The sequence below is a fragment of the Rousettus aegyptiacus genome, unplaced genomic scaffold (genome assembly GCF_014176215.1).
Source record: "Rousettus aegyptiacus isolate mRouAeg1 unplaced genomic scaffold, mRouAeg1.p scaffold_m13_p_11, whole genome shotgun sequence".
NCBI classification, from domain to species: Eukaryota; Metazoa; Chordata; class Mammalia; order Chiroptera; family Pteropodidae; genus Rousettus; species Rousettus aegyptiacus.
Genome location: NW_023416286.1, coordinates 92,817,468 through 92,888,090, shown reverse-complemented (window position 1 = coordinate 92,888,090; position 70,623 = coordinate 92,817,468). Strand labels below are relative to the sequence as shown.

The 70,623-nt window shown below is 54.5% G+C and overlaps 1 protein-coding gene and 1 pseudogene across 1 annotated transcript; both read left to right on the top strand.

Annotated features, from left to right (window-relative positions):
• Nucleotides 1-23,482: 23,482 nt before the first annotated feature.
• On the top strand, nt 23,483-69,953 carry SIAH3 (siah E3 ubiquitin protein ligase family member 3). Its single transcript, XM_036228947.1, has 2 exons — nt 23,483-23,950; nt 69,312-69,953. Exons 1-2 carry the CDS (start codon nt 23,816-23,818, stop codon nt 69,951-69,953), a joined length of 777 nt encoding a protein of 258 aa, XP_036084840.1. The 5' UTR covers nt 23,483-23,815.
• On the top strand, nt 51,694-51,812 carry LOC118609631 (annotated as a pseudogene).
• Nucleotides 69,954-70,623: the final 670 nt, after the last annotated feature.

Genomic DNA, 70,623 nt, shown 5'->3' with positions numbered 1-70,623 from the left:
CAGCTATTTGAGGAACCGTCAAACTGTTTTTCCATAGCGACCGAACCATTTTCCGTTCCCGTCAGCAATGTACGAGGGTTCCAGTTTCTCCACATCCACGCCAACACTTGCTGTTTTTCTGTTTGTTTGTTTTTTTAATTATAGCCATCCTAGTGGATGTGAAGTGTTATCTCATTGCAGTTTCGATTTTCATTTCCCCGATGACCGATAATGTTGGCATCTTTTCACGTACCTCTTGGCTGTTTGCGTATCTTTGGAGAAATAGCTCTTCAAGTCCTTGACGCATTTTTTTTGATTGGGTTGTTTGTCTTTTCATTGTTGAGCCGTGAGAGCTCTTTATGTATTCTGGGTACTGGACCCCCATCAGATGTATAACATGCAGATATTTTCTCCCATTATGTAAACCTTTTCACTCTTCATAACGTACTCTCGTGTACGCAAGTTTTTGATTTTGATGAAGCTTGATTTATCTGTTTTTTTTTTCTTTTGTTGCTTGTGCGTTCGGCATCTCATCCCAAAATCCATCGCCGAGTCCAAGATCACAGACACGGTCCCTGTATGTTCTTCTAAGTGTTTCCTGGTTTTCACTGTTGTGTTTAGGAGGCTGATCCATTGGAGTAGATACTATGGATAGGAATCAACTATAGTCTTCTGCACGTGGCTATCCAATTGTCCTGAATATCTATTTGTCGAAGAATTCATTCTTTCCCCCAGCTTCCATCCTCTGAGTGTAGAGACAATAGAGTCTTTCATGATGGAGATTTAAATATCAGCTTGATTATTAGTAAACGCCGGGTTGGAGGACGTGGCTTAGAGACACGGCCTCCTATTATCTCCCACACCCGCCCTGCCCACCACTGCAGGGCCCGGCGACCGCGGCCCCCACACAGGGCAGAGCGAGCCCAGGGAGGCCACTGCCCGCAGACGGGCACACCCAGCTCCTGCACGGGTCCGAAGGAGAAAGGGCGGGCAGAGCCCCGAGGACCAGGCCCTTCTCCAAGCTCAGGGGTTCCGTACGCCAGCCCCTCCCCTGCAAGGAAGGAGTGAGTGAGGGCGGGAGGAGGCCAGGGCTGCATGCTCCCCGACCTGGGAGCATGACACCGGGGAGCCAGGTGCCCCCTGACGAACATGCTCCCTCCTCCCACAGAGAGGCCCGCACCGCGGGGGAGGGGAGACTTCACGACGTGGCAGCTGGTTTACGGAGCAGGGGCCTCTGGGCTAAGGCCGGGAGGGTGAGCGGGGCCCTCGCCTGCCGGGCAAGCCGCAGAGGGACCAGGACGTGCCGAGGCCCAGAGGCTGGTGGGAGACGGTGTGTGCGAGACGAGGGCAGGAGGTGACGGAGGCGGACTTTGTCCCGCTGGCCGCCAGGGCCAGCAGCCTCCTCCGCCTCCGTCGCTTCTGCAGTCAGGGAATAGAGGATCAAGCACAGGACCCTGGAGGCGGACACTCCGCAGGACGCAGGCTGGCCTGCTCACGTGGGCTCAGAGAATGTTTGCTCTTGGGACTCACATCATGTCCCTCTGGCCACTGCCCGCCCCGCCCGGGGCCACCTTTCCTTCACGTCTGCGTCTTTTAAGTGTGGAGGCCCTGGTCCGAGTCACCTTCTCACCCCCTGCCCTTCTGCCCCTCACCCCAGGCCCCATTGGGAGCATTCCAGAAGTGATGTTTGCACAGTCTGATGCTCGCAGAAGCAGGACTGTCTGTAAATACAGTTTTATTATTAGAAGACGATGAATTTTTAAAATGTCAATTTTGGCCTTTCCACCGTGGCTCAGTGCAACGCGAGTCTGCATGCACTTTGCTCTCCTCAGAAACCTTGCGGGCCTCAGCCGAGGACAGGACTTTCGGCCGCGGTCAAGGCCACAGATGCCCGGGGCAGCCACGGAGGTCTCGTGAGTGACGGAGCCCAGCCGCCCACCTCCTGGGGAGGTTCAAGGATATAGGTCCAGTGTGGCTCATCAAGAGAAGGCAGAAGTCTGTATTTCATGTGAAAGCCCCTGAGTTTTAAACATTGGCCTCGAATTCAAAAATTAAAAAAAACACACCGAGAGGGCCTAACGTGACACGTCTGTTTTTCGAATCTACTTTGCCCTAATGTCGGGGTTCACTGGTTGAACCCTGCTGCCGGCGGGAGAGGGTGGAGCTGTGCAGTGACAGGGGCCAGCCTGCCCTTCTGAGGGGCGCAGCAGGCTGACCTGGCGCCGAGCAGAACAGGGACCCGCCCTGGGAAAAGGGCGCCGTGGCTGCGTGCCAGCCGGCGGTCACACTGCGAAGACCAAGTGGCCGGACACGGGCCTTTCCAGCGACACCCGAACGAATCGTCGGTAACAGTGTGCGGGGTGCGCGCGTGAGTGTGCGGTATGCCTTGGGTTCTGACCGATTTCGGAGTGTAGACTGTCACAGCTCCCTTGCTGGAGTGCACTATTTGGTCGTGGGGTGTAGAGAGCTTGGAACAACCAGCAGGCCCTCATTCATTCATCCATTCATTCATTCAACACCGGTGGGGTAGAGACCGCATGCGAGGGCCGTGTGGCCGAGCAGGGTGCCTGACAGCAGCCCGCAGCCGAGGGGGAGAGCGACTTGGCCTTATGGGTTGAACAGGGCTTTCCCGGGACGGGCTTGGGCCGGGGAGCAGAAGGCGTGGGACCGAAAAATCAAACTTTGAATAAGATGGAAAGTTACGACCCGGGGACTAGGTTTTTTTAAAGTTCAGATAATGCCATTATTAAACATATTTGGGATGACCTATAATCAAGCAATATCTGAAGGAAGCGATTTTAGAGTAAAACGGTTTTCTTACTCATAATTAAGCAGCGGTTATCCGCCAACGTTTAAAAAGGAGTGGGCGTGATTTTCAATGGAAACTCCTTATTCTCGCCGTAAGAGAGAGCCCCGTTATCTGAGGCTGGGGCAGAGGCTGGCGGCGCTGACCCTGTGTGCCACCTCCCCGAGGGCTTCCTCAGCTGGCCTCAGCCTGCTCGTGGCAGGCCAGGGCGCTGGAGGGTCAGCACCCCAGCCTCCTCAGGCAGGGCAGCTCCGGGAAGCATTCGACACCGTCTTCGGGCCCCAGCCTCCCACGACAGTCCCTTGTGCATTAACGCTCACGCCACACTGACTTCCTGCCTCTCTCTCCCGAAAACTTCTCCACCGCACCAGCACTTCCTGGGATCACCTCAAAAGTAAACTACGTGCATTCAGGTCTTTGTGTCGGGGTCCCCAAAAGCCAAGGTCTAACCTCCTGCTCCCCCCGCCACCCGTGCACGTGACCTTATTTGGAAATGGGACCTTTGCAAATAAAATCGAGTTAGGGTGAGGTCATCCTGGGTTCGCGTGGGCTCCGATCCAATGTGACTAGTGTCCTGAGGCACGCGCAGGGAGGAGGCCGTGGGAAGGGGGAGGCAGAGGCCGCAGCGATGGATCTGCAAGCCACGGAGTACCACGGGCTGCCGGCCCGCGTCGAGCCCCGAGGGAGGCGTGGGGAGGGTCCTGTCTCGCAGCACCTCCCGGAGGAACCGACCCTGCTGACACCTTCTGGACCTCGGGCCTCCAGAACCGAGAGAGAATCGGTTCCCCTTTCCTTAAGCCCCCCATTCGTGGTCCTTGGTCGCGGCTCCCCTGGGAAACTCAGACACCAACCTACGACAGAAGAGAATGTTTCGTTCCCCCGAGCTTTCCAGGAGTCCGGGGCTCAGTGGCCATGTGCTTCTGAGTCCCTAGCTCCACGCTGCTCCTGCTCTGGGGTCACACGGAGATGGCGATGATGGGACCAGTCGGGGCAGGCAGGAAGGGTGGGCGAAGGGGGCAGACGGACTCTCCCGAAGTCCTCCTGTGTCGTGACAGCCAACGAAGGCGACGGCGACCGGCTTTCACAGACAGAGAGGACTGGAAATGCCTGACGCTTCCGTAACATTCACACACCTTCCCTACGCACATCCATAAAGAGCCCGCGCTCCCGCGAGACTGGGCCCGTACAGCCTTTACATGCTAAGGTGTGGTGTTTGCCATCTTTAGAAGGACCGCGCCACTCATTAAATACTGGCACAGGACTTCGCACCGCTTTAAAACTTGCTTATGCTAAATTATACATTCCAAGTCTCTTGGCTGTTTACATTTCTATCCCATTCCAAGAGCGAGAGGGCGGGGAGGAGGCAGGGGAGGGAGGAAGCGAGGAGCGAGGAACGCACCGGCCGCCGAGTTCTCTCGAAAATCACCCTTTATCGAAACCCGGTTCCAGTGCTCAGACCCCGAAACGTTTTTATCTTTTTTCGTCCACCTTTACTGAGCCGGCTGGCTCCCTCTTCCCTACCTTGCACGCAGGTGCTTTCCTGTGAGAAACAAACCTGCTGTTAAGCATTTGACCTTGAGCCCGGAAGTTCAGCCACCCCCGAGGCGGGGCAGGCGCCTCGCAACGCGCTGGCGCCTCTGGGTTTTCTTCCTGGGCTTTCGTCCCCTAGGCCGGAGTCATCAGACGGGGACCAACGGCAAAACCCAGCGTGAGCCTGTGGCTGGAAGCGGCCACACCAATTTGCAAGTCTCTTCCGAGGAGGATTTGATCCTGCCGGGGTCCTGTAGACTGGGGTTGCCATGGTAACTTTCTTGGGGGCATTTCCAACGAGACAGAGGCATTCGAAGGCTGGGAGAGAGTTGGTTAGGGAAACCTATTTTGACAAATAGTTGGCATTCTGATTTGAGGCAGAGTCAGAAACTTCGCCGGCAGCTGTGAGTGACCCTTCGAGGGGGAGAATGCGAGTGGCCCGAGTAATCCATAATGTCTGTAATCAGACGGCAACAGGGAGAGCCGGCCCGGGAGCCCTGTGGGGACGTCTCCGTCAGAAAGACGCCTGGCGGAGGAGCGCCCCAGCAGGTGCTGGTAAGGTCAGGGGTCAATGGCGGTGAGCGCCCCAGCAGGTGCTGGTAAGGTCAGGGGTCAATGGCGTTGGTTCTTCCTGAAAAGGAGGACCAGCCTCCGCCTTCCTCCCTCCCTCTCTCACATGCTCCCCCGCCCTCCAGCATCTCCCTGCCTCTCGGGCAATGCGCCACGCTGGGTTTCCAACGAGGCGTCCCACCCGGCTGGGTGACCTTCTTCCTTCACCTCTCTGGGCCACCATCTTCTCGCCCGTCCAAGGGACAACGGTGCGGCAGAGGATAAACAGGAAACGCGAATCGGCGGCGTGAACGGAGCGAAGGGAGCGCGGGGCTCCCCGACGGCACGCGGGGCCCTCGTCACCTTTCCTGAGGAGTCTGTCTGTGAAGACGTGAGCTGGGGAGAACTGTGTCTTCCCCGTAGTGTGTGGCCGTCCGGCCGAAGGAGAGGCGTGTGCCGGTGATTACTGTCAGGAGTGACCTCCAGGAGGGCAGAGCCGGCCGCCGGACGGCGCGGTCTGGCCACGACCCCTCCTGGTGCGTCTAGACTGCTGGGGGTCAGGGGGTGGGCAAGGAGCAAGCCCGAAAGCCCAACCCTGGGTGTACCCGAGGCCACCGCACTGTGCACAGAACGAGGCCTGTGGCAGTAAATTTCACGTCGCATGTAGTTAGTCACCATTTCTTTAAAAACACGCCACAGGTGACTTCTCGAGGACTTGATTCCAGAGGCAAACATAGCAGTGGCACTAGCCCCTCAAACTCAGAAATAAAGCCACTTAGGGCTTTTGCGGTTAACGGGGGTGGCGATCCTGACCCGGTCGACCCTGCGAAGAAAAGTCTGAAAAGCCCGTGAGAGAGGCTCGTTGCATCCCGAAGACCACAAACCTCTTTCCAAACGCCCTGAGCTAGGACCTTAGGGCACACACATAGGCGCCGGTGAGTGTCCAGGACACCTTCAAAACTCAGTTCTTAAAGGCCCCATATTTTAGCCCCGAAGGTAAACGTTTCTGCGTGGAGCTGCACAGTCACTAAATGACTTTGTCTCTCACAGAGTTGGCTCGTGTTGGGGCTGAAAATCATCGCGGGGCTTCCGGCTCCTCCCGCCAGCCAGGCCTGTTCCAGGAATCACACCCCGCCCTGGAGGAAGGCTGCCCCGCCCCCATGCCCCACCCCCATGCCCCGCACCCCCATCCCCGCCCTGCCGAGGGGCCGGGCCCCAGTGAGCAGCTAGGAAGGCTCCGCTGTAAAGGTGGCTCAGGGTGTTAAATTACCACTTAGAATGGCCAGTGCAGTAAATTATTTAATGACTCTCCCACTGCAGAGTTTGGGCTTCTGTTTTCTGCAAATTAAAAATGCGGGGGAAAAGTGCAGTTTTCGGGAGACTCTTCCCCGCCCCCCCATGGTCGTTCAAGCCTGTGCAGTTTCATTCCCAGCTCTACCCCCAGGAAAAAAGCTCATCAGCCGTGGGACTTGGGAGCGGAGGGAGAGACCCTTCCAGGGGAGCTGGCGGCCACGGAGGGGCTTCCGCTGTCCTGGGAACGAATGGGACCAGAGGCTGAGGCCCCTCGTTGGGCGGCAGGGGGCAGTGAGCCCTGACCGAGCGGCCGGGATGAGCTGGTCCTTGCACCAGCGGCGTCTCTGTGCCTTTCCGAGTCCTCGCGTCCACCCCGTGCCGTGACGCAGCTCTGCGCACCTGGCATGGGTGACCGCTGCCCGGCAGCCCGGGAGGGGCCGCAGCGGCCCCCGAGGAGGCTCCAGCTGCCGTGCGGGCAGCGATGAGATGCCGCCAGGGCCGAGCCGGACCTCAGCGGGGGCGGCGTCCGGGGCCTCGAGCGCCGCGGTGCCGGTGGCCGGGCCGGGTCGGGAGCGGGGCGCCTCCGAGGGCGTGAGGGGGGCGCGCCGGGCCGCGGCTTTCGGACGTTTTCCTGGCGTGATCCGGAGGACGGACTAGGTGGACGCAGGGCAGGGCGGGTCTGGGGGCGATGCCGGCTTCGCGCTCTGTTTCTGAGCTGTTCGGCTTCCTCCTTGTCTGCCCCTCCCGCCAAACCCCACCTCGGGAGGAGGCCGCATGCACTGGTCAAGCCCCCCGCCGAGCTCTGCCTCTCCGCAGCTGTGTGATTTGGGGCAGATGACCCTCCCTCTCTGAGCTTCATTTCCTTTGTGATAACATGGACGTGATAACGCCTCCCGGGGCCTTGTGAAGGATGCGCAAGGAACGTTATTTAACCCTTGCATCTTCATACAGATGTGTGGGCGAGTGGTACCTGTCCGTAAACAGCAGCCATTATTATCATGATGAGGAGCAGACAGGAGTAGCACTTTGCTTTTCCCATACGGGCAGGACGGACCCGAATCGAAACTGCGAAGTGAGTGAAATTCATCCTTGATTTCCTTCCTCCTCTACCCTGCATCCCGGGCTCCAAAAACTCATTCGGTGGCAAGATCTGATGGGCATTCCAGGAGCTTGGTGACAGACTTTACCTTAATACGAAGACTCAGGCATTTTCTACTAACGCGGTCAGCGTCGACCGGGCCGGGCTGGGGGCCGGCGGCCCAGCAAGCACTAGCCCAGAAGATGCCGCGAAGGGATTCCGAAGACGTGACTGCCACCTGCAGCCTGCTGGCTTTACGAAGAAGAGAGGGCCCTGGACGGTGTGGGCGGGCTCTGCGTCAGTCTCCGGCGGCCACCGTAATAAAACGCCGTGCCCTGGGCGGGGGCCTGAGCAGCAGACATGGACCTCTCACGGCTCTGGAGCCGGGAGACCGGGAGCAAGGCGCCAGTGGGTTCCGCTTCTCCCGCGGCCTCTCTCCTCGGCTCGTGGATGGATACCATCTCTCTGTGTCCTCGCGTGGCCTTTTCTCCAAAGACACGGGTCATGTCGGATTTGGGCCCCACCTGTGACCTCATTTACCCTTAGAGACCCTGCTCCAAGTACAGTCATACTGGGGGCCGGGACTTCAGCATCTTGAGAGGACGCAGTTAAGTCTGCCATGGCCTCTTCCAATCGATTGAAGGTCTTAAGACCAAAACGGGTCTCCTGGAGAAGAAGATATTTCAGCTAAAGACTGGAGGGGGAACCCCGCCGGAACCCCCTGCCCTTTGGGTGGCCCTGCAGGTCTGGACTCATCAGCCCCATGGTCATGTAAGTTGATGCCGTAGATCTCTTGAGGAATATATGTATTGTTTATATTTGTATATTAATATATCTATGTCTTACAGCCATTCTTATTGCTATTAGAAATAAATAGTAGCACTTTGCTTTTTCAGCATGAGCAGGTCTGACCAGGATCAAAACGATAAGTGAAATTAATATATTTCTCAAGAGATAAACGGGTGTGTATATAGACATAGCAGCTTTGTGAAACAAAGGCAGTGTTTCACAGTGAGTATCCACTTCTTGATAATCACAGAAATTAAACTGCGATAGGTTTTTCCTATCCTGCCCGTAAACGCGCCCAGAGGGTAATAAGCCATGCGCACATCCAGTAGCTCTGGTAATTGAATAATAAATGAGTGCCGCGTCCGGGCAGCTCATGGGAGGGAGCAGGGCCAACAGGCTGGAGCGGCACCTCCCCAGGTGGACAGAAAGGCAGGTGGAGACAGATTGGAGAGGGAGGCATCGGGACGACCCTCCAGAGATTTCCCGGCCTTGGCGTTCGTCCAGGACACGAGGCCGAAACAAACAGACTCCTAAGCGCACACCGAGCACACAGCGCGACCAGCTCGCAGCCCGCAGTGAGCCTGCGGAGAGCGTGGCCGTTACAGCGTGGGCTTCGGACGGCCGCCTAGAGTGCTTACACCGTCACAGAATTGGATGGATTCTGACTTCAGCATCAATCAGCTTCCTCCCCAGGGGGGCGGGGAAGGGGGTGGAGTGGGGGGGAGTGGGTGGTGGGGGCAGGAATCAGGTCATCGAGTTGGAAGAGCTGGCATCACGGAAGGGAGTGAGGAGCCACGCGAAGTGTAAGAACTCGTCGGCACGTGTAACTCGCTCCCAGGGACGTTGCTTTCCTCTATGGTGCCTGGCGGGTTTGGCCCGATGATCTGGGGCATGTCCGAGACTCCGTTTAAGTCCGAACGGAGGGAAAGCGGAGCTCCGAGGAGGACAGACCCGCGGGCGCGGGCAGGGAGGGACCTGGGGACATGCGTGGCTCACGCCCCTTGCGGGAGCTCCCGGAGGGGCTGCTGCCTAACTAGAGGGCACCTTCCGGCAGGGACGCCATTGCCTCCTTGAATAGAAAGGCCCGGAGCTCGCTCCTGGCCGTGCCCCTGGGAGCCGGGGAGGCGGAGAGGGGCGTGGGGCCTTCTGCCATTGTTAGCATGTCCTCCAGAGACGCGACGAAATGCGAGGGTATCATCGGAGATGGAAGATGCAATCTCTGTTTCAGTCCACAGCGTAGAACGAGGCCTACGCCTCTCGCGCTCTTCGTGCCCCCCACCCCCCCTCCCCATCCCCCACCCCAACCCCCCAATACCCCACCCCCCGCCCCGTGTTCACCGGACACACTTGGTGCAGGGCGTTCGGAGGAGGAGATGTTGGTGACGGTGTCGCCTCGGGCTGATTTGGCGCAACCTTTTCTGGAAAAGGATGGATTGAATGATCTATGCTGTTCCTTGTCATCTATTAAAAAACCACGTTACTTTCCCACTCAGTCCGAAAATTCTATAAATAGCGAGTGTCGTACTACTTAGTAGTGTTGGGTACGTAATAGTTGAATGATAAATACCTATCGCCCGAATTTCCAAACGCGTTTAGGAGCCTGGAGGTGGAGAGACTGAGCCCGTCCCACCGCCGGACAGAGGGCAGAGGAAAGTGGGCGCAGCAAAGCACAGGAGAGCAGCTCCCTGGACGATGAGCCCGTTGGTCTCCTGGCCACGTTCACCTTTCCTGCTGGCAGGAGAAGAGTAAGAAAGCATCCAAGTGGGGACGTCAGGGGTGTCGGAGCCAACTCCTTTCTTGAGAAGAATAAAGCACACACCTCCATCCGGCCGTTAGCAGCTTGAAAACTTAGCTTTTGTTTTCCTTAAAGAGCTCCAACTTCTTGTTTGCTCCCTCAGCGGAAGTGAGTAAAATCTGAGTGTCTGCCGTTCATTCATCCATTCAGTGATTTTTTTGTTTTTTTTTACTAACTTCTGCTAGGAACTGTCAGAGCCAAGCCAATTTAGAAACTGTCGGGGCCCTCGGGGAGCTTGCAGTCCAGTAGGAGCCTAAGAAATGTTCGTATGTTACTACAGCACAAGCAGGATACAACAAATGCCCCAGGAGAGGTGAGGGCCAGCGGGTGCTCCAAGGAGGCAGAGCTGAGGCAAGAGAAGACTGTCCCCTCCCACTGTCGCCTGAGAACGGGGAGAGGGGAGAGGCCCATCGGGGTGCCCACCGCCCCAGCCTCCGAAGGCTGGCCTGACGTTGCAGAGACGTGGGCAGGATGCTGGCCCTCCTACCCGGCGACCCCTTCTCCCCCGATCCTGACTCGCCATTCGCGGCTGCTTTAAGGAACAGGGTGACCTTCGGCCTTCTGCGTTGTGTTTCGGGATCTAGAAGCCTGAGAGACTACTTCAAGTGACCTGAACGTTTGTGTAGCCAGGAGACTAAATCCCTGATTACAGGTCAACGGCCCAAGAGAAGAACAGGGAACGTGATTAGACGCTGACATTTCCGCAGTGTCCAGTCTGAAAAGCGCTAGGTCGTCTACGCTACGAGGTCTCGGGGCGAAACGTCCCGGCGTCATCAAGAAATAGCATCGTTTCGAGCCCTGCCGGGACAGCCACTAGAATGACAGACCTCGGGGAAATGCCAGCCCTCCTCCTGCACACACGTGCTCTCACGGCCATCGCGTCTCCCAGGGCTGCCTCTGTGTGTATCCCTGACTTCTGGTTTTCACCATGGACCTCAGAACCTTCCTGATGAGTTGAGATGGACAAACCCCCCAAAACGACGGCCCTTGGGATGCCGCGTGGCGCAGGGCCTCTGACGGGATCAAGCGGCTGCGTCACCGGGTCACGTTTCTGGTTTAGAAAGAGCGACCGCGTGTGGCTGTGTGCGGGGATTGTCTTTGTAACAGGAGAGAGAAAAATCGATCTGAGATGTTACCGGCAACACCGCGTTGGACACGGCGGAAACAGAAAATAACAGAGCTGACGCCGACGACGATCCTCCTCCCTGGACGCCTCGATGGGCCCCGGAGTACGCAGCACCCGCCCTTCTCGCCCGGCGCGGGCGGACCGTGGGACGGTAAATGATATCCGAGAAGGCATTGGCTCCTTATTTATTAAAATTATGCAAATAATCATATGCTCGACGTAGAGAAATAGAAGGTACAAATGAGTAAAAAGAGGTAAAACAATCTATCCAAATGCTCCTACCCGGAGAACATCACTGTAAATATTTTGGTGCATACCCGCTGCTGTAGATGGAATGTTTGTGCCCTCCGAAATCCACATGTAGAAGTCCTAACCTTTAATGCGAGGTCCTTGGGAGGTGGTTAGGCTCTGCCCTCATGAATGGGGTTCGTGCGGTAAGAGGCTCCCACGAGCTCCTCACTTCCTTCTGCTATGTGGGGACCCTGTAAAAAGACTTCCATCTATGAACCGGGAGGCGGGTCCTCAGCAGACAGGTGAGAATGCGCCCCACATCTTGACCTTGGACTTCTGGAACTCTGAGAAACGAATTTCTGTTGTTTATAAGCCACTTGTCTATGGTGTTCTATTATAGGAGCCCAAAGAGATGAGGGCATCCATCACAAATTTTTCATATACATGTATGAGTTTATTTTTAATGGAATTAATGCTATATTTAATATTTTTAACCTAATTTTCCCCTTAATATATCATGAATATCTTTATATATTTATATAGACATGCATGCACATCATCACTTTATTATTTTAATAGTTAAATACTATTCTATTCTCAAAATGGACCATAATTCATTATCCAACCCTGTCTGTCTTTTAGACACTGAGGTTCCTTGCAGCTTTTCACCATGAAGAGTAAACCCTAATGAACATCTTTATACCAATACTGAGCGTCCTCATCTATTACTCTTGTAGGATGAACTCTACAGTGGGATCGCTAGGCGCTTAGCACGTCTTTGTGGCATTTGCTGTGCATTTCCAAACGGTGTCTGAGGGAACCTCTCCCATCAGACACACTGGAGACGCCTGTGAAAATCCTGGGCATCGTCTCTGCCCCTTGGACTCCCGGCCAGGACACGCCCCCTCCCCACCAGCAGCGGGCAGAAAGGGCTCTGTGCCCTGCGTGTGCGCCAGACAAAGACAGGCGGGCAGGGAGCCACGCCTTGGAGAAGTCTCTGAGAGGGGCTGTCGGGACTCAGGGAACTCTCGCTCAGGAGAGGGAAAGGGAGAAGGGAGCAGGGAGTCGGCCTCAGAGCCCCGCGGCCTGGTCCGCGCTGTCCTGCCTTTCTGCTCTAAAAGCAGCCACGCGCCCCGTGTGTCCGGCATCGCACTTCTGAACCGGCGAGCGAAGCCTGACGTGGCTGTTCCCGCTCTGGGTGTGCCGAGTCCCGCGTGCTCTCCCGCAGACCAGCCTAGCACATCCTCCCTGCCGCCCCGCTGGGCACAGGTGGGATTGTCTGCTTCTCACCTGAATGGCAGGGTAGCACGTTCAGCCTCTGGTCCCCGGCCTCGTGCACCCATTAAATAATTTCCTCTTTCACTTAATGTCGAAGACATTGGAATAAAGACTTATGAGCCCCAGGATCGGTGGTGGAAATTGCTGCTTGGATATAATCCCTGGTTTCGGCTTAGGTCGCGCCGTGTCTGACCTTCTCCTAAAGAAATGTGCAGCACAAATAAAGCAAAACCGAAATCTGGTCCCAGCTGCTGCACAAATGCCAAGCCAGGTCCTGCCTTGACGGAGCCTGTTTGTCGTGCGAGGGACCCTGTGGGGTCGCGTGAGGAAGGGCCAGCGTTTGAGCAGCACCGTGAGGTTCATCGTGCCTTTCTGCGTGGCTAGGCCGTGGGGCTCAAACATTCGGTCAAACAGTATTCTAGATATTTCTACGAAACTATTTCCTCTGATGAGCTTAGCATTTAAATCAGCAGACTCTGGGTAATGCAAATTGCCCTCCACACGGTGGGTGGGCCTCATCCAACCAGTTGAAGGCTTTAATGGAAAAAGGCAGAGCCCCAGACTCCCAGCGGACTTGAACTGCCACATCCCCTCGTCCCAGGGCCCCAGCCTGCTGGCCCTCCCTGTGGGTTTTGAACTTTCCGGCCTCCATACTCCATAATTGTGCGAGCCAGTTCCTTGAAATAAATCCTCTCTCTCTCTCTCTCCCCGCCACCTCCTTCCCCCCAGAACACACACACACGCATTTCTACCTTACCTAGTGTTACTTTCAAATCCAAGAAAGCAAGCGTAGGTGAACTCCAATTTTTCCCACTTTTCAAAGACATGTTCAGATAATAGAGATGTTCTCGGTTCTGTGCCAAACTCAGCACCCAGTGCTAAGGGGGTGGCCCGAGCGCCCCCCAGGACAGAAGAGGTTGCTAAGGCCTGGGCCCCAGCCTTGCCGATGTGACTCCAGCTGAACGGTGAACGCAGCTCCGAGCAAGCCCGGGGCTCCGGATCCACCTCCCCTGACTCGCCCCACTGACTCCCGAGTTCATGCCTTGCTTGACCCCCGTGCCGTCCAGCCTGGCTGTAGAATGAATGGTTCAGCGTCTGAGAAGATGTTGAGTCACATTTAGCTCGCGCTTTCTCCGGGTCGAGAATGATTTCGATGCTGACCGTCTCCCGCCGGTCGTCTCCGGGTCCCTGTCTTCACCCCCGGCTCCCACCCCTTTCTGAGAGTCGTGACCACGCAGAGCAGGGCTCCAGCCCGGCTGAAACAGCCCCTGACTAGGCTCCGCCCGACCCCTGTGGTCCCTTAGACAGAAACTCCCCGGCACCCTCCTCGCACCTGCTGCTCCCTTCCCCTCCTCGCGGCCACGTTCTCCTTCTTCGCCTCCCTTCCAGATCAAAAGATCTGGCGGCAGGAGCCAGGGAGAGGAGGAAGACGCAGACCAGCTTCATCCCCTTCCTCTCGTCTTCCCCGTCGGGTCCGGACACCGTGGAAACAGAATACGCATGGTTCAGCCGTGTGAAGAGATCCTGCAGCAACTGTCACAAGACAACATCAGTGCGTCGTAACACCCGAGGGATCACAGCCACACGAAAGCCCTCGCCACCGCCGTTTGGAGCCATGGAAGGGGAAATGACAAAGTGGCAAGAGGCACGGGGTCCCCGTTTGGTTCTGGGTAGATGATAATACGAACGAGGCCACTTGCCTTTCACCGATGTTCACCCGGAAAACATGCCCAATATCTCACGATGTTCTCTCCCCCTTTCTCGGGAATGATTTACGGAATCATTCTGCCTCTTGAGTCCTCGTTTCCCCCTCCCCCATCCTCCGCGAAGCCAGAAGCAGCTGCTGTTGCCTTGGCAACGTTACAGGATAAACTTGTTGCTCTTGGACCATCTGTACCCAACCTGGGCCGCGTTGAGGCCGTTGGTTTCCTTTTCCTGTTTGGCATCCCCCAAAAGTCAGACTTCATCTTTCAGTTGCTGGCCGTCCCGAAAGTTCCACGAGGGCCATGGAGACCCCCCCTACCCATCTCAGAGCTGGGAGGGCTGAGTCGTCCTGGATTCCAGTCTTTCCCGCAGGACCCTGAGTAAAATACATGCCTGTTACTAGGGAGACAGGACCCGCCAACACGTGACAGTCCCCTGGAGCCTGTCCGTGTTCTGGCAGCAGACAGCGTCTCGACAGACAGGAGCACGGGGCTGCCACGTGAGAACACAGGGTTTTAAAATAATATGCTTTTTTCCCTGACATATTTTTACTAATGCACCCATTCATCCTTATTCCAAAAGGGGTATAACGTAGTGACTATAAAAATAATCTTTGCGTCTTAAAATAGATTTGGAAAATACAAAACAATATTTGAAAATTACGAATAATCCTGCCCCCCATAGATAGGCCTCATTACTATTTTTGCGCAGTTTTTCTTTTGTGCTGTATGTTTCCTTGAAAAAATAAGGTGGATTTGTTTTATAAATACAATTTCGTATCCTGATTTTCCTTATTTAATAGACATTGGGCATTTTTGCATGTTACAAAAATTACTTGAAATGCAATTCCTTCCTGTCCTCTCCCACGTGCCTCTCTCTCTCTCTCTTTGCGACGTATTTATTTGTTAAAGTAACCATTTTTTTTTTTTTTTGGTAGAGGTTTCTTTTCTATAGAGTTCTCCCTGTAGAGTTTCTCCTGCCCTGGATTCTACTCGCTGGATGCCCGTATTGTCATTTGTCATGTTCCTCTGCCCCCCTGTGTTTCTCAAATGTCAGCAGCTCACTCTGGATGTCCCATCAGACTTCATGTCCGTCACTCTGCCAAGAAGGCTTCGCAAGAGTTTCCTAGACTTCCCGGGAGGTACGCAATCCCTGCCCGGCCTCGGCCATGTCACCGCCGTCGAGGGTCACCGCCGTCGAGGGTCACCGCCCACATCCAACACTTCATTAGGAATTTCGGAAAGGTGGTGGTCTCGTTTTACCACCGTCTCTTCCTTTGTCAACTGGAGTACTTCTACAGAGAGAGGTTTGCCCTCATCAACGATTCGGTTATACGGAGATACAGTTCAGGGAAGAGAGGCAGGATGCGTGCCTAATTTATTCCCTTTATTTGCCAGTTATCGATATAACGAATTAAGTGCCGAGCATGATCCAAAGGGAACAAATTAGTTATTCTAGTATCATTATGAACGCATGGATTTAAACAAATTTGCTGTGTTTTAATACACAATAGCAGCGTCTGAGATTAACCACGCTCCGCTTGTCCCGTCTTCAGCTGGCGGGAGCCTCTCCGCATTGCTTTTGGAATCCTTAAGAAGACCCTAGAATTTCTTTCCAGTGTTTGTTTATTTATTTTTTTATTGCGCCCTTACTTTCTGATGCGATGAGACGTCCCAGACTCACTTTAAACATTTTCCGCTCCAGAGCTAGAACTAGCCACTTCTTCAAGGAGATCTAGTCTCTTCGTTTTTAAATGGAAAAATTTATATGGGAACCACAATCCGGATTTTAAGGTACTTATTTTTCAAGGGCTTTTCTGTGAACAGAATGAAGAAGCTTCGCTTTTCCGCTCGTCCTCCTCACCCTCCTCTGCCTGCTCCTTGACATAAGACACGCTGTTGCGATCATTGCCATTTGCATTCAAGACTACAGTGATTTCCTCTGCCCTCATCCGTCTTAGACCTGTGGCTCCTCTCTCTTACGCCAATGTCACCAACGACACCAACGTAATTACTTATTTGCTTCGTCAACAACACACGCACGTCAAATTACCCCAAAAGTTAATGGTTCAAAGCAATGATAAACACTAATTAGGTTCCGCTTCCCAGAATCAGCACATCAGAAGCAGCGTAGCTCCACGGTTCTGGGCCCGAGTCTCTTCAGGAGATTCCAGGCAGCGTGCCAGCCCGGGCTGCGGTCATCTGGAGGTGGGCCTGGGGCTGGGCCGTCTGCCTCCGAGGGCCCTACTTACACGGCTCCCAGGCCGATGCTGGATGCCGACAGATGACCAGCTGCTCCCAGAGGGCTGCTGGGGTCCTCACGGCATCATTTCTGGCCTCCCCCAAAGTGAGTAATTCAGGAGAGCAAGGCATAACTGGCAATGTTTTTTGATCAAGCCTGAAAAGCCACACACTGTCTGGTCTGTCACACTCTGTTGTTATAAGTGATTGGCTTCACCTGGCTCGTAGTCAAAGGGGAGAGTAGTCTGTACCCACCGAAAGCGGAATGTCACAGAATCTGCGGGCATATTTCTTCCCAGGCTCTGGCTGCACCTTATTTATATTGTCCAGGGACTCCCGAGATGTCTCATTCTCTTGCAGCATCAGCTTGAAGTTCAAGATCTTGTTACCTACATCAGGCTCAGGTGTGGAGGAGACGCCTCAGGTGTCCCTGAGTACGACTCGCAATCTAAACACCTATGATCTAAAGAGAAGAGCTGTGTGACGCGCGCGCACACACACACACACACACACACACACACACACACACCCCATACGATGTTGGGACGAGAACGAGGCAACTGCGATGGAACACCCCCACTCCTTCAAAACAGAGGGAAACAGGAGACACACGGGAGCCTCCGGCCCACAGCAAAACCTGTCGGGGCAAATGGGGAAAGTCCTTTGACTAGAACACAAGACCCCAGAACGAGTCTCCACGGCTCTCGCCTCCACGCACGCGCTTCTGCTCCCCGGGCCGTCCTTCCTTCTCTGCGAGAGGCACCCCTTGTTTTCTGCCGAAGGGTTTTCACAGCTTGCTGCTTCCTGCCTGTAGACGCTTCAGATCCGAGGCCTCTCATCACTTCAGATGAACTCTGCCCCTTCCGATCCACGCTTGCGGCGTTTCTGCCAATTTACTTCTCTTAAAAACTTCATGGGTCTCCTATGATTCTTGTCCCCACTCAGACAAAACCATGTTCACAAACGCTCTCTACCTTGGGTGTCTACTAGCAGTCTCTTCAAGGCCCTGCGGGCTGGCATTAATCCTGTCAGCTTCCATCCATGCCTCAGTTCCAAAGCCACACCTGAATTTTAGGGTTCATTGTGGCAGCACCCTACTCCCTGGACAGATGCCGCATTGGTTGACTGTTGCTGCCTGGCACATTATCCTAAAACTTCGTTGATTAGGGCAATACAAACATTTATCATGTCACGTTTGCCGTAGGTTGGGGATTCGAATGCAGCCCGGCCAGGTAGTTCTGGTGCAGAGTTTCTCACAGGGCTGCAGGGAGGAGTTTAGCCAGGGCTGACGCTGTCCACAGCCTTGACCAAGGCTGAGGGGTCCGCTTCAGAAGGCGTCTCGTTTATGTGGTTGGCAAATCAGGACTGGCTGTTGGCAGCAGGCATTCGTTTCTTTTCATACGGACCCCTCCAGAGGGCCGATAGGATGTCCTCGTGGCGTGGAGGCTGGCCCCAGAGCAAGTGACCCAAGCAGGGGGGAAGTATCCATTCCTTTGATGACCTGGCTTTGGAAGTCATGCATTGTCACCTCCACACTTTCCATTGGAAGCAAGTCACGAAGTCTGGCTCGGTTCAAGGGACAGAGAGTACGCTGTCTTTTTGAAGGGGATGATATATTTTTAAGACGCTACCACTAACAATAGCATTACTAAAGGTAGTTAAATTTTTTGAAGTTCTTTTTGTCCTTAGAGTCTGTATATTTTGCTAAGGATTTATAGTCACCTTGCTATGTTCCAAAGTCACCTAAAATTGTCCTTTCCGTGTACATATTCCAACAACTTGAAAAACGGTTGATTTGTTTTATCTCACTCTTGGCTTTGGGGGATTTCTTTTTCATTTTTATATTATAATTTTATAAAATAGTTTCAGAGTTTCAAAGTCGAACTACGGCACGAGGTACGTCCAGGGGAACCAGGCTTCATTTCTGCCCCCTCTGCCCACTTCCCTTCTCTCCCCCACAAGCGACTTTGTTTTTAGTTTTTGATTTACTCTTCCATTTTTAAAACATAAATAGCAAACATATATCCCCCATTCTAAGATAAATAGTTACATGTTATGCACACGATCCTTCGCATTTTTTTAATCTACCAACATAACCTGAATTCATTCCATAGCGATATTTGGAGATAATTATGTTATTTTTATGGCTAATAGTCACCATTATATAGACGTATCTAGTTTATTCCCTTACAGAGTAATAATATGGAGCTCTCTAGTCTTCTACCATTTCAAATAGCACTGCAATGAATAGCTTTATGCATATGTCTTTCTAATTTTTCCCAGAAACATATTTTTATAGCTATAATTTATTCCATGTTGTAGATAGATGTGCCTTAAATTATTTAAATCTGCTTCTGTTGTGGACATGTGAGTTCTTTCTATTTTTTCCTATAGTATATAAGTGATACAGTAATGATCATCTTTGTACCTAAATCTTCGTCGACATTTCTGGTTATATTATAAGAACAGATTCCTAGAAATTTAGTAAGTAGGTCAGAGTTTTCGAACCATTTTAGGCAGTTGATGCATATTCTCAAACTGTTTTCGAGGGAAAAGCACAAGTTACGCTCTCAGAGACAGGAAGTCTCAGTGTCTGGCGCTGGAGAAATCTGGGTTCGAATCCTACTCTTATCCATTTACTAGTCGAATGACTCTGGACAAGTCAACGTCCCGGAATGACAGCTTCCCTGTCTGGCAATGAGAAAGATAACACCTGTCCCGTGGGGTTGCTGTGAAGAGGAAAGTAAGATGCTTAACAATACAGGTACTTTGAGTGCCTAGACCAAGCATTTAGCACAGCGCCTGGCATCCGGCACCCTAAGCCTTTACGTGATCGTTGCTATTGTACCCATCAGCAGCGAGTGATAATCTCAGTCTCAGAGAAGACTCATCAGCACTGGATTTTATCATTTAAAAATAAAAAGTACCAACTTGACAAGTGAAAGATGATATCTTACTTTAATTTGCATTTCTCTGATTTCCAGTTCTGTGAACATTTTTCATTTATTCGCTAATCTTTTAATTCCTTCTGTGTATGCTGTTTGTACCCCTTGTCTATTTGCTCTATGTAATTTCAATTCTTTAAAATGCATATATGAGAGTTCTTTGGTAGAAATACAAATCTTTTGTTGTCATGATTGCTGCAAATATATCCCCCAATATTTTGGATCGTTTCAATTTCAGTTGTTAGACATTGCTTTGAAATGCCGAGTTTAAGACGTTATGTAACTAAGCATTTCTCTTTGTGAAGACTTCAGTAGACTCCTTAAATCTTTACGAAGCGCTTCGCGATTTCACAGTGATGTGCTCACCCACGTTTTTAGTATTCACTGCATGTATTTTACATACGGAAAAAAGATGCACCGATCGTAAGTTCACAGCATGAGGCATTCCCACAAAATAGATCTATTCATCGTATTAGTTTGCTAGAACTGCCATGACTAAGTACCACAAACGGGAGGGTAAGGGGGGGGGTTAATCAAGAGAAGTCGACCACCTCACAGTTCTGGAGTCGGGAAGGCAGCCCGGGGCGGCGGCGGGGCTGGCTCCTTCTGCAGCCTGGGAGGGGGAGCGAGCTCCGTGCCTTGCTCCTTGCTCCTGGCCGTTGGCTGGCCATCTTCGGTGTCCCTGGCTCGCAGACATATCTCTGCCTTCACGTTCACGAGGCATTTTCTCTGTGTGTCTACCTACCTCTGTATTCCAACCCCCCTTGTTTATAAGAACACTAGTCATTATTAGATTCAAGCTCACACTAATCACCTCACTTTATTTAACTCGATTATATTTCCAATAAAAGGTCATATTCCGAGGCACTGGGGATGGGGGATTCGACACATCTGTTTTTAGGGAAACAGTTAACCCACAACAGGCATGAAACTAGTTTACAGGTCATAACAACATCTCTCGCCTTCTAAACCTGCTTCGTGTTCCCTTCAGCCATCGCTCCCTGCCAGAGTCACCAGGCCCCTCACCTCCCACACCATGAATGACCTTTTCTGGGATCTTGACTTTCGGAGAAGCGGAATCACACAAGATGCACGCTTTTCTGTCTGGCTTCCCTACCTCAGAGTTGTATCTCTGAGATCCGCCCGTGTTATTGCATGGTTGCGTGTAGCGATAGTTCGTCCTTTTCCATTTTTTATGTGGTATTTAACAAAAGGAGATGAAAAATAATCCGCCCATTTTCTCGTTGATGGATACTTAGACTGTTTCCAGTGCTTAACTGTTGTGAATATAGTTGCTGTGAAACTACGTTAGGACTACCTACATTGCAATGAAAACCCAAGACGAGCCTCTTGGCACGCGCATGCTCACATCTCTGTGGGGTCTGTGGAGCGGACTTTCTGGCCTCTGGGGTATGCGCATCTAGCTTTAGCAGATGTACCCAGTCTTTCAAAGTGGGTCCCAAAAGTGCATGAGGGTTTGGGTTGTCCCACATTCTCACCAGCACTTTGGGTCGAGTTGGACAAAAATAGTTTTGATAAGAAGATGATAGTGATGGTAATAGCTCCTCATTAAAATGATTATGAAAACCAGGCATTGGGGCTGGTCATTTAACCTATATTATCTCATTCAGCCTTTCAACTGCTTTTCAAGGGAGTTGTTAGCTTCATTTTACAGGCAACGAATCTAAGCATCAGGGAGATTCAGTTGCCCAAAAACAACAGTAGGTAGCAATGTAGGGTTTGAATCCAGATTTCTGATTACCAATCCCAGAGACTTTCTAGTCCAGATAAAACGTAAATCTGGCTGTCATGGAGATGAAGGGGGAGTCCTAGGCACCCTCAGAAAGCCTGAGGGGATAGGTGTGGCTATTGTGTAGGGGTCAGCTGAGTGGTAAGAGGTGAACACAGCTCTAAATCTCTACCCGAAGGCTAGTTTGTGTCACTCTACTTTGGGGACATAACGCATGAGCATCTATTATTAGGGTGAGCTCCAGACATTTCCCAATGGATGATTATTTTGAGGACCGATCCTGAGAACAGACGAGTGTGCTTAATATTCTAAAACAGAGTGACATAGACCAGTTTTGGGATACAGAGTTAGAACAAGGGGCCAAGTCCGAGGCCAAGGAAGGGAACCCATCATAGCACGTCTGTGGCACTGTTCTCACTGCCGATGTCAAAATGCAGTCCTCAGCCCCTCCCCCCCCCCCCAGGCTGGCTCTCTCGGCAACGCCAGGCACTCTGGTCTTTGGAACAGAGCAGGAGCCAGGTTTACTCTTGAGCCCTCTGCCCATGTGGCCCTGGTGGCAGCGCGAATGTCAGTGGGGAAAAATACTTCACGGAGCAGAAAGAAAAAAATATGCTGCCCGATGATCACCCTCCCAGCAAGGATGCCGCCGCCCAAGGCTGAGAGGCTGCTTCGAACTGGGCACTGGGCCGAGGACTTCGAACACGTCATCTCAGTCTCCACGGTGACCTCGAGAAAGAAAGAAACTTCTGTTACCTCCATGTGGCAGGTGCGGGAGCCGAGCCTCAATAAGGTTAAGAAAACTGAGGTTACACAAAGGGAGAGATAATAACACAATAGTTCCATTCTAACAAAGGATGGAGAAAGGGGGAAGTTGGGACACTTATGAATTAGGAGATGTGTTTCTAAGAAATTTGTGGGATTATATGCTCATTTTTATTTTTTTTTAAAAAAGTAAAGCAATAAAAAAAAAAAAACCTGAACATTTTCCTCCTGAATGCTGAAAGCTTGTCTAGAAAATAAAAACTTTAGAGGAAAACTTACGGTATTTTTGTCAAAGTTATTTAAATCGTTTGATGGCCGTGTGCGGGGACTCACATCCTATGAAAGTTTCGTGTTGATGAGGACCTACCTAATCGGTTCAAATGTTGCCTTCTAGGTTTGTGCCAGGGCAATAGTTTTATACAGTACAAAGCTTCCATTTCACTTGGTGTTTGACTTATTTGCCTCTTAAAACATTGGGTTGGTTTTAAATTCAAATTAAAACCAACACCTGGGCTTCAGTAAACCCATCCACGTTTTTTCCTATATTTTAATCTGTTGTTGGCTTACTTGCCTGACCAGGTCACGGACGTAGGTGTAGCAAATGTACGTACACTTCCACACACGACAACCCGAGCACTGTCACCAGAGCAGAGCAAGGACCTTTCCAGAAGGAGCAGAGCAGTAGGCTCCCAAGTCCGGGTGCAGGTCACCCAGAATGCCACCCTCGCTGGGTGCACTGGATCTGGGCCGACTTCTCAACAGAAGCACAACACACTCAACCTTCCTGCTTAGGTCTCAAGGACTGACTAACCCCAGACCCCAGACCCCAGACTCAGGATCTCTTCGTCCAGAACCTGCGGGTGGGCTTTGCGCTCTGCCGCCCCGTTCTGGACAGAGAGGGCTGCAGTCCGAGGACCAGAACGCCCCCTGCCCGCCCCAGCACAGAAATGTGCCGCTCAGAGATGCTCAGAGACTCGTGGTGTGTGGCTTGATCTCTGTTTTAATGTCTCCCACAATCTAGTGGTTAATTAGCAATTTGCTGCCCACCAATATGCAAATGAATGACAAGCAAAGGTCCTCCGCGTCCGTAATTATTTTGCTGATTTACAAGCCACTTTCTTCTGTGTTGGTTTTTCTGCACGTACATTCAGGCATCAGGGATTTCAGTATTTTTAGAAGCAAACTCGGTGCATTTTATGCTTTAAGATTGTCAGGCTTCAGTAATTATAGTATTATGGAGATGTGTATATATATTTTTTTCTTGTTTGGGATTTTTTTTTTTTTTGAGTGAGTGGAGAGTAAGATTTATCAAGGGGCTGAAATCCAAATCGCAAAGCGTCAGAGCACAAGATTGAAAGATGCACGTTTCTGCTCCTGCCAATTCCTTATCTGGAATCAGGGACGTCGTGAGATGTTTGATTTTCTCCCAAGCAGCTCTGGTGAGTCGAGCCACGATCTGCGTTATCCATCTGCCTACTTTGGAGCAGGCTGCTTTACTATTTGGCGGTTTATTTGGCGGTTTAAACGCTTTACGTTTTTGCCAGCGCATTAAGAAAGGCTCTCATGGTAAATTAAGTCAATTAATAAATGGAGACACATTAAGCAATCAATTTTGTCAGCCTATCTCCCCAGCATTATGTATGGTTGGCTGTAATCACAAGATAAATGCAATGTGCTGATCTACGGTAATGTTCAATAATACATTCTGGGCCAGGCTCGATTCATCAGGGAGTTTCGGTAGGGGAGGCGTTTGTTATTGGCTGTCTCTGCACCTCAAGGATAACATTTCTGTCCTTTTGATTGGCCGCCTCACTGCTGCAAGATTCTACCGGTCTTATTTTGATGATGAATATGAAGGCACGCTAAGCCGGGCTGGAGCGAGTCTCTCCAAGAGCCCCAGGACTTACCGGCAGCTGCGCCGCCTTCCTGTGCCAAGGACCCCCCCTCCCCAAAAGTTGTGATGCTTTTCTTCACCCAGTGCTTTGGGGCTGTGTTAGATCTCATCCACCTCCGCTTCCAGCACTACAAGGCCAAACGGGTTTTCTCCGCTGCCGGGCAACTTGTCTGCGTCGTAAACCCCACGCACAACCTCAAGGTGAGCCGCTCCGTCCGGGTTGGTGCCCCCCGCGCTGGGGGTCGAGCCTTCCCCCGGCGCGCGCGCGCGCAGCTCCCGCAAAGGCCGGGCCGCCGGTGGCGGGACCGCGCTGGTCCCCGGAGGGGCCCCTCTGCCCCTGCGTGCTGTCTGGGTGGCCTGGCGCCCGCGCTCGCCGCCGTGACAGCGCGCTGTTTGCCTGACCCGCAACAACTGGAGTGACAGCCTGGTTTCTTCCTCGCGAGCTGTCAGCCCCAGAGAGGAGTGGGGCGCAGACGCGGCGGTGGCGGAGGGAGTGGGGGGCGGCCCCCCTCTCGCCCTGTTTGTGGGCTCGTGTTCCGGAGACAGGATCCCAAGAGTTAGTGGCCCGGATTGCCCCGGCTGCAATCCCTACCCGTGTTTGGAAAGGCCAGCAGCGAGCACACGGGCTCTGGACGTCCCCTCTGGGCACCCCGAAGTGGCGGGCGGCGGGGGGGGGGTGTGCAGAACCCCCCCCCCAAAGTAGGACCCTCCAGGCAGGGACCCGGGAGTTGGCGAGGGAGCTCAATCTGCAAAGTGCTTCTCCTTGTGCTCAGACTCGGGGTGCGTATGCGTTGGGGGGCGGGGAGCGGCAGGGGGCAGCAGGACTTCGCGGTGTTCGCGCCCCTGCCCTGTCCGGAGGAGTCGTATTAGCTTCGGCCCGCGGCTGCCGCCCGGGGGCGCGCGCTGCGGGGGGCGCAGCCCGGGACCGCCGGGGGGAGGGCCACCCCCCAGCTCTGCCTGGCGCCGCTGCCTCTGCATCTGCGCCCTGTGGTCGGTGCCCTTTGAAAGATCGGCCAAAACGCGGGCGCCGGGAGGACCGCTCCCCACCCAGCCAGGACCGACGGGGAGATGGATGGAGAGCCACCGGCGAGGGGCGCTGGGGAGGAGGGGGAGCCAGCGCGGCGGGAGGGCCGGTGCGCAGGACGCGGCCCAACTCTCCCCAAACGCGAGCGACACTCGGAGCCATCGTGGCTCCGAACCGTAAACGGCATAAACGGCGGACTCCCTGGGAGTGGTTTCCTGGTCCCCGCACCGAGTGGGGGGCAGGGCACGTCGCCGGGAGAGCGCCGGAAGAGCCTCCGCGGGGCTGGAGCTGGCGTTCCGGCCCCTGGTGTGGAGCAGGAAGAGCCTTGCTTGTTGCTCATCTCTTTCTAAACTCCTGTGAAGTCCGACTCTCCTCCACGGGGCGCTGCAGGCCAGCGCCCATGGGTGCCTGCAGCCCTTACCCCTGGATTCCCCGAGGTCCCCTAGGAGGGACAGCTGCCCGGAGCCCCTGGGGCCATGTGTCAAGGCCGGTGCTGGGTGGGGGGCTGATGCTCGGCTCCGGGGTGGCCGCGGTGCACCCGCCTCGGGACTGAGGTTCCCAGGCTGTGACTAGCAGCGCCCCTCCGCGCCTGCTGCTCGGCCCTCTCGCCTCTGAGCTCTGTCTTGCTGTCTCTCTCCCCCCTCATCTCCCGATCCCTTCTTCCCTTCACGGCTTAGTTTCTTAAGGAGAATTCACCACCAGCCATCCTTGGCAAAGCAAGTGTGCGGTGCACGTATTAACATATGATTCTGAATTCCACTTTGCGGCCGCTTCTGAGAACGCATTCCCACTCCCGTCATTTTGTCGCTTTTCATTAGTTAGTTCCCTGTGGCTAGAAATTTTGTTTACTGACGCTCTGCATTTTAACACCTTTAAAAAATCGTTTATGAGAGTTAGCATTCCCAGAGTTTGAGTTTCCATGGTTCACCGACCACAGCTGGCGATGGAGGAGGAGAAGGCGGCTGAGATCTGGGCGCGGGGCGGGCGAAATGCAGGACTCTGCGAAGATTTGCGGAGCTGTGTGCCCGGTGCCGACAAGCAGTCCTGCGGCCTGAACCCCGGAGTCCAGGGTCGGGCCGTGGGCCCTGAGTCGGCTCTGACCAGCTACGTGACCGCAAAAGACCCAACCCATCTGAGCCTTTCCTTTCTCACCTCCAAAATGAACGTACAAATACGTATCCTGCCTCCCCCGTGCCTCGAGGAGCGGAAACAATCCTAGAGGTGGATGTGCTTTATAACCCTCCCCTCCAAAAATATACATATATTACTGCTCATAATATATAGGGGTCCATTTGGAACTTCAAAAGTTGTCACTTAGAGCCATCAGCCAACTTAGAAACCATGTAAGCAGTAACATTATTTTCCAGGGCTCACTTTTTCTAATACATTCTCATTTGGCTTTTCATTCTCCATTAAAAAAAAAAAAGAAGAAGAAAAACGTAAGAGATTTTGCTCAGAAGAGCATCACCGCAGGTAAACAAAGCAAGTCGAGCGCTGCCGATGCCACCAGGGGACACAGGACTCACAGAGGCTGTGCTGGCAGAGAGGCCACCTCCCTGGAGGTTTCCGTAGGCACCACATGCTCGTCCCTAGTCCAGGCGCCCATCGGGTCAGTCTTACCCCCTCGCTGCTCAAGCCTGAGGACTCACGGTCACTGGCAGAGCCCTTAACGGAACGATTCTAGGGGAGCCTTGCTGCCCCCACCCCCCATCGCTTCGATTAAAAAGTGCATAAAATCTCAACAGAAAAGTGCTCCTTCTGAGCATTGGTTTCCACAGACAGACCACAGAAACGAGCCTTGCGTATGATAAGCTGTGATCCACTGGGGGGCGGGGGAAATGCTGCTTTTAAAGGGAGAAAAAAATAAAAAAGAGCTGTGGCAATGCTGGCCCGGAATAGCTATTGATCTGTGGTGCTTCCCTGCACTTCGTATGACAGGCCGGTACATGAAATGGTGACCAAGGACAGAGAGACGGCGGCCTTGCTTTCAGGTTCCTGGGGGGCCGCGCAGCCACAGCGAGGGCTGGGGAGCCTGTGCTTCCCCTCGTGGGAGCTTTTCTGCACTTCGTCCTTTCCCGAGCTTTCCCGCGAATGCTGGCGGTATTTTAGGACCTGAGGCAAGTGCCGAGTTATAATCAAAATTCACTCGCTGAGCAAAGAAAATCGTGTGTTTGCCGGGCGCCTGAGGGTCACCTTCATCCTCAGACCTACTACGGCGATTGCTCAGAAACCTGGGAGCCCTTCAAAGCTGGTGCCTCTCCTTCTAGACGGAAGGCGGAAGCCTTTCCGGGAATGCAGACCCCTAGGTTAGAGCCGTTACACCCCTTAATCTTACCCTAACATAAAAGGGGCGTTTGGGGTAGCCGACCTGGGTAAATGCGGGACCTTCGCTTAAACGGGTCCCAGGCAGAGCGAGGACCCATAGCAGAGCCGTCTCTGTGGAGTGCAGACAGCTCTCTGCGTTTCCCCGTGTCTGTCTGTCTCTGCCCGTAAGGACAGCTCTGTGCGCAGACGATGCCCCCTGCCCCGCCCCTGCCGCCACCACTCCCTGTCCCACGCCACGAAAGTGACCGCCAAGGAGCCAGTGTGCCTGGCTGGCCGCCCTCTGCTCCTGCATTCACAGAGGTCGCTGAACCGCGGCCAGCGGGCCTCAGGCCGGCACCAGCGACCGCTCTGGCCCCTCTAAAGGACTTCTCAACCCAGAAGTCCTTCTCTCCTGGCTCCTCTCCCAGTCACGCTAGCTGTTTCTATAATGCCCTGCCCCGGGCAGCCCCCCCTTCTTCTGCCCTGTCTCCAGAGGTGCCCTTGAGGGGACTGGCCAGTCCCTGCACCCAGGCCTCTCCCGGGCAGGGTCTGCAGTGGCGGCCAGAGCCCAGCGGGGTCCGTCCTCAGCGCTTCCAGTGGCTGACCGAGGCTGAGCCGAGGCCGGCTGGGCAACTTCCTCCTCTTAACCACAGCCCTCCATAAACCAGTGTCTGAAAGAAGGCTGGCAAACCCTCTCCGGGAAACTTCCCAGAGGCCCTCGCTAGTGCCAGCATCACCGCGGGGTCCCCCGCTGCCCTCCCCCACGTCCGAGCCGGAGGGCGTAATCTCCCCACCTCTCCTGGAAGTCTAGCCATGTCCCTGTCCAGCTTCCTCAGGGTCCTTCTCTACTGCAACCTGTTAGCCTCGGGTGCGCGCGCGCGCACACACACACACACACGGGATAATAATGGCTCTAAGTGCCTGGCAGATACTAAATCTAAACTTAGGGCGTTTTAGTACCATTCCTTGAAGCACCCACACATCTACACGCCTTTCACTCTGAGACGAAGGCTTGCGGGTGGCGTGTATTGAGCAGCGGCAGGGATGAGGGGGGCACTTGGAGGCCGGGGCGTCATCCGAGGAGGGAGCCGGATCTCGCCAGGTGGTTTATGGGGTCGTCTCTGGCAATCCGCGGCTCCTCTGCCCCCACGAACCCCGCCTCGCAGGCGGCCGGCCAAGGAGGGCTGGCAACCTGCGCCTTGTTCTGAGGGACCTAGAGGTGACCTTCGGAGCGGTCAGCCCAAACGCTTATGTTAAACTTGTTAAAGGCTTCGGCGAGGTGGTTTAATACCTAGTGTGTGGGTCGCTCAGCTGTGAGCTCAGTCCTTATCTGTGGACGGCCACCTCCCAAGGTCGAAGTCCCAGTTCCCTGGAAATGTCACCAGCTTCTTCCTGCTGCCTGACCGGGAGCCTCTTCACAGCTCATTAGCACCTCGGAGGGTCCAGAAAGGGTCAGGGAAGGGCCGGCAGGCGGCCTCGGCCTCGCTCCCCCAGCTTTACTCTCCAGGCTTCCCCGCACCCCGCCCCAGCCTCTCCCAGCCCTCTGTTTCTGTGGATATAGCCTGACACCCCATTCTGTGGGCGCCAAGCGGTCCTGGGGCTTTTCTGGGTCATGGCGATTGCCGATGAAGCTCTGGAGTCATGTCACTGGGTGACCTGAGCCCTGAGCAGTTGTCCCGTGAGCTGGTGGCTGAGCTGCAGGGGTGAGGGGTGCTGGGCCCGGGTCTCCCGGAGCCGGTGACCCGTGCACAGCATTTATCCAGCCCCCGCCCCCAAAAGCAGACTTTATGGAACTCTAACCGTGGGCACTCCGGCTGCAGGGCTGTCTGGAAGAAACTAGAAAACGGGTACTGGAAGCTTCCTTTGAAATGCACAGAGGTCAGAGTTATTTGGATGGCTTCCCCCAGGGTAAGGCAGAATATTTTTCTAGCAATTAATGGTAAGAAAAAAAATTAACTGCCTGTGAAGGTATTTTACCCTTAGCAAAGTCATCTTGACTCAAGCAACTCTGTTCCCCACAGGGAAAAGTTGATCCGTTTAGACATTAAATGTCACGTGGAAGGGATCAACCTGGAGGATGGAGGGCTGTCCTCCGAGGGGGGAGGGGGGAGGGTCCGCGGCTCAGGGAAGGACAGGGAGAATGTCGGAACTGGGACGTTAAATTTCATTTCACAGTGGCGGAAACTGAGGCCTGAAAGGGGAAGGGCCTCGTGTTCCGTTGCCATGGCCGCTGTGGCGGGTTACCGCAGACGGAGCCGCGAGCCGCGTACGGCCAGGCGCCTGCACTCTCCCGCAGTTCGGGAGCCTGGAGGCCAAGAGGGAGGGGTCAGCAGGGCCACGCGCCCTCCGGGCTCCGGGGAAGAACCCGTCCCTTGCCCGGTCCGGCTTCCAGCTCGCAGCCGCACCACGCCCCCGTCTGCCCGTCTACACGCGGCCGCCTTCTCCGCTCCGCGCGCCCTCCGCTCTGCGTCCGTCTGCTGAGAACACGCGTGACCACATGGAGGGCCTGGCTGGGTAACCCAGGGTCACCGAGGGGCCATCGCACCTTGGGTCACTCACCGCCGCTCCTCGCCGCACCCCTTCTTCCTTCCTCCTTTGCGAATTATTCTTTTAAAATGATACAATTCACGTGGATGTGCGCGCACATCCTTTTTTTTTTTTTTTTTTAAATCGGATGATAACGAGAGACGTAGTCAGACGCATGGACCTTTTTTTTTTTTTCCCCTTGGCCGTAGTTTGTAAACCCACCACATCCACGGGGAGAGCCACAGAGTGTGTAGGAAAAACCCGGGTTCTGGGAGACGCTGTCCTGAGTTCAGATCCCGACTCTGCCACTCAAACAAATGACTTAGCCTCTCAGAGGCTCCATTTCCTCCTGTATAAAAAGGAGAAAACACACACTTTCCGTGGTGGCCGCGAGGATGGCAGGAGCTCACATAAGGAGACCGGCTGTCCCAGAGGAGGGAGTCGGTGAGGAGCAGCGGTTACTGTCAACATGGTCACGACAATGAAAAAGGCTTCTTGGATGCTGGGGTCAACGCCCTCTTGCAAGCCGCCTGGCTGTCCCTTGGTATACAAGCTGCCCTGGGCCTGGAAGAGAATTTCGAAGAGAACAATTTCTCGCCTTACATAAAACTCAGATGTGTCCTTAGCGCTTAATTTCGAAGAAAGCACTGGCCCCTGCTTGGGTTCTGAGCCCAGAAGTCCAGTGGCCTCGGCAGGACAGGGCTGAAGAGGCGGCTCCTCGTCCTTCACAAAGCCAGGAGCCTTGCAGAGCCGTCCCTCGCCCCAGCCTGAAACGTGCCCCTCGCGATGCATGCCTGCCTTCCGGTCACCCGCAGCTGCTGAGCGAGCACACGGGTAGGCGGGCGTGGATCCGAGGCCGAGCCACACCACAGAGATGTTCGGCCGGGCGGGCGGAGGTGGGTGGGCAAAGCCCACCCACGTCCAAGGAGACTGGACATTTTCCCTCCGCCCTCTGGCTCGTTCTGCCTTGAGCAGCAGCTCCCCTCTGAGCGGGGTGGCGAGGAACAGGGGTCGATGCCGGACGGAGGCTGCGGCCTGGGGACCCGCCGGGCAGGGAGGGAGAGGCACCCGACCTTCCTGAGCCAAGGAAGAACTCCTGACGCCCTGTCGTCAGAGAATTTTTAGAAAGTTCCGGGCTAGGCCATAGGCCCAAGTCTCTTCACTCCAGCCTGAATTTCCACACACACGTGCACACGTGCATGTGCATGCATATACATGCAGACACACACACATACACATGCATATATATGCATGCGCACACACAAACATGCATACACACATACGCATGCACACATGCACATACAAACACGCATACATGCACACGCATGCATGCATACACACATGTGCACACATGTACTCACAGTCACAAATGCACACGTGCATACACATGCACATGCATGTGAACACACATGCACACACATGTACGCACAGTTGATGGTGATTTGACATGCAACCTCTTTGGACCCTGCGTGGTCTCTGAATAGCACCTTGAGATCAAGGGTGCCCAGCCCCGTGGGTGGGGTGTACCTGGTCCCCGGCACTGTGGAAGACCAGACGAGCAGGACCCTTCTCCCCGCCCAGCCTGTGACTGACGGGGCAGTCTCGGGGCAGAGGGGAGGGAGGGCTCGGTGCGGGGAGAGAAGACTGAGCCGGGGCAGTCAGGAGGACGGGGCTCGGTCCTCGAGCATCCTCGCTGACCGCCTGGAGCCTGCGCCTCCGCACCTGGAAAGTGATTGTCGTGAAGGGGAAGCGGCAGGAGACGAAGGGCGTCGCGAAGCTCCCAGCACGTGACTCTCCGTAAGCGGTAGCTATCATTACTGTTAGGCGGAGTCCCTTGGAGATGTTACCTGGCGCCCGAGACGTGACCAAGGTCCTTTGGCCCAGTTCGTGTGGGTGACCACGCTTCTATTCCAACTGGATGCCGGGGGCAAGAGAGGGAAAGGTCAGCAGTGAGAGGACCTGACGTCACGTGACCAGGATGCTGAAGCGTGGCAGGTTCGAGCCGAGATGACCAGAGCGATGCTCCGGCTCCAGGTCCGGGCGGGAGAGGCGAGGCCCACAGGGGTGAAGGGACTTCCCCGAGGCCACGGCCGATGAGGGGCACGGTCCGTTGCTCTGTCCGTGCCCCGCACCGCCGGGGGGTAGGGGCGTTGGGTAAGGACGTTGCCTTTTTAATACGACCACGGCATGCTGGACGTCGTCAGAGGGGGTCCTTGTCCTCAGGAATTGCCAGGTAAATGTTCCTGTGTCTGTGTGGTGCTGGCTCAAATATACAGCGAGGACACAGACGAAGCTCAAAGTGAAGTCGCCAAAGCCACAAGGCCATAACCCCAGACCTTCAAAGAGCGGGCGGGGTCGAGTTTCCGCTACAAAGTGCTACATTTCGCCTGGCCGGTGGGCCCAGGAGGAAGAGCCATCAGGAAACAGACTGGAAACCAGAAAATGTTTTCAGCCGAAGAACAGGGTGCTCGTGGACAATGCAGAATTGTGATCCGACTGGAAATGTCAGTTTTCCTTGCAAGACGCCGTGTCTTTTAATCATTTCTTGGGCCTTTCACGTACTTTTAATCGCAAACCGATGGCTAGTAGGGAGCCGTGAACTCCAGCCAGGAGAGAGTGGCCCGTGGACAGGGCCGGCCTGGGCCAGCCAGGGCGAAACCTTCGTGGAGGAGAAAGGCCACCGCAGACCACGATTGGAGGAGGAAGACGGGCGTAGCTTGGCTCTAGGAAGTCCCCACAGGGACAGAACCAAATCCGGATCAATAACAGGTCTGACCGAAGGCCGGCCAGCAGGTCTCGCCACCTGCCCCGCTTTGTGGCCGGACGCCACGGCCCCTCCGATCTGACCACTCCGACCTCGCCGAGGGGGTGCTGGAAGTCTGCGGCAAGGGGCGCCTCGGAACCTCGGGCTCCCTTTCTGTAAATAGGGGTGTGTTGTGCTTCCTACTCACCTAAGCCGACTATACGCCCTGACACCTTCAGACGACAGCTTTCTACCGTCCCGGCGATGCGCACAGGGCTAAGGATGATGGTGAGAACGAGAGCAGAAGAACCGCCGTTTGCGGAAGGCGCGCCCCGTCCAGGCCCTGCGTTACAGGCCGCGCCTCGGACTGTCACGGGGAGGGGCGGGTTATCATCACTTCCCGTTATACAGACTGTCCGAGCAGGAAAGGCTGAGCGGGCTTGCTCCGCGCCCCGCGGCCCTTCATGAAATTAAAGTCCTGTGCCTGCAAGCGCGTCCCGGCATGTCGACCCTCGTCGATCTCCGTTCACAGTGAACGAGTGGGCCACCCGCCTGGCCGTGGGACTCACGTCGAGTGTAATATATATCCTTGAAAAATTTCGAGCTGGGCGCCTGTCCTATTCACGCCCGCGTGCATGTGCAGCGGACCCACGAGGCGCCCCGGCTGCCGTGGGCGACCCGGGAGAGATGCCCCAGGCTCCCTGATGCCGGTGGAATCGGGCCCTGCGGTCCACAGCGGTGACTTTGTCCACTCCTCCTGCTCCCTAGAGTCACCTCCCAAGTAAACTCCTGCGTCCAGGGCATCATCTCAGGCTCGACTTTGGGGGAGCCCAAGTGAGGATCACATATTTTTTTCATTAGCGATCATTTATTGGGCAGTTCCTAAGTGCCAGGTGCTGTGCGAAGTGACTTACCTGAATTAACTGCCTTTTTTTTTTTAACCTCAGAAGAGTGCTACCTGTCTGTCGCGCAGCAGGAAACTGAGGCACAGAGAGATCGTCGCGTGCAAGGACGCGCGTGTTAGGCTGTCTCTCCCTCTTGATCTCAGAATGGGTTCTCTGGAAACTTCTACAAAGGGCACAACCGTCCAAGTTCAGGCTCAATATAAATCATGATTTTCATAAAATACCTGAGGGAAAGCTTTGCGATACTTTCCACTCAAACTTATCCCGCAGAAAAGGAAATGTGTGCTCTACAGCTTTTTTTTTTTTTTTTAAACGGGTTACATGATTTGACAGGCGGATGGCATGTCTGAAACAAGCAGTGAGTGGCCCCCACATCTGGGGCACGCGATTGTCTTGTCAACACCTGGCTTGCTTCTCAGTGACCCTGGGAGCTATTCGAGGACATCAGAAATGCAGACACTCTCTAAACATTGGGATAGCACTAAACAGGCTGCTCTTTCTCTAAGAAAAGAAGAAAAACATTTGATACTATAGCAAAAAGGTCCTTTAGGAGAACCCAGTTAGTTCTTCCATGTCACACCTATCTTCCGAGGGATCCGCAGGCCTTCGAAATGTCCTTTCTCGTTAGCAGTCACGCCTTATTACTAAATTTACTTTAAAAAAAAAAAAAGTGGAACAAAATTTTAACGACCATTTTTTACCTAATTTAACTCAGGCTCTACCTTGATTTCGGTAAATCCTTCCCCTGACGCCCTGCAGACCCTTTCTCTCCCTAAAGCTGCCGCGGGGAGAGCGGAGCGGGGGAGGAGCAGGGCCGGAGGTGAGGTGGGGGAGGAGAGGGGGCCGGGCCGGCCGGTGTGTGGGAGGTTTGGCCCCCGCGTCCCAGCTGGCACCATTCGGGAGCCCTCAGCCGGACGCCGTGGCGGGAAGCGAAGCCCCGCGTCGCCTCGTCCTGCAGCCCGGACTTCGGGGGGAGTCGCAGAGGGCCGCGGAGGGCTCGCAGGGACACCGAAGCGGAAGGAATCAGGGAGAGGCCCAGGCGGCGGCCAGGTGCCCTCGCCTCCACTCCCGGTGCCCCGGGTGCCTGCGCAGCAGCGCCCGTGGGGGGCGGCGCGGAGGGCAGCAGAGGGGGCAGAGCCCGCGCCGTGGCCGCCTCTGCGGGGCCCTGCCAGCCGTCCCCACGGCGGGAGGGCTCAGGAGCACATGAAGGAGCTGGCTCAATGGCGCCTAAGTGATACATCTGCTTTTGGTGATTAAATAAATGCCAGTTGGACCCTTCTCGGTGTGCTTACTGAAGCGAGAGCCAGATGCTCGTCGCTGTCCAAGAATCCGGGAGAGACGGGAGGCGGCCAGGAGCGCTCCGGGCTCTCGACGACCCACGCCTTGAAACCTCCTCCACCGAGGCCCCTCAGCACCCGGAGGCCAAGCGCGCACCTGCCGCCCGGCTCAGACCCGCGGGCTCCTGGACACGTCATTGCACCTCGGCTTCTCCGCCTGTCCGGTGAGAGGGTCACACAGCTCTGTGCCCCCCTCTGAGGGGACCTTGGTGTCTTGATCTATATGCCGCCTCTTTTCAAAAGGGGTTTGAGGCGATTTGTACCACATGGGGGAGCAACACGGTAAAATGGAAGTAAGATGGAGAAGGCAAGTAGATTAACTGCATGGGCCTAACCCCTTTACCACAGGTGACAGGAATTTAGTAGCGAAAGTCTGCGGGTGTGTTTTAAACACCTCTTGCTGTACCGGAAAGAGCACGGCCTTTTGGACCCAGATGTGGCTTGAAATCGGTTCCGGTATTTACAACCGTGTGATCCTTGGCGAGTTGCTTAACTCCTCTGAGCGTCACTTTCCTCGACTATAACCAGACGCACACGGTGCGGGTCGGAGCAGTAAAGGTGACGTGTCCACGGCGCGGACGCCGGCGGGCACACAGCGGGGCCCTCGGAAACACGGTCTTTCTCCCTCGCTCCGCCCCTTCTCCTCTCCCTTCCTCCCTTTTCCTTTTCATTTGCTTTCTGCGTTAAAAAAGTAAGTCTCCAGGAAACACTTCTGACGGTATTTGATTAGTGGGTTAGAGCGGAATCTCTGGGGATGAGAGAGAGCTTGAAATTATGAAAGAAGGAGAGCCCCAACGTGCAGGGGAGGGACGCATTTCCAGCACGGGGAATGACTCGATTAACTCACCCGAAGTCACCGGAGGAGTCTTTTAAATTCTCTGCATCTTATTTTTGTTATGCGGGTGTAGAATTAATAAGACGGATTCCTTCATATACCTCAGGTCTCCCAAAGGGACCTGGGAGGAAAGAGGGAAATGCTGGGAGATATTTCTCCTACGCGAAGCCAGGAAGACAGGGCTGCGTCACGGGCCCAGGTCACACCACCAAACACACGTCAGGCTTCAAGGTGGCCTGGTGGTCCAGGGGGGTGCTAGTGTGCCGGTCTGGGACGGCCGATGTCTGCCCGTGCACCTCCAACCATTAGAAAACAAAGACGACGAATGCAATTCCCTCTTACGCCCTGAGGTCACATGGGTATGTCCAAGCAGGCAGCATGTGGTGTCTGCGAAGTGGCCACCAACAAGAATCCTAGGCAACCGGTGGCCCTAAGTGTGTGTTTGTGGGGGCGGGGAGGGGGGAGGCAGCAGAAAGCGGCCCATGTTGCCTCCTCCGCGAGGCCTTCCCTGATGACCCTCTTCCCCCGGGGGCGGTCGGGCCCTCCACATTCTGCCTCACGGAGCCCCGTGGAGATGCACTCACAGCCGGGGGGACCCCTCTCTGCAGACATTGCACTTGCGTGTCTCTATCAGATGCGAGTCCGCCAAGGGCTCTGCGTCCCCAGGCCCAGCGTGCATGACTGGCACATAGTAGGTGCTTAGTAACTGTGGCTCTAATTAATAAATGGAAAGACTGTGAGAACAAGGCGAGGAAGTAAGTAGGGGGACTGAGCGTGTTCTCAAGACGGAGGCTCAAGGATGCGTAAGGATACGATGCCCGTCCCCGAAGCCTTCTCGGAGCCAGAGGTGCTCCGCGGGGGACCGCCGGTTCCAAGGCCGGAGCTGGGCGAGCAGTGAGACCCCGCGCGCCCCCCAGCCCTCCTGCCGGGAGGCAGTGCTGGGGTCTGGGCTCACAGGCAGGGTAAAGAACACAGGAGAGCTGGGTGTGACTGTCAGCGCTGGCCCGGGAAGCGCCGCCTGGGCTCCACCAGCCCTCTGCGGCTGCCGGCCCTGTGACTGCGGACTTGCCAGTTAGCTCTTCTTGCGCCTCGGTTTTCCCATCCGCAATATGGGGGTGATGACTGAGCCCGCCTCCCGGGGTTGTCGTGAGGACTAAATGAGTTAGTATGATAGTAAAGCGCTTGGGCAGAGTGAATTCTGCGTGGGTTGTAGCTGGTATTATTGCTGTTGCTGCCATTGCTGTCACTACCCGAGGTGACGAGGCCACGCCTGGTCCGCAGGTCCTGACGGCGATGCGGGGAGAGGAGAAAGGGACCCAGCAGGCCCCCGCTGTCCTCTGCTGAGTCTTGGCTGCTCTAACTTCGGCCAGTTGGGGGTCCATCACATGAAGATTGGTTCTCTACGTGCTGTTGAGACGTGTTTTAAGTTCCACTTTTGGGGAGCCTGGGAAAGAGCGCTCCCACGATGGGGCCAAAGGTTGACTTTTTAAAAAACCTGTCCAGGAGGCCTATGCTTGCGCAAATGCCCAGGAGGGAAGGGGGCCTCTCCGGCCCAGGCGGGCCGAGCTTCCCGCCTGTCCCCACCCAGAGCAGCTCCGCTGCTGTCCGTACTGGGGGGAAAGACGACTCCCGCAGACCCCGCCAGATTCCTAGGGCTGGCCCGGGGGAGGGGGGACTTGTTCCCACAGACGCGGTGCCGAGAACCTTAGGGGACAGCCCCTACGAGGACAAGAACAAGGACACTGGCTGGGCCACGGGCCCTGAGCTCCCGGGGAGCCCTGCAGACTTAGGGGCATCTGCCTCCTCTTGCCCTTGGTTTTTCATTACTTCTCAGCTAGTCCCCAGGCTCCGAACACGGAGGGCCTGGGACCCTGGGGTTCCTCCTTTGATCCGAGCAAACGGAAGGAGCCCCAGCGGATGTGAGCACCCAGGGCTATGCGATTGTCAGGCCTTCAGGATTGGACAGCCTTTTCTCTCCCCTGATAAAGATAAATGCTGATAACTCAATGATGATGCAAACATCGTAAAGTGCCCAGCACAGCAGGCTCAGCCACACAAACCAGGAGTAATGGCTGCAGCCTTGCTGCCAAGGAACCCAGTTGCGGAGTCTGGGATAATTCTAGTAAGAAATTGGCATTCGGGGATCGATTGTTTAGAATATAATGACTGCTACAATCCAAACTAATGAGAACAGGAGGCAGTTTCCCACTTGAATTTCGGAAGAGAAACAGGCTTCACCAAACTGACTAGTACAGAAAAAAGAAAATGGGAGGACTTTTTTTTTCTTTTTTTTTTTTAACCCTAGTACTGACTGAGTAAAAAAGAAGAAATCATTTTGCAAGGACAGCTTTTGAGATGACTAGCCAAAAGCCTGTGTGGACGCCTCGGGAAACCCTTTGATTATTAAAGGCCTGGCCGAGCGGTTCTGAGAGGCCCTGAGCAGGTTTGGGGGTCACGTCATCACCACGCGGGGCGGGGGCGGGGACGGAGCGTAGCTGGCAGGCCCGTCCCTGACCTTCAGCACGTCTCCCAGCTGAATCTGTGCCCTCCTGCAAAACCGGCTGGAGAGCCGTGCTAACCCTGCCAACCTCGGTGGCTTATTGTGGGGACCGAATGAGAAAAGATCTGGCAAAGTGCTGCGTCCCCCCCCCTTATTTGTATAAAACCCACTTTCTCATTCTTTGATTTGTTTGCTTAGCCCCACCTTGTCTTTTAAAGAACTCAAGACAACCCGCCTATTCTTTTCTAATTTCTTGCAGAGCCATAAGCATCCTGTAGCATAAGTGTCGTGGCAGGCAGTGGTTCAGAACCAGAAAAGACCTGGGATGCTTTGCTGGGCCAGCTGGACCGGAGCCTGAGAGCCCCGGGCGGAGCAGAAGCCTTGCCAGGTGTTCGGAGAGACGGGCGAGGAGAGGGGACGAGGGTGTAACCCGTTCGTTCGCGTGGCTGTTTATTGAGCTTCTGCTGTGAACGTATATTTATTTACCTGATATGAAGAGTGGCACTAAGATGGAGAGATTTTTAAAACCCTCCAAAGACACCTGTTTAATTTGGGACCTCGAGGGAGAGGTCCCAAATCCCTCACCTGTCCGCGTCCTTGCCCACATTCCTCCCATCCTCGCCCAGGCACCCGCCCCGGCACCCTCCCCGGCCCTGGAGGTGGCGAACAGGAATCCCCTGAGGGCTTTAAACGAGATCTTTAAATTCTTTAAGCACCATCCGGTCCTTAAAGTCCCCCCCACAGATGAGGACGCCCCGGACCGCCTCCCAGACGCGAGTGGCCGGAGTGGATTCTGAGAATGGAGGTAGACGTGGTGCTTTTAGGGTAAAGGCAAGGGCCTGAGGCAGAGACGCAGCCCTTGGTCTTCTCTGAGGAAAAAAATGCAGGAAGGGAAATAAGTAAGATGATTTTACTTCAAACTGATTGATGGAGAGAGGTGTCAGAAGAGGGGTCCCCTGGGGCCGGGGTGCAGGGTGACTGGCCTGGAAGGGGCAGGCCTGCAAGAAGCTTCCAGGAGCTTCCACTGGAGGCATCCTATACCTGGACCTGAGTGGTGGTTACTGGGTCCGGCACACGTTAAAATTCCCCAGGCTGCACACACAAGATGAATGCACTTTACACACAGGCAGTGTTTGGAGTCCGTCGGCTCGGGCTCGGTTGCCTGCTCTATGCCCTCGAGCAAGTTACTTATCCTCTTAAACCTCAATTTACTCAACACGCAGTGGGGGAGGTCATCGTTTGGACCCTGCAGAGCTGCGGGAAGGGCGGGCGGGCTCCGAGCTCCGTTGGTGGCGGCCCTTTCTCGGGTCGGCCACTGTGACCGCTATTAAATCAGCTGCGTAAGCCGTCGCCTGCCAGAACGCTCGACGCCGCTCACCTGAACGTGAAAGGGCCTTTCAAAGTGAGAGGCAAACAAGCGTTCACTCGAGGTCAGTAAGAACAGCCATTCGGGCGTCGTGAGTTCAGGCAGAAGCCCAAGCAGCGCTCCGACGAGGAGCCGAGGCGAAGGGCATTGGCCAGAAAGGGGAGGGGGCGGCGGCGCCCACAGATGGCAGGCGTTTCCTTTGGTGCAGACGGCGTAGTGATGTCGATTCTAAACGTGTTTTAAACTGTCGCTCCAGTCGTCATCATAACTGCCGTCTTGTCTTTCTCGCAACCAGTTCTTTGGGACGCAGAGTCGCTTAAGGCCCCTCCGGAGGTGGCTCCGCGCTGTCTCAACGTTCCTCAGACTTGAGGCGTAAGACCCGCGAGCCGGTTCCCCTGGCGGGGCGGCCCCGGCTCCGTTTTAAAGCGGCTCCGATTCCAGGACTGTGTACAAACGCCGGATCGCGTGGATGCTCTGCGGGCCCTGTTTCCCCAATGCGGCAGAACGAGCTCCCGCCGCCCAGCGCTGCCCTTCCTTCTAACTGTCCTGCCACTGCCGACCGCCTCGAGGCCACACTCGGTCTGGGGGGCGCCTCTTCTGCGTGGCCAGCGGGTCCTCCCTTCGCCACCGGGCAGCACAGTGTGACTAGGGTCTAGTCCTGAGGGATGCGGAGCACACCGTGGAAACTGGCTTACTGCCCCCGGGGTGGCCTTCACCTCCGTTCCCGGGAGAAGCCGGGTCCTGCCTGCCGCCGATTCTTCTGGTAAATTCTGGCTCTGACCTCATCCGTCATGGACGCCCAGCAGCGGGGAGAGCCTGTTCTCCTCTTGGGGGAGCAAAGGTGGCCGTTTTTGCGTCTCACCAAATACAGAATGCGCTTCCGTTAAGGTATAATTGCACTGTTCTTGAAATTCAGCTTCAAGAGAAGCAGGCATCCACTGAGACCCGGAGGCTTCGAAAGTAGCATTCAGACGTCCCAGCCCTGACCCGGTGCCCACAAGGACAAGGGACCCTCCGAGGCAGCATGGGAGATAGTAAAGATCGCAGCCCTCAGAGAGCTGACCCAGCCGTTCCCTAGATGGGGCATTGGGAATGCGAGTGTCACCATGGGGAGGGACACGTGCCCAGCTGACCGCCTCAGGAGCAGGCGGGGCAGACGCGGAGGGGGAGGGGGAGGAGGAGGAGGACGGCGCCTGCGCACTGCACTCCTGCGGGCGCGCGCCGGCTGCTCCGCCCCATCCCATGCCGTCCTCCCAGCAACCCGGCCATGCAGCAATGTTACGTCGATTTTACAGGCGAGGAAGCTGAGGTTCAGAGAAGCTAGGACCTGGCCCCAAGTCACAAAGTTTGTAGATGGAGCCAGAACTGGCTGCATAATTTGCGGGGCGCAGTGCAAAGTGAACATCTAGGGCCTCGTGTTAAAAAATGAGGACTTTCACTGCAGCGACAGCAGGGCATTGAGTCAAGCCTGGGCCCGACCGAGCCCTGGACCCTGTGTGGCCGCACAAGGCGGTTGCCCATGGAGCCAGCCTTGAGTGGGGAGCTACTAAGGATTATGGGAGCATAGAGGAGGGGGTGGGGAACTAATCTTGGTTGGAAGGGTTGAGAAAATGAAGAGCTTTATTGATACGGGCGGCCATGAGCTGGAAGGGAGACGTCGCTTTGGTTTCATAGAGTCAGACGCGGGGCTATTACGCTGATGCTTTCTAACCAGAGCAAGATAGAGCCAGGAGCTTGGCTGTCTCCCATCACCGTTGGGACGTTCAAGTCTGTTCTAGGAGCAAGCTGCCAGTTCTTAGTTTCATTCTGTGCCGTCTGGAACTTTCCCAGTTCCTCTGAGAATGCCGTGGCCTCCCGGACCGGCTCCAGGCCTGGACTGGACATGCCTGCGTGGTTCTCTATCCGTTAGAAATCAGGTCAGCTGGCAGCAGCAGAGTAAGCAAGCCTCGGGCCGGGAGCAGGCGCGTGCGAGCATTACCTCGCGTCCTCCGAATGCTGGTGCCGGCCGCTGCGCGGTCCCCTCCTCCTTCCCGGCACGGTGTCGCCTCGTACTCGCAGTATGCTCGCTGCAGCCCGCACCACCTCGACGGCGTTCGAGGCCCATAGAAGGGGCAAGAGTGACTCTGTGTCCAAACGGGAATAGAGAGAAAAGCCTTCCTCAGAACGCCCGCCTCTAAGTGGCGGCCCCTCCGTTTCACTGACCAGAGCCGGGTCACGCAGCCGCCTAGACAGAACTGCCGAGGAGGGCAGGGAAGCAGAGGACAGTGATTGGCTCAGGGCAGGAAGTGGCCACGAAGCCACCACGAACAAAACAGAAGTACCATCAGCCACGGAACAGAAGAGAACTTGTAGCGAGTGGGCACTTAAGACCGTCGGCTACTCTGTGGACTGATCTAGTACCCCGAGTTCGTTCCGGTCCACATGCATGTCCCCCAGAGACGGTCCTAGGGGATCCCGAAGTCATGGTTGGCGTGGGTGTCAGTCTGGGGGTGCCCGTCACCCGAGCAGTGTGGGGAGCCGGCAGCCGCTGCAGCCCGCGGCCTGCGGCTCCATGCCACTCCGTCTCTTCCCGTCGGGGTACAGCCAGGCCTCCACACCCGTGGGCTGCACACTGGCGGATTCCACCAACCACAGATGGAAAGTGCTGGTTGGACCCACTGCTTCGTAACCTGCAGGTATGGAGGGTGCACTCAGGGGCTGGAGCATCCGCAGACTCCGGTTTCCACAGGGGGTCCTGGAACCAGTCCCTTTCGGAAAGCAAGGGATGGCTGTCCTCGCCACTCACACTCCTTGGCACCGTAAACTCCCAGAGGGCAAATCTATGTTCCGTCTGAAGAAATGTAGTTGCGACGTCCACTGGGTTAGGAGCCATGACTGAGCTGCAGTCTACTGATGTGGAGTGAAGGCTGCACCGCAGCCCTGAGGACAGGGGCAAGAAGCACAGCTCGCCTGTCATAACAGCTTGAGCATCAAAGAGGGCTTTCGGAGAACGCCGTTGATTCACCCATCCACTCGGCCAGCCAGCCAGCCACCCACCCACCCACCCATCCACCTATCCATCCATCTGTCCATCCATCCATCCACCCATCCACCTATCTACTCATCCACCCATCTGCCCATTCACCCATCCACCCACCAATCCATCCATCCATCCATCCATCCATCCATCCATCCATCCATCCATCCACCCATCCACCCATCCACCCACCAATCCATCCGTCCATCCATCCATCCATCCATCCATCCATCCATCCACCCATCCATCCACCCGCCCACCCATCCATCTACTCATCCACCCATCCACCCATTCACCCATCCACCCATCCACCCATCCATTCAAAAATGTATTTAGCACCTACTATATGCCAAGCACTGTCTTAGGCTCTGGGGATATATTAGTGAATGAGATAAATTGGTCTCTCATCTCATGGGTTTCACGATATAGTCTAGGGAGGGAAAAAAATTATAAATAAGTATATCAGGTATTGGTGAGTGCTTTACAGAGAATTAAAATGAGCTTCTGCGGACTGGGTCGCCCAGGAAAGCATTCTCTAAGTAAGTGGCAGTGAGCTCCAAGGCTCAGCGGGAAATGCCTTTGGGACAGAGGCTAAGGAGAAACCAAGAATGAAAGCAGCAGGTCTAGGGTGTCGAGGGACCCACGGAGGGGGGCCAGGGCCCCTGAACACTGAGGGCTCTGGGCTTTGTCTATGTGTGCAGGAGCCTCTGGGCAAAAGCGGGTCTTGGAGGATGAGTCCAGGTAGCAAGGAGGGAGCAAGACCCTCGGGGCCGGGAGAGGGAGCGGTGTCTCCAGCATCGGCAGGGAGGACCCCTGGGCTGGGGGACTGCAGGCAGCCCGGTCACCCAGCAGGCATCACGACACCCAGGAAAGAAACGACAAGGACCCACAGTGCTGGCAGGACACAGCGGATCCGGGCGACAAGCAGCAAGGAGAAGCGCGACTGGGCTTTCGTCTTCGGATGCTGTGCACGGCCTTACCTGTGACAGGTGTGCATAGTGCTTGTGGCATGAACGAACAGGTGGGGAGAGAGCGCGGGAGCCCAGGAAAGCAGCAAAAGGGAAGACGGCAGCAACAGGAATTTGCCCCCCCCCCCCGAGGCCCTTCTCGCTCACCAAGACGCTGACCTTTTATCTTCCCCGACCTTTGCCTTGGGCGGGCAGGGGACCTGGGGGAAACGGGGGACCTGGAGCGCTCCTTCACAAAGACGTGGAAGGCTCCATCCGGATGGAACGCCCTGCACCGCGGGGTCGGGTGATGCGAAGCACATCCCGCCACGTGGCCGGGAGCCGGGCCACCGGGAGCTGGAGGAATTACTCTCCCTTCCGTGGGCTTCCGGCGAGGAGCGAGGCGAGCGGCACCGGCGAGCCGGCCACTCCCCCGTGCCTGCCTTTTCTCTCTCACCGTCATTCTCATTTATTAATGTGATGCTCCCAGAGTCGGGATAATGATTTAAAAGCTCCAATTTCGTTACGTTCTGAAGGCTGTCCGCCATCAGCCTGATTGTAATGAGATTTGGGAAGGAGCTGGGCTCTTAGCCGGGGTCAATTCTTCTCTGGGAGAGAGAGCGCTGCCTTCAGAACGCCCAGGAATTATTAGCACTTAGACACGAGCGCCGTGGCACGGGGTCGTCTCAAACCCTGCAGCATACAGAGCCGGGAGGGGGGAGGAGGAAGACGGTCGGAATACGATGGCTACTCCGCGATCGTTTGTATGGACAGCACCGCGTTACTGACAGGCGCCCGGCCTGCTGCTGCCGGGCCTGGTCACATTCAGGCCGGACACCCATTATCGACACTTCGAGAGGACTTAACAGGGACTAGTGAGACGCATAAAGGGTTGGGAACTAATAGGAGTCGACTTCGAAACCAGATCCTGCCTGTTCCTATTTGTGAGATTTTGAACAAGTCACTTAAACCTCTTTAAGTCAAATCCGCCTGGATTGTAAAATAGGATGTAAAAATATGCCCTAAGCTAAACTGTCTAAAGATCAAATGCAGGAAAGGATGTCTTTGAATTTGGTAGGCTTTACGAGGTAAGCCCTAAAACATCACCCCGGTGATACCTCGGCAGAGAGAACTGAGGCTCGGCCCCAGCAAGCAATCTGCCTTCGGGTCACAGGTCATAGCCCAGAATTCCTTGGGACAGACACCCTCCTTTTGATGGAAATCGACAGGCCTCCACATGCCTTGTGGCCACTGAACTACACCCCCAAAGGAAGGCTCCCACAGGGCCACTTGCCCTGGAGGCGCTTGGGTCCCCTGGCCTGTGCCTTAGGGGATGGTAGGATAATGCCCGGAACGGGGGGAGCTGGGAAGGTGTCCTGGCGTCTTCGGAGAGCGTAGGTTTGAGAACAAAATGTTTCCGGTGCCTGGGGAGTCACGGAAGGCAGCAAGCCCTCCCGGGCCCAGAGCGTGCATTCAGATAATTGGAGCATTTTAACCCTGGAAGGCGCATCGATTATACGTTTCACGAAAGAAAAGGAAATTGGAAAATCTCCAGGGGTAGAATGAGACTTAAGGTTTCTAAAGTAGTAGCTATAAAAAGACTCGCCGGGGAAACTGGGCCAGACTCACCTTGCCCGTAGCATTTTGAGGATCAGCAGAAATAGTGGACGAGTGCTTTAAAAACGGGAGCAGCGGTTCTCAGCTCTGGCTGCATGTTAGAAGCACTTGTGGGGGGCCTTTTGCAGGACCCCAGGAGTGAGGGAGGGGCGGGGGGTGGGGGGGCACCGTACACCCATTAAGTCAGCACTTTGGAGGTAAAAGCGCCCCACACAATTTAAATTACACCGTTAAAGCTAAGAACTGCCATTCTGAAGCACCCCGCAAATATGAGCTGTACTTATGTGTTTATGCAAGTTGACCCAGGGCCGTTAGGGACCAGGGCGCCCACCTCGCACTGAGGTTCAAACAGGAGCGAGCAGCGCTGATCTAATGCAGAAGGGGCCAGCTACGCCTAGGGAGGAGCCTTCTGTCCAGAGGCCCTGACAGCGAGCTCTCTCTGCGGGGACCCGGGCGTAGACGACCATGCAGGACCCTGTGACCTCGGGCTTCATTCGTTGTTTCATAAAGGAAACAACTAGAACCACCCGAGCGACAGTCCAGGTTGGGGCCGGAGGCCGTGGGGGCAGCTTTAAAACCAGCCCCTCCCCCTTCAGAACAAGGACAGGCTCCCGTCCATCCGCCAGACCCGCTGCACGCCCCGCCCCCACACGTGGATATCTGTCATCTGGACTGGAGATGCTGACTCTTTAAAGAGCGACCTTCTTCTGATTGCATAAAATACATGCATTTGTTTTTAAAATTTGGAAATCAAAAATGTAAAAAATTTTAAACCGCCCATACTCTCCTGGCCCAGAGGCGATCATTATAATAATATTATTTTTGCCCTTTTTCCTAGTCTTTCGATGTACATTTGCTAAGGAAAACTTCAGCTCGCTTTTCTATGGCATTGATTGCTCGAGTCACAATCCAGGGCTGACGCTTAGGTGAGAAAAGATGCAAATTCAAACGCAGTCTGTTTAGTTATGAGGTGAGTCTCATTAGCTCACTGTGTCTTCACCTAATCTAACATGCTGCCAACTGTATTTGGAAGAAATAACAAGTGATTAGTGGGGAAATACATACGCCTCTAAGAAACTTATGTTGGCATTGAAGAACGAGTCCCCAAGTCACATTCCAGAAAGATGGCAAATTTTCTGCTCAGTGGTCCCACATTAGGAGGGCAGAGTATTGCACGGGCCTGAGTGGAGACCCCAGTGTCTTCGGAAAGTGCCCTGTCCCAGGAGCTGGGCAGGTTTCAGGGCTAACGCTGAGGAACTCGGACCTGGAGCTCCAGCAGCCAGACCTCTCTGAGGCGCCCTGGGTCCCACGTGTCTCCTGCAGCAGGGGACACGTGCCCCAAGAGCAGAGGCACGGAGTCCGAGCTAAGAGCACACAGGCGTGATGCGTGCCCTGTGATGGCCCTCATAAGTCACTGCCGGCTCTGCCCAGGCCCTGGGCCTGCTCCCGGGGAAAGACCCTCGCGGGGAGTATTTGTTCTGTACTCCCTCCCACCCAGTCTGCTGAGCAGCCCCTCCCCTCCCTGCCGCCCCTTCACCCCGCCCCGCCTGCACCTGCCTTCCTGCTGCTCTTCACTGATTATTAACCGGATCAGGTGTGATGAGGAGGGCCGCAGAGCCCCTGAAATAACACGGGCTCCTACGTTGTATCTTTGTTAATTTTAACTAGAACCACGGTTAAAATTTAATCTGGTGACTTTCCGCTTTAAGGCCTGACTCTCTCCTAGGGCGCCAACAGCTTTCGACCGCCCGCTGTGTGTCAGGCGCTGTCCTAGGTCAGGCGGGAGACACCAGCGGGCGCACGGAGCCGAGGGTGTGGGTGTGAGCTCCGGCAGACCTCGGACCACAGTTCCACCTCTAAGATGGGAGAAGCCGTGCTGCCCGCCTCGTGGGCGGCTGGGAGGAGTGAATCCAGGCACTATCGTAAGTGCATTATGTGAATAACCGACTTAATCATCAGGAATAGTGAGAAGCCGAGGGCACCCGTCACCACAACCGTTTGGCCTGGGAGGAGATTAAGACTCTAGCGGGTGGGCAGCAGGGACGGGGTCCGGTTGCCCCATCGCCCCGCAGTGCTGCCTCTTCGCCGTGGGGCGCTGCTGCCGGATTTGGCAAAACAACTGCCTGCTGGGTAACAGGTGCTCAGTGCGGCTGCCGTGGGTGGCGGAGGCCGTCACTGCCCCCTTCAGGCCCGTGCAGCGCAGAGCCGACGCTCCTTCCCCGCGATCCCTGTTCTCCGAGCGCCCAGAGCAGGTGACGACTAGTCCTCGCCGCTAAGTTCAGACGACCACCAGGGCCGTCGCCATCGGCCCCCAACGCCGACCAGCAACGGCTCTGTCCCGGGCACGGTGCTAAGTAAGGCCCAGGGATCTCTCTTTGATTCTCGGAATCGCCCTGTGACGGAAGCTCCATTACCGCCGCCCTCTGCCTCCTGCCACCTGTCACGTTTCCCAGGCCGCACCGCAACGGCGCAGCTGCGCGGGGACGCGACGCCAGATCCCCAGACTCGTGCCGGCAACCTCGCCTCCGTTTCGCCTCTCTCGGGGGTGACAGGGTAGCTCCTCAGCCGCATCCTCGCAGGAGCCGGCCGGGAGGATACGGGCGTGCGAGCCGTGCGCTCTCTCCTTTTCCGACTCTGTGCCCGATGTCCGGAAATTCTGTCCCAGGCCCTTCGAGGCACTGTACGCGTAGACCCTCACTCTAACCAAGGGTCCCCGGAGTTGACCACCCGGAGGACCCCAGGGAACTTTGTTGCTTCGTATCTCCGGAGCTGCCTGGAATTGAATCGGCAGTGAATCGTGCATCTACCTTTTCTATTTCGGCCATACCAGTGGGTGTGAACTGGTGTGTCGTTGCGGTTTAGAGTTGCATGTCCCTAAGAGCAACTGACTTTGAGCATCTTTTCACATGCTCGGTGGCCATTTATGTATCTTCTTTTTCAAAAAAAAAAAATTATTTTTGTTTTTGTTATTTTATTTGCAGTTGACAAACAGTATTAGTTACAGGTGTACAACAGAGTGGCATCTCTATAACTTAGGGACTGGTCACCTCGCTAAGTCTAGTACCCATCCGACACGACACATTGTTATTACAATTACATTGACTGTGTTCCCTACACTGCACTTTATACCCCTGTGACTGTTTTTGTAACTGGTGATCTGTACGTCTTAACCCCTTCCACTTTGATTTCCATCCCCCGACCCCCTCCCATCTAGCAACCATCAAAATGTTCTCTGAATCTAGTGCCTATTTTGTTTTGTTTGTTCATATATTTTGTTTTTTAGGTTCCACACATAAGTGAAATTATATGGTATTTGTCTTCCTCTGACTCGTTTCACTTAGCATAACACCATCTAGGTCCATCTATGCTGTCGTAAATGGTAAGATTTTACCATTTTCATGGCTTAGTAATATTCTATTGTATACATGTACCACATCAGCCACCCCATGTCTTTTGATTGGAGCATTTAATCTATTTACATTCAAAGTAAGTTTTGATAGGTATGTAGTATTGCCATTTTATTATTCACATTTTTAATCTTTTTTTTTTCTTATGTTATTAAAGAAGTCCCTTTAACATTTCTTGTAATACTGGCTTGGTGGTGATGAACTCCTTTAGCTTTTTCTTATCTGGAAGAGTCTTTGGCTGCCCTTTGATTCTAAATGATAGATTTGCTTGGCAGAGTAATCTGGATTGCAGGTCCTTGCTTTTCATCGCTTTCAATACTTCATGCCGATCCCTGCTGGCCTGAAGAGTTTGTTAAGAAATCAGCGGACGGTCTTATGGGAGCTCCCTTGTAGGTAACCAACTGCTTTTCTCTTGCTGCTTTTAAGAGTCTCTCGTTGCCTTTAATCTTTAACATTTTAATGATGCTGTGTCTTGGTGTGGGCCTGTTCGGGTTCATCTTGTTCGGGACTCTCTGTGCCTCCTGGGCTTGTATGTCTACGTTCTTTACCAGGTTAGGGAATTTTTCCATATCATTTCTTCAGACAGGTCTTCGACCTCTTTTTCCCTCTTCTCTTTCTGATACCCCTGTGATACAAATGTTGGTATGCTTGATGTTATCTCGGAGGCCCTTTAAATTATCTTCGTTTTGGGGTGAGTGGATTTTTCTTTCCTATTGCTTGTCCGATTGGGGATTTTTCACTCCCTTGTCTTCCAAATCACCGATTCGGTCCTTTGCTTTATCTAATCCGCTGTCGACTGCCTCTAGTGCATTCTTCATTTCGGTTATTGTATTCTTCAGCTCCGACTGGTTCTTTTTTATGTTTTCTACCTCCGCTTCTATACTTTCCATCTCTTTGTTAAAGTTCTCACTGAGTTCGTCTGCTCTTCCCCTAATTCCATTGAACATCCTCATAACCAGAGTTTTGAACTCCGCATCCAGTAGATTGCTTGCCTTCATTTCATTTAGTTCTTTTTCTAGGGATTTGTCCTGTTCTTTCATTTGGGCCACGTTTCTTTATCACCTCACTTTGGCTGCCTCCCTTTGTTTCCTTCTAGGTACTGGGTAAATCTGCTTCACGTCTCTCAGTCTTGGCAGAGTGACCTTATGTAGCTGGTGTCCTGTGGGGCCCAGTGGCACGGTCTCGCCGGGTACTTGAGCTGGGTGCTTGAGTTGGTTGTGTGTGTCCTGTCGTGATTGAACTTCGATTGCTGCTATGACATCAGTGGGAGGGATTGACCCTCAAGCTGCCTGGCTGAGGACTGCCCATGACTACGAAAGAGAAGCTGTTGTGCAGGGGCTGACCCCACAAAGCAGGATTTGCTTTAGTGGGGGCTCTGCTACCTGCCAAGTCCACCCTTTGGGTGTGTAGTTTGTGGAGGAGGTTGGGTGGTGCTCTGGTCTTAGGTGAAGCTGGCCACCAGGTGTGTTGGTTCTGGGGCCTCTTGGGAGGGGCTCTGGTGCAGGCCAAGTGCAGCTGCTGCCCATGTCTAGCCTGGAATCACCTGATAGGAGTTACAAAGTGATCTGCAGATGGCTGCTGCCTGTGCTGGGCTTGGAGGCACCTGGGAGAGGCTAAGCTATGAACTGAGGCTGGGTGCCGTTAGTGCCGGGCTTGGGGCTGCTTAGCAGGAGGTATAGGGCATGCTGAGGCCAGATGCTGCTTGTTTGGGATTTGTGAACCCTTTGAGAATTTTTAGGAAAGTTTGCAGCACAAGCCAAGACAGGTCATTTGTCTTCCTGTGGAAAAGCCACAGGAAGCGGATTGGGCAGGACAGTGAGCTGGTCGTGGGCGGATCACAGGAATCACTAGGGTGGGGTGCTAGGTGTTAGCCAGGTTGATGGAGATGCGGACTTGACACCCGCCTGCACCGACATGCTGGCTGGGGCGAGTGCTCAACAACGGAACAATGGCACCTGCCAGCACTTCTGTCTGGGAGAAAGCTGCCTCTCCAGCCGTCATCCGGAAGCCAGAAAATTCATTTCCTCCCTGTAAGTCTCTGGCGTTTTCCAGCTGTTGCCCCAGCGCTGGAGCTCAGAGCGAATGAGTCCATCAGCAGGTAAGTCTGTGTATGGGCCCTTCAAGAGGAGTGCCTGGGACTCCAGCTGCCCTCCATCTTGCTTGGTCACAATCGCCACTGGTTTTCACAGCCAGAAGTTGTGAGGATTTCTCGTCCTGGCACTGGAACCCTGGGCTAGGGAGCCCGGCGTGTGGCTGAACCCCCCTCGCCACTCAGGGCAGACCTCTGTAGCCAAGGTAGCCCTCCCCTTTACTAACCACCACACCACGGGTGTGGGACTAGTGCACGTTCAGCATCTCCACCTCTCCTACCAGTCTCCGCATGGCTTCTTCTGTGTACCCTTAGTTACTTCTGTTCAGCTGGACTTCAGATGATTCTCAGTGATGGTGGTTCCGTAATTTAATTGTAATTTTGATATGGTCGTGGGAGGAGACAAGCGCTGCGTTTACCCACTCCCTATTTACGTATCTTCTTCTGAGAAATGTATGTTCCAATCCTTTACTCATTTTTTTAAATTGGGTTATTTGTGTTTTTGTTGTTGAGTTGTAAGTGTTCTTTATAAAACCTGGATATAAGTTCCTTATTGGATATATGATTTACAGGTATTTTCTCTCATTATTTCACTTAATCAAATGTCTTTTCAACATCAAGGAAGATAATTATGTGATTTGTTTTGAGCTGTTTATATAGTGAAAAATATTCATAGCGTTCTAAATATTGAATCGTCCTCGCATTCCTGATATGATCCCTTCCAAGCCAAGAGATATAATTCTTCCAATATGCTGCTGGTATACTCTATTTGCTACCGTTTTATTTATAATTTTACATTGATATTCATAAATGATATTAGTCTATAGCTTTCTTTTTGTGTTATCCTCATTAAATTTTACTAATATTAATAAGACTTCCTTTCGGCCTGCTTAACAATTTAAGTAGGATATGGATCATCTGTTTGGTAAGGATCTGGTAATGATCGTGGTAAATGATTCCTCTGCGAAACCATCTGGGCCTGATGGTCGCGTTTCGGGAGGGCCGTTTGAGAGGAGCAACGGTTTTCCCTATTGCTTCCTAGCAACAGATACGTTTAAATTTTCTGTCTCTTCTGAGATTACTTTTGCTCATTCATCTTTTCTAGAGAGAGTAGACACACATTCACATAGGCTGAAGCAAAATCAGGTTATATAATTTCTACACATTTCCTCTCTCTGAGCTGATTCTCGTTTTATATTTTTACACCGTCCTTTAATGATTATTCAAATTGTTCTTTCGGGGAAAGGAGACCGCTTCGTGTGCCCCACTTTTGCGCGTTAGCCCCAGTGGAATGATCTAAATGTGAAACAAGAATTTAGATCGATCCTGTCTACGGCCACGCCACCCTGAACAAGGCCGATCCCGTCTGATCTCAGAAGCTAAGTAGGGTCGGACCTGGTTAGTACTTGGATGAGAGACCACTTAGGAAGACCAGGTGCTGTAGGCGTAAAAAATAAAAAAATAAAAAATAAGGGATCGTAAACTGACAAGGTCCTTGCAATCTGTGAGGTCAACCAAGGGTTGCCTCACCTAAAAAAAAATAATAATAAGGCAGTTCTATTTTAAATTTTTTGAGAAACCTCCAGACTCTTTTCAAAGTGTCTGTACCAATTCGCGTTCCCACCAACAGTGTATGAGATGTCTCTTTTCTCCACAGCCTTGCCAATGATTGTTGTTTTTTGATTTATTGATGATAACCGTTCTGATAGGTGTAAGGTGATATCTCATTGTGGCTTTAATTTGCATTTCTCTGATGATTAGTGGCCTCGAGCATTTTTTCATACGTCTGTTGGTCATCTGAATGTCCTTTTCGGAGAAATGCCTATTCAGGTCCTTTCCCTATTTGTCAATCGGGTCGTTTGGGTTATTTTGGTGTTGAGGTATGTGAGTTCTCTATTGCGATTGTATTTTTCAAATGTAATATATAAATCATTCTATTCGTAAAAGTTCAACCATAATTTACCTTTTTTAGCAATCCATCTGTTTTTAGTGTACAAATATATGTATCTCTACAAAGGAGTTTACATAATTGGATTAAAATCTGCATTTTTGTGACTGCCGCCAATCTTATACCCCTCTTCGCATCCCACCCGCCCACCTGGCAACTTTTTACAAAGAAATTTGTTTATGTCAGCCTCCTCTGCACACCCTCTCAAAATCCCGGAATGCCCTTTTCTTCCCCCTGCAACCTGCTCTTTGGCAAGATCATCCCCATTTGTCCTAACAGACGCAGGTCAGCTGTCACCTCCTCTATGAGACTCTCCCCGGCTAGATGTCCCTCCTGGTCTCTCCTCTGCTCCCACAGCATGCTGGGCTTGTCTTTGTCACAGTGCTGACCACACTCACATTGTAGCTCTGTTTTCCGGCCTGTCCCTCTGTTAAGAAAGCGTTTCCAGCTCTCTTTAGGGGACAGACATTAGGTCTCATTTATTATTCTATCATAGTTCCTGGCACAGGGAAGATGATTGATAAAATTTGATGAATGAAGGAATAAAACTAAACCCATACACTCCAGCTTCAGGCGTATCAGCAGACACTACCTGTTCACCTGCTACACACCCACCGGGGATGTGAGCAAGACGGGGTTGTAGAAAGCGCAGCCCTGACTTTCAAACTACTTAGGAGGTGAAATCCCTCCTGCGCACACCCTGCTGCATGGGCGTTGTGCCCGTGGCTGCTTCGGTCCAGGAGTCTTGTTCTGCCTCCTTCGGATGCCTCATGATGCCTGTGGCTTTGGCAGAGCAACATGCCGAATGCGGAACTGGAGCCAGTGGGCACTTTCTTGAGACTCCCCGAGGCCTCGTGTTTCAAATTATTGCATTATCCTAGAGTGTCCCCACTGCCTGTCACACGCTGTGAACTGTGGCTCCTGGTGACAGGAAATGGGGCTCCCCCATCCAGTGCGGGAATACCTTTGCTGAGAATTAGCCTAATGATCCAGAAGCTTTTCCCACTCTCCTTTCTGCCCAGGGACTATACTCCAAGATCCAAAAAGAGGATTTGCACGATAGTTCCTTCCTTGCCTCACCCCGCCTCGCTCTGTGACCTCACCACCCCATGGTCGGTCAGGGCTCGGTGACTGGAAAAAAAGGACTCCTGCTACCCTGCTGCTTGGTCGAATTTTTTACCCTTTAACGAATTTTCTGGTGGGTTCTCTCGCATAATATCTCAGTCTCTTCGAAAAGCCTTGTCCCCCTTTTGCCGCTGCGTCTTCCAGAGTCAGCGTGGACAGGCAGAATCGCCGCCCAGACCCCGCCTGGAATGCGGGGAGTGTCAGGCAGCATGTGACTGAGTGGCCCATGCACCTGACCTTACCCATATTCAAAATGGCACGAGACGCTAGATACGAAAGCGCTTTAAATGGTTCCGGGTGATAGTTCCCGACGGGAGAGATGGCCTAAGCGTGAATAACGTGACGCGTGATTAACCATCTGCTGAGCCCTGTGCGAAGGGCTCTACACGCACACGCTTCCGTCGTAATTTTTAGTCACTCTTGTTAGAAAGCTTATCCTATTAACGGAGCTTGTGAATCATGGTCATCTATCGAGGGTATGGAGCCAATCACAAGTGTCACGAAATCCCTCCCCACCGCCACCCCCACCGCCAGGCTCGCTCTCGAAGCCCGTGGCAATCTGCTTACGCCGTCGCTGCCCGGCCTTCTCTCCCGTTACTCTGCTCGGCCGCCCCAGTCCGTGGAAAGACTAGCTCCTCGTCATGCTCTTCCACGTGCTCCAGGAGTGCTCCTCCCGTCCCTGCACTATGTGGCTCTCAGCTGCTGTTTCTGGCCCATTTCGAGGGTCGCCACCCGCACGAGCTTCTACCTGCAGCTCAAGGCGTTTGTGCCCCAGAGGCATGTGGCTTCGCACACGGCAGGTGCCCGCGAGCTCCCTGCTGGACAAACTAGCGATGTCAATGGCCACGCCCCCCTTCAACAGGCCACACAGTGTCTGTCCAGCATGTTCTAGCTGCCCTACAGGCATATGCTGATTGATGAAGACCCTGGGGGGAAATGGCCCTGAGCCTACGCACGCACGCACGCAGGCAGCATCTACCCTGCCCGTGGGTAGTCATGGAAGCGAGGCCCCACCCCCTTCCCGCTGCGAACGCGGCGCCAAGAAAGGTCACCCACGGAGACGACGCTCTGACTCATTACCGATTCAGTCCCCGTGGAAACCCGTGCCGGGGCCCTTGATTTCTTGTGTTAAAACAACACAGGAGGCGACTCCGGCGCAGTCTCTAGTAGGTAGCATGGGTCAACAACCTCTCATTTGTCCCAGCGCCTCTCACAGGGCGGGCTGAGATGAAAATGTGTCCTCCTCCTGGCAAGAGCTATAAATTAGTTTTATGCTATTGTTAAACCCAGAGGCAAAAAAAAAAAAAAAAAAAAAAAAAAGGGGGGGGAGTGGGGGGAGAGGGAGAGGAAGAGACTGAGAGTGGGGGAGGGTCGGCAAATAAGGGCCTGGCTGCTCCCAGCGACAAAGCCGCTCTTGGACCGCGTGAACAGGGGGGAGGGGGCCGCAGAGAGTAATGGGATTGGGCCACAAAAGAAATGAACGCAGAGACTCTGAGACTAGACAGTGAAGTCTTCGAAGATCTGAAATGAATCTTTTTTTTTTTTTATTTCAGCCCTGCTATCTGGCAGGTTTACTGAATAAATTAATTAATAAATGATTGGATGCAGAGAGCGATCGTGTGTCTCTTGGTCAGATCTGAATGAACGCAGTAATGCCATGTTCATACGCAGCCTCCGTGAGTTCTCCGAGGCCGACAGAGCCACAAAAAAAAAAAAGTGTTCATCTACATTTCGACATGTATTTTTTCATAAGCTAGTAAAGTATGGGGTTGGGGGGAGCTTATAAGGCTTATAACACTTAGGCCTTTATGTTCAAAAGGCACTGAAAAAAGTACACACCAAAATGATAGCAATGGGACTGTCAAGATAGTGGCATTCTGTGTTTGTTATTCTCTTCTTTATACCGTGCAGAGTTTTCTAAAAATTTTGCGACGAGAATACATTTCCTTCTCATCAGCAAAAATAAAAGTTTTTTTAAAAAAGTCCACCATCGGCCCATGGCTGTCTGTGCTGGAAATGGGAAGAGCGGTGGAAATCGTCTAGAAGACGGGGAGTCGCGCAGGCTCGATTTCGGGACACGGCACGTACATCCCCCACCCTAGATTCCTCTTCCGGATCATGCTTTGCTCGTTAAGTAATGTTAGCATTCGTCCTAAGTCCCTGAGCTCCTTTGCCAACTAGTAAGCTGAACTGGATGAAGTCAGCCCGGGATGGAACGGAATGAAATGGGGGCTGCAGGTAATCCGCAGGCCGATGACTGAGCCCTGGCCGTGCATGCAGGGGTGGGGCGCACGGCTCTCGGGGGGCTCGCGTCCCGTGCCCTTCAGCCAGACTCTTGAGGCTCAAAAGCCTCCTCCTCTCCCTGTGTGCACACCGCGGGGGAGCAGCCCACGCCCCCGGACGCGGAGCTCAGAGCGGTCCAGTGAGGCCACCCGCGGACCGTGCTTAGCAGGGGCCCCGCGGCAGGTGTCGGCCAGGGCAGTCGTGTTCGGGGCACGCCCCTCCCCCACGCGTATTCACCTAACGCTTCCTTCCGAACACTTTGCAGTGCATTTCGCCTCTTCCTCGCGTCCTCTGGGGCCGGGGCAGGCCCCCCGTTCTCGTTTTACAGTCATGAGAACTAAAGCCCGGTGGAGTACAGGCCTCGGCTCTTGGTTCTGTCGGGCGTGGGAGGGCTGATGGCCACACATCAGTTCTCCCTGGGCCTCCCCGGGCCCAGCCCACACAGCTGGGTTTGACAGTCCGTGCCTCGGTTCCGTTTCTCAGCTCAGAAATTCAGGTTTTAACCGGGGCCCGCCCACAAGGACTGGTCAAGATCAGCCAGGGTGTCCCTCTGAAGCGCTTGGCCAAAGTCAAATGCTATGCGTATGCCAAGTTCTCGTGACAGGGAGGAACCGAAGAGACTCCCATTCGTTGTGAGTCCTTGTCGTGACGCTGGTACCTTAGCAGGACCGGGATCGAGGACCTGTCATTTCTGCGTTTTATGGAGGGAAAGCTTCAGGGCCGTTATCAACTTCTCTTCCTTCTAGAGTATTCTCTGATGTTAGAACCATAGAAGAATTTTTGTGCAACTGCGGAATGGAGGAAGGGGTGAGGAGAATAAAGCCTTTCCACACTCCCCTTACTCTACCGGAAGTTTATTCCAAAATTAGACCCCTAAGGCGGGTTCCAGCTCTTTCCTCCCCTCCCACCCACGGCGTCTTCTCCTCCTTCGCCTCCTGTCACGTGTGACGTCCAGAAGGAAAAACAGATAGGATCGGGCGGTTTGCACTCAGCCCTCGGCCAGGTGCCGGACGAAACCCCACCTGCTGGGTCTCTGGACCCCTGAAAGCATTCGCGCCCTCTGCTGAGAGCCTGCTCTGCGACCCCGGGGATCCCAGTGGCCTCGTTCACCATTCCGTCCCCAGCACCTCCCACGGCACCTAGTGACTGCTCAGTATGCGTTTGTTGAATGAATGAGCACACGAATGAATGAACAAATCCGCCGTGTAACGGAACAACAGAACCGTGCAGAGGTCAGCGGATGCCTGTGAAGAGGGTGACATTTGTTGGCTTCTGTTTTATTGCTTAAAACCAAGAGGAAGAAGCCGCTTCTAAATTCTGAGCATAAAAACCCAATTAAACTAAGTAGTAGGAATTACCGACAGCCATTAAAAAAAAAAAGGGAGAATTTATTAATCAAAGCTAAGCTCTCTCCTTAAAAAAAAAAAAAAAAAAAAAAGAATTAAAATACTAAAATACCATGGAAGGAAAGAAGACAAACCTACTTTCCATTTGGGGCTTAAAGCATGGTTCTTCCTCTCGCATGGTCCTCCGCTCGCCCCCCCCCCCCCCCCCCCCGTGAAGCTGGTCTGTGTTCAACGCTCTGCGGGGCCGGGACTCCGGCCGACTGACGAGCCGGTGCTTAGCAGATGGGCAGCCCTGGTGATCTCTGTTATGAAGTTACTCTGAAACCCGCAAGGATAGGTGGCCGTCAAAGAATCAGAGAGCTAAGAGGCCGTCCAAGGTCACTAAGAACCGCGCATCTGATCCTATGCGAGAACCCTGGCGGGATGTAAGTGGGTGAGGAAGGGCCCCCTCCTGCGGTCCGTGGCCCAGCACTTGGGCATCCAGGAGCGGGCGAGGGTCTCGGTCCTGGCCCAGATCTAGAGAACTGGTCTGTGTTTTCGCACGGTGCTCGCACAAGTCGTGTGCCCACTGCCGCGTCTGAGGCTCGCTGGGGTCTAGCCCACCCGCAGTGGGGAGGTGGAGGGAGAGTTTTGCTGCTTGTGGCATTCCAGGGGTCACAACAGGGAGTTACGGAAGTTCAGGGCCTAAAACCGGGCGCTTCAGGTCGGTCGAGGCTCTGCATGTGCCCGCCCTTCTACGACACTCCCTAGAACATGGGACAGCAGAGGAGAAGCAAGGCCAGGCCTGGCGTCGCCCAGAGGTGACCTCAGCTGCATGCATTGTGGCTGAGCCTGGGAAGCTAAACCTCCCTCCCCTTGGGACAGTGAGAGAGTGCGCGATGCTTGTAGAATCTGAGCATCCTCCAGGGGGAGGAGAAATGTGAACGAAACAGGACCAACGTTGAAATGTGGCTGTGCTGAATTCTGGAAAGAAATACACATATGGACACAATTTCAATTGCCTTGCAGTACATCGGGCTAATTATCTTAGCAGACACTAATAAATGTGTTCCTCAGAGACACACGGTGGCTGTAATAACGCACAGATGAATATTGGATGAATGAGTTATTAAGGACTGGCTGGACCGCTGACCTCCCAAGCCCAGGGGGCAGCGATTCCCTCTCCTGCCTTCCATGTCTTCCCCGCAAGCCTAAGATTTTTATTAAATATATACCCAGTGACTGGGACAGCTTGAGAGGCAATAAAACACCTGCCCCACCTCGCTTGTGGAGATTTACTCCGAGCTGTCAGCAGTTTTTCTTGGCGGTGGTGCAGAGAGAAGGAGCCATCCACCAAGCCAAGCAGATGCCCGGTCAGGGGAGGCCTCCTCGCACCCCGTGGCATGTCGCGGTGCCAGGTTTGGTCCTTTGCTCCTGATCTAGTCTCAGAGAGGAGCCTTCTGCCTCTCGAGCCCCCGGGCCGGCTGCCAACACCTGCAATGGCCTTCGCCCAGCTCCCTGGTCTCTCCGGGAGTATCGGCCACAACCCCCTTCTAAGCCCACATGACTGACGCTCCCTGGACACCCAGGACCTGTCGCCGCTGTGCCTCTCAACCCCAAGCTCCGCTCCCCTAGTTATGAGCATCGCAAACCACCAGATCAGCGAACGGGCAAACGAGCACACAGGAAATGGAAGCTTTTCTTGGGTTCTGCCTTAGGCCCCGCGCGATGCGCCCACTTAACAGTGACCCGGGGACAGTGGACAGAGCGCCCACTCCCCCCTCTTCCTCTTTTTTTGCACGTATGGCATGTAGTGAAGTGCACAAATCTTTAGCGCGTGTCTCCGTGGACGTGCATATGTATATGTATACACGTATCTGTAACATCTCTACCATTCATCTTTCATCTGTCAATCATCTATCTACCTATCTATCATCTATCTGTCTCTATCTGTCATCTATCATCGATCCACCTATCTGAGTCCCATAGAACCACCATCTAGATCCTGGTCCTTCCAAGTCAATAAGCCCCCACGCAAAGATAACCACTGTTCGAGCCTCTGTCACCGTAGATCAGTTTTGCATGGTTTTGAACTTCGTACAATCAGGATGATTAAGGATGCACTCTTCTGCGTCTGGCTTTCCTTTATTCAAGATGTTTTTGAAGCATACCCACGTTGCTCCGTGTGGCAGTAGGTCGTCCTCTCCTGACAACTGCGTAGCATTTCATTGTGTGAATGTACCACAACGTGTCTGTCTAAAGGGCATGTAGGTGGTTTTTAGGTTTGGGGCTGTTAGGGAGTAATCCTTCTGTAAATATTCATGTATAAGTTTTTCGAACACGTCAGGTTTATTTCTACGAGGTGTCGAATGTAACTACAGAGAGTCTGAGATGTTACTGTGTTTCCAGACTTGCCGGTTAGCCTGCCCTAGTTTCATGGATGCTCGTGGAGGATGCGAGACTCCCGGGTCAGAGATGGAAGGCTGTGTGTTACCCACAGCGAGAGCATCAGTCAGAGTATGTGCATTTTTGCGTCAGTTCCTTGAGACCCAGCTCCCACGGGATACTGCGGAGGGGGCTCGGGGATGCCTGCATACACAGTCGCTTGCATCACGAAAGCTCGGGGAGCCCAGATCCTTTATAATGGACAGCCTGCCCTCAGCCCTCGAGGACAATGAGATCTCTGTGTCCCACGGTTGTAAGAAAATCTGCCTTTTGCCCCAGAGGGAGACACTATCTTTGTATTGCAAGGCTGTCCACTGTACGAATATCCTTGAAAAGATAGTCTAGAACAAAAGACATGCAAAGGCCTTGCTTGCAAGATGTACAGAAATACAAGAGCCCGGTGGAGGTTTATTCCCAGCAGGCGTAGGCCCAGGAGTCGCCGAGTCAAAGGGGGCTGGCGTATGTTTCGTTTCGGTCAATACTACCAGGTGTGTTTACACTCCCATTAGCAGTAGGTGAGGTTTCAGGTGCTCCACGCCCTTGCCATGCTCACCTGTACCCCTCTAAGTCTCCAGGCCCAGTCCTGGGAGGGTTGGAGACAGACTGGGGGCCGGGGTGGGGCAGGCCTGAAAGCCCTAGAGGAGAGGCCCCACCCTGAACACCCCGTAAGCCAGGCCCGCCCCCCCGCGCCGGCCCAGGTGTAAAGTCTGGTCGGAATGAGCTTGCGACCACTTCTGCTCCATTTCACTCCGAATCTGCAGACGAGCAGTTCGAAGGTAGCCAGGATCACACGCGAATGGGTGCCGGCGTCCATTGCTACCTGGTTCCCTGCCGACACCAGCAGGTCCTTGTTATCGGCCGTCAGAGGCTGAGAGAAAGCCACCAGGTCAGAGAGGCCCAAAACTCCGATGGGGAGACCAGGGCAGGGGCGGGGGATGAATGGCAATCATCACATCACCATTCCAGTGACGTGGGCGTTGTACCCAGGTCCCGGAGATGGAAAAGCTTAAGACCCGGGGAAATTTATCCATTCCAAAAGAAAAAAATTATAGATCTTTTAGTGTAAGTAACAGGTAATGCTCTAGCGATACCGCAGTGAAGAGAACCGAGTTCCTGTTCCCGGGAAACTTCCCTCGCGGTAGAGGGGACGGACAGCACACGGACACACAGACGACCTGCGCCGTGCGAACGTGACAATCACACGCAGCCGCTCCCCCTTACCTGAGATTTCGTGCCCGTAGCATCTGCCATGGTCTGAAACTAGTAAACAGAAAATTCCAGGTATTTTGAGAGAGAGAGAGAGACCACATTCACGTAACTTTTAGTACGGTATGTTGTTATAATTGCTCTATTTCAGTATTAGTTATTGTTGTTAATCCCTTATCGTGCCCCATTTGTAAATTAAATTTTATCACAGACATGCATGTGTGGGAAAATATAGCATATATAGGGTTCGGTACTGTCCGCGGCTTCAGGCCTCCACTGGGGGTCTTGGAACGTCTCCCCCACGGATAACGGGGAACTGCTGTAGTATCGATAAATGCTATGAAGTGAATACAGCAGGGTGAGGAGATTTAGAGGTTTTGGGGTTTTTTTAAAGATAAGGGAAAGAAGCTAAGCAGGGTCGGGCCTGGTTAGTACTTGGATGGGAGACCACCTAGGAAGACCAGGTGCTGTTGGCGTAAAAGAAATAGACAATAAGGGAGTGCAAGCTGACAAGGTCCTTGCCATTGGTGAGGTCAACCAAGGGTTGCCTCGCCTAAGCACATAAAAATAAATTTTAAAACAAGCAAGTGGAGGACAGCCTCGAGGTGACGGCGATTGTGGAGCGGAGACGTGAGCCGAGTGTGGGGACGAGCCGCGCGGGTGCCCAGCAGTGGTCTGAGCAGAGCGTAGGGGCCCAGGGGCAGGTGCAGACAGCATGCTGGGAGCCGGGCGAGCGAGGAGGGAGGAGCCAGGGGATCGGCTGGGGGCCAGTGCCTGCGGGTTCTCGATGGCCATGATAGCGCGTGCGGGTTTCATTTAATGGAAGACCATGAAACTACTTCGTGACAAAAGCGACGGTCTGTATGAAGCATGCCTGGACGCAGGAAGACTCAGGCGTCATTTTCCTAGGGCTGCCATACGAATTACCGCAAACTCGGTAGCTCGAAATCACAGGCGTCGGCAAGGCCGCTCCCCTCGGAGGCTCCGGGGGGGACCCTTCCTTGCCGCTTCTGGTTCTGGTGGCTCCCGGCATTCCTTGGCTCGTGGCCACGTCCCTCCAGCCTCGACCGCTGTCCTCACATGGCCTCCTCTTCCTTGTCTGTGACGTCCCCTCCCTCTCTTCTAAGAACACTGGCCATGGGGTCAGGGCCGAGCTGGATAACCCCACGCCATCCCATCTCAAGACCTGACACTTCTTCTCAAGTCACATTCATAGGTTCTAGGGGCGAGGATGCGGACCTAGCTTTGGGGGGCCACTTTTCGACTCACTACAACTAGTTAGGAAACCGGGGTAGTCGTCCAGAAAGGTGACCCGCCCGGGGTGGCGCAGTCAGGCGGCGAGCCGTGGTTGCATGGTGTTGGGGTCATTTATTCATCCTGTCCACAAATATTTTTTGAGTTCCCACCGTGTTCTAAGCGCTGTGACACCAGGGACTCCGGGGAAGAAACCGACGTAATCCTCGCCCGCCGGGAGCTCACATCGCAGTCCCGCAGGAGAACTGGCCGCTGACTGAGCGTGCTGCATGTCGTGAAGGGCACATGAAGGACACAGACCTGACCAGTCAGAGCAGGAACCACTGGGGGACACATGCGACTCGGCCGAGCCGACAGGAGCTCTGACAGTGCGGCGGTGGGGCTTCTGGCAGAGGGAGCTGAACTCGCGCATGTCCCGACAAACAAGGGTGGCATGTGGCCTTGGCCACCTGGCCCTCAGGATGTCTCAGACCCACCAGGACACTCCTCTGCCCAGGCTGGTCTGCTAGCACTCCTGCGATTGCATTTGCATATGACCCTGTCTTGAGCGACTCACCCCCTCCTAAGGTTGCAGCACGGACTCTGACCTTGGGGACACCTGCTGCACGATTGGCCGAGGTCGTGCTCCCAGCATGCTCGGCACACGTCCCGCGAGTCAGCCCTGCGGTCCTGAAGTCCTCCTACAGAGATGCTCAGAGTTAACGGGGCTTCGATTAATTAAATGTTGACCTTTAAGCTGCTCACACATTCGCCAGGTGTTACCAATTGCAGCTGGGAACGTCTGACTGCACAAAAAGTTGCTTTTAAGAAAAAGCCTTTCATCCGCCTGACTCAGAAAACTCATTAGCAGGCTTGAAACTCTGCAGATGCAAGGCAGAGCCCAGAGCGCACGGAGACGGAGCGGCCTCCCTCTGACCGTGTGGCCGCAGGGCAGGCCCGCCCCTGGCATTTGCGGGGCTCAAGGCCAAGGTGCAAATGGAGGTCTATACCCTCTATGTCTAAATACTTACAAGTAGAAATGAAAGAGACCGAAGATATGTTCTTCCCTCCTACCTTCGTAATTACCCCTTCGTAATGATCTGGATGGCTACGGTCCTCAGCCAGTGAGGTCTCGCCTTCCTCCGAAGGAGGCAGAAGGAGATGATCCCACACTGTGATGAATCCCATGCAAAGACGAATGGACTCGGCAGGCCACATGCCCAAGATCTGGCCACACCTCCCGTCCAACAGTCCACCTTCTGTACGCCGGATCCCGGAAACGGCACAGGCTGCAGGCAACTGACTCAGAGCTGTTGTGTGGGGGATTCCAGGATCCCAGATATCCGGGGTGTGGTGTAGAAGGGCCAGTTCCGGGGGTCTGGGTGGACACGACCCACTAGCACCTCACCTCCTGGGGAGAGGTATAGCTGGAAGACCAATAATTCTTGGTGGGATGGAAGTCACTTCTTGGTGATCATCAAGAGAAAATGAATCGGGAAGTCTAGGTGCCTCCGGCCTTTTGCGGTCAGTGGTCCTCCAGGCGGGAAGGCAGAGGGGGTCTTGACCAGTCCGGGAGGCTGGTCCAGCAGACCAGGCTTCCCAAACGACTTGTAAGAAACAATCTGCTATTGATAAAGGGAACGCCCGAGGCTTAGAGTAATCCCTCCACAAAGTAAAAGCCAAGAAATTACCTCTCCGGTGTGAAAAATTTCTTCTTCGAAGCTTTTATTTGACTTCCTACGATGACAGCTGAGCACACGTCGGCACCCTCCTCCTGGTCAAAGCCCCGGGGCACGTTCTACGTCTCACCACTGTCAGGTTCTGGGTGGGGAGCTGCCGGGGGCCTTCCTGACGAGACCATAGCTTTGGACTCCTGGACACACACACACACACACACACGCACACGCACACACACACTACTGTAGCAGCCAAGCAGGAAAGGCAGATGACAGAACCTCCAACTGAAGACATAGCCTGTCAACGGATACGGTCCAAAGCAGGGTTCCGTTTATAAATCATTCACTCGTCCATTCATTCTCTCATCGATGCATTCATTCCAGCAACGAATATTTGTCAAGAGTCTACTGGACGCCAGACACTGCAAGGCGTCGGATTCGCCCACCACTGGACTGGGCACTGGGCAAACCACACACGGCCCCCGCCCTCAATGACTTCCAGCCTGGTCGAGGGGCAAAGGTGATTTTCAGTACGAGTTGCAATAAGCAGGGGGTCATATGGACAGGTCTGAACCGTGCTGACTGACTCACAGGGCTGGCGGGGGTGGGAGTGGGGGGCGGAGGGGGAGGGGGGGCGAGCAGCACCCCTGTCTCACAGCGCCTGGCAGTTTCAGACGGACACCACCAGCTGGGACCGTGGCTAAACACCCCCCCCCCCCCGAATAGAACCGGTGTGACCTTCATACACGGAGCTGTCACTAACGCATCGGTGAGTGCTACGAACACGTACCTTACATAGCACTGAGCTGGCAGGGAGGACGCTGTGCAATGAGCCCCATCCCGACGGTGCTCGGCAGCCAGGAATCTACTCACCTGCGGGTCACCTGCACCTGGCAGCCCAGGCCAGGACCTCGGAACTAAAGAAGGGCCCCTCCCATAGCCGGGGGCTGTATGTGTAAGGTGACCAGCTTGGTCAGGCGGCTGTTGGGACCATAGGACTAGTGTCTGTGTCGACATCTGTAATTGACCCTGTTTACAGTTTTTCCAGCTGTGGACCTTAGTTTTAAAAAGTTTCATCCACCAAAATTTTCATTTTCCTCTTTTCTAAATAGCTAATGTGGCCCAAGACTCCAGGCTTCTATGTGTTTGCTAACCAATGTCTTCTTGCTCAATTTACATAATTTTGACCACCAGCAAAGAAACTGTGTGCAGTGATAACATCAAGGCAGCATTCTGAGGCCCTGAGAGATGGCATCGGACCACCGTTAAGTCCTTAATGCAGAGGCCGGCTACCGAGAAACTTAGGGAATACGCTTCCAGGCCCATCCCTAAAATCAAGGGTCTCTCTGGAATATTTAAACCAATCTTCGTAGCTTGAGAACTATGAATTTCATCCGAGAGAGTCCATTTCTCGCATCTGCTATGCTAATTAGCAAATGACTGTTTTCGCCGATGAAAACCTCTGCGGAAATGTTAGCAGCATCTGGGGCGCATCAGAAATACAGCACTAATTAAGGCAGCTGTCGTCGTTAGCTCTGGAGTGTGGCCCTTCCAATAACACGTTAGGTGATCACCCCGAAGCCTGAATTCCTGATGCGGGAACTGGCAGCTTTGAGAGTGCAAGTTAAAAGATGTACACTTCTACAGCACGTCCTCTCCACTAAAGTATTTTAAAGAAAACTAGACGTTACCGTGCCGTCCACGTGAAGACCTCATCCCTCCGTGTACCGAGCATCGCCGCGTCTGGGGGGAGAGGCAGCATGAGACACGCTTTCTAACGGAGACGCTCTCTCCCAGGGTAGAGGAGCCGCATCGTCGAGTTCTGTCTCCGTTTAACTGGTTTCAAAACCATTTAGAAGCGTTCCGGGGTCCCCCTGGGTTTCATGAGCATGTGCACAGTCATGCTCAGTTTTGAGGAAGAGAGGTGGGGAGCCAGGGCACCCCCGGAAGACAGGGCAGGCAATGCTCAGCCTTCGACCTCGACTGTCCCTCCCGGGAACGGCGAGGATGTTTCCACGCCACAGAGTGGGCCCTGGGAGCAGATGCGATTGTTCTCCCGCTAGTCAACCTGATTTCAGGCCTCGACTTTATGCCACGACTCTGACACCTGCTGGGAAGTGGTACCCCACCTGCCCGCGCCTCCCCCGCCCACCCCGTGTGCGAAATGTATTGAGCATCACTGCCTTCCCCACGCTGCCCGGCACTGAGAACCCCACTTAATTAGCTCCCACAAACGAGGGGCTGAGCAAACTCGGAGCGAACCCCTTTCGTCTGAAATCGGACGTGGAAACCCCCGTTGGCACCAGTGTGGCCTTGCTCCTGAGAACGAGTGGGAGGCCAGAGCCACCCTCTCGGTCAGGGAGGCGGACGCTGGAGAGAGGCCACGTGACTGTCCAGGGTCAGGTGTCGCCTGTGGATGTCAGGATTCGGAGGGATCGCCATTACCAGCCATGGGAGTGCAGCTGATCAAATTAAGGAAGCTTTTTTTTTTTTTTTAATTGAATTACATCCTCAATGGAAATGGTCTCACTAATGCTTGAGGAAAGAATTACACCCAGTCCATAAAGCCCAACGTTTTTAAACCCAATTTTGTATAATATTCCAAAGGTTAATTCAAGATCTCCCTTCCAAATAGGAAGTTAACCACAGCCAATGGAAGAGGAGGCGTCTGCGGACCAACTGGGATTTTATCAGTCTGGAAGAGTTCATCAGTTTTAATTAGCGTAATCGCAAACGTTGCACTAACAGTTTAGTGGAGGAAAGTAATTACTCGCACATCCACTGTGTTAGATGGAAAGATTAGAATTCATTTTCCAAAGCGATTAGCGTTTTGCCAATTAAAAGAATTCCTTCTCCCTGCCAGCAGCCCTGTGACCTCTCTCGCCCAAGATCATTTAAATGAAACATATTTTGCATCAGAAGATGGAGCAGAAAGAAACGAAGAATCAGGGCCGCGCTCATTCTCGGGGCACAGTGAGCGCGTGGTCCTCCACGAGTTTACAAGGTCTCGCTGCACGTGCAGCGCTCCTAATTATGCCCTCAGCTGCAGCGATTGAAAGATGAAAAAGCTAGTGGAAGATGAGGCCGAAAGGAAGCAAGGAGGAGTCCAGGCACGATGGTGGCGATCGCTAGGGCCCGACAGTTGGACCAGCACGGGGACGTGGGGCTGTCGCCATCCCAAGCCCCAGGAGCTCCCTAAAGCACGAAGCTGCGTCTCTCGGCCCCGCTACTGACTTCCGCTGCAGGCTGGGTACCACCAAGGTGCCTCGGCTCAGCTTACGAGCCTTGGGCAATACGATCCAAACGCTCTCTAGCACCTTGGCCCACCAGGTCTGCCCCCAGAGGTCCCCTGTCTCCCGGCCACTTGGAACCTGTCATTTCTAACCAGCCCAGGTTCCTTATACTTGGCTCCTTGTACCCGCTGTTCACCCTGTTGGCGAACTTCTGCCTGTTTTGTTATAGCATTCACCCTTCCCGTTTCGCCCGGTGTGAACGTCACTTCGCACTGACCAGAACAGCTGTCTCCCCCACCTGTAGTGTCCGAACCCCCCTGCATCCTGCATTTTTGCATCCCGTTCTAATCTTGCACATGCCCGTAGTGAGCTACTGAGGCAGGAACGAGGGTCGTACTCTGCTCAGGATGCTCAGCCCCTCGCGTGTGGTGGGCGGTGCGCACCTTTCTGTCGAATGGCTCCATGAATTGTAGGCATAGCCCCTCGCCAGCCTCGTGGCGTCTCGGCCCGGGAGGCCCAGCCGGGCCGGACTCCTGAACGTCACAGAGGCGGGAACGGAGACCTTTGCATGTGCCGCATGCTAGTTCCCGTCCCTGCATTTAAGGCTAAGGGGTAAGTCGGACGCATCGCCAGCGGGATTCACGGGCCCGGGGCTGTGCGGGGTGCTGACAGCAGCCTGCCCAGGGGCGGCCATCCGGGAGCAGGACAGGAGCTTCTGGAAGGGCCCCTGTAGCTCAGACTCCAGGTCTGCACACTCCCAGGGGGGGCACAGGAACCAGCAGCTCGGGCCAGCGACTCCAGAGCAGAGCTTACTGGCCACCTCCACCACCAGGGTGACCACCCCAGCCCACCGTGTGCCCTAAAGAAAGGGGAGTTGGCCGGGCCCCGCTGCTGGCCATACTCTGAGCCCGAGGAGACAAACTCTGGCAGCCGAGGATGGGGGTGAGTGTGAACATGTGAAAGGCAGACCAAGGCCCTTGTCCTCTGTGCAGCCAGGTGAGGGGCATGTGCCCAGAGGCGCCCAAAGACCAGAGGGGCTTGGGGAGCCAGGGCAGAGGGACCCACGCCACCTGAGGGCGTCCCGGAGACCACTGCGCTGTGCCGGCTTTGTGCCTGGGGCTCCGGCAGAGCTGCCCCTCCACTGGACAGCCCAGGAAAAAGGACTCAGGGATGGAGGAGGGAGCTGGAGACGGGATGGCTGGGGTGGGGGTGCGGGACGGGGGCGGGGGGCTGCTGCTGAGCTCAGAGCCGGAGGCGCGAGCATGGAGACCAGCCTCTCCCTTCGCGACCTCAGGCCTTTGACCACAGGAAGCCTGTTTCTTCATCTGCGGAAAATGAATCACAGCCCCTGGTGAAAACCACAGTTGATGATGAGCAGACCTGTGTCCATGCTGCCGATGCCAAGAAGCGTGGTGTCTCCTTGGCTCGTGGCTGTTCTTCCACTGCCCACAGGGTCCGCCCGTAGCAGGTGCTCGGCGAACACGTACTGAGACCTGAATAGAAGGTCTCCTCGCAGCTCCTGGTGTTTGGGGGGCATTTGTGGGGCACACTGCCACGAGGAACAAAAAATTGGGAGAGGCCCAAGGTGGAGGCTGCCTGGTGGCGGTACCCCCAAGAAGCTGCTGGCGGGGCCAAGTCCCAGGTGAGGCTCCCTCCTTGGGGGCCACAGCCCCAGGGCACACGGGCAGCTCTGCGTCCCACCACTGGGTGCCTTAGGAGAAGGGCACCCAGAGCATCACAAGCCTTGATGGGAGGGACAGGTGGGCACTTGCCGAAATCGTGTTTTAAAGATAAAAGCCATGATAAACCATGGGGGAATGATCCAGTGACATCCAGGGCCTGCACATAAATATCGACAGCATCAAAGAAGCAAAAAAGTATATTTTCTGGTTCTTTACAACTAATGACCATCCTAATGCATGTTATTTGAGGGGGAAATTGCCTCTTGGTTTGAGTATCTTATTAAAGAATCAGAAAGGCATGAATATTGCATTTTCTTGGACTGAGTTTCCAGAGTCTCAGCCACCCAGGATGGCCATCATGTCCCTCATTTTTCTTTTTGATTAAAAAAAAAAAAAGCAAAAAGTTCCATTAGGTCTGGAAAATCTCTTCTTGCAGGAGGAACCTTTTGAAGGAACTTCTGTTTTTCCTTGGGTCAGTCTAGGTTCTATACCGAAATGAAATGGCACAGAGAAGACTTAGTTTTTCAACATCTAAATTTGAGAAAAACATCCAAGACAATTTTGTCTCAAAATTATTTGTCAGAACAGATAATAGTAAGTGTTGACGAGGACGCGGAAAAACTGGGACCCTCTCACGGGACTGCCGAGGGCGGAAAGTGGCGCTGTCCCTTGGGAAGCGAGGAGTTGAGCCTCCCTGCCCTGGCCGGTCGCCCAGCGCTGCGAACGGCAGGGCCCGCGGCCAGGCTCGCGGACGGCCCGCGGCCACTAACGCCCCTCTCTCTCTCCGCAGTATGTGTCCGGCCGCCGGGCCGTCGCCGCCAACGCCCCGGAGCAGGGCGGCTGCCCGCAGCGCCACGCCACGCACCTCCCGCGGCCGCCCCGCCCGCACCCGCGGCCCCCACCGCGCCCGCACCGCCCGCGCCCCCAGGGGGCGCCCCCCTGCACCTGCCCCTTGTTCTCCTGCGCGTGGGAAGGCCGCCTGGAGGTGGTGCTGCCGCACCTGCGGCAGGCGCACAGGGTGGGCGTCCTGCAGGGGGCCGAGATAGTGTTCCTGGCCACGGACGTGCACCTGCCCGCCCCGGCTGACTGGATCACCGTGCACTCCTGCCTCGGCCACCACTTCCTGCTGGTGCTGCGGAAGCAGGAGAGGCACCAGGGCCACCCCCAGTTCTTCGCCACCATGATGCTGATCGGGACCCCCAGCCAGGCCGATGGCTTCACCTACCGCCTGGAGCTCAGCGCAAGCCACCGGCGGCTCAAGTGGGAGGCGGCGCCGCGCTCGGTGCTCGAGGGCGTGGACGCGGTCATCACCGACGGGGACTGCCTGGTCCTCAGCACGCCGCTGGCGCAGCTCTTCGCCGACGACGGCGGCCTCGCCATCGGAATCGCCATCACCGCCGCCGAGGCCTGCTCCTCGCAAGCCGGGATGTGAGGCGACGGGCCACCACCCCGCGCTCGCGCAGGGCCGCCCTGCACGGGGACGCGCCCGCGCGCTCCGCCTCCCCACGCCGCTGGGCTCCTCTCGGCTCCTCCCTCCCTCCCCCCTCTCTCCCTCCTCCCTCCCCCTTTCCCCCTCCTTCCCACCTCCCTCTCTTCCCACTCCCTCCCTCCTCCCTCCCTCTCTCCTCCTTCCCCGTCCCTTCCCCTCCCTCCTCCCTCCCTCCTCCCTCCCTCCTCCCTCCGCCCCCTCCCTCCCCCTCCCTCCCTCCTCCCTCCACCCCCCTTCCTTTTCCCGTCTCAGGTACTTAGAGGTATTTAGTGTTTGTCCGCCACGGGCATCGCGTTGTGCAAGCATCCTGTGATCCAAGATCGTGGCGTGATGTTTGTCCTGATTCATCAGTATCGTTTTATAGAACATTTTAAATAAGATTCGATCAGAATGGTTACTTCCCGCCACCCCCAAGTCCCTTCGCCAGGGCTTCCGAAATGACTGGAAGCCACCAAGCCCACCGGGCAGGCTGGGGGGTGGGGAAGGAGCTTTGCTGTCCATGCCACATCTCCCCCTCTTTTCAGTCTATTTCGGGGCAAGCTCCCTCTGAGCCATGTGGGAAGGGGGCCTGGCCGGCTCAGAGGTATTTCAGACCGAACAGAGGAACCCCGGG

Coding starts and splice junctions, on each gene's coding strand:
- SIAH3 (XM_036228947.1), top strand. CDS start 23,816: ATGCTTTTCTTCACCCAGTGCTTTGGGGCTGTGTTAGATCTCATCCAC. Junction 23,951..69,311: donor ACCCCACGCACAACCTCAAG/GTGAGCCGCTCC, acceptor CTCTCTCCGCAG/TATGTGTCCGGCCGCCGGGC.